The following is a 71,402-nucleotide window of genomic DNA, read 5'->3' on the forward strand; positions in this document are numbered from 1 at the left end:
TGTGGTCCAGAAAATTATTAGCACTCCTGCTGACTTTGATGGTTCTTCTCCTGACACACTTGTTTGGGGTCCTAGTCCCAATGGGGAGTTCACGGTTAAATCTGCTTATAATATTTGCTCTAGCTTGTCTCAAAGGGATGATGATAGCTGGTATTTTATTTGGAAGCTTAAGATTCCTCCCAATCTAAAAGTGTTTCTGTGGCTATTATCCCAAAATAAAATTCTGACCAATGTACAGAGAACAAGAAGAAAAATGACAAATAATTCAGCTTGTCCGTTTTGTCTTTGCCATATGGAATCGCTTCAGCATGTGTTCATCCGTTGTCCTCGAGCTCAAACAATATGGAACTCCTTCTCCTTACCTGATTGTGTTAAGGTATCCTTTGCTACTGACTTTAATTGTTGGTTGCGTTTAAACCTAAAAACTGCTGTTGTTAATTCTTTCAACTTGAGATGGTGTAATATTTTTGCGACTGGTTGCTGGTTCATATGGAAATGGAGATGCTGCTCTGTCTTTGACTCTTCCTTCCACTATCCTGATCCACCCAATGAATGGATTTTGAGGTTTCTTGTGGAATGGGACTTTGCTAATAAAAAGGGTGGGGTCCATAGGCTCATGATGCAAACTTTGCTGGCGTGGAAGCCTCCCCCTGTTTCTACCATGAAACTGAATATTGATGGGTCTAGAATTGGTTCTAGTGGCGCTATTGCTGCTGGGGGCCTTATTCGCTATTCTGTTGGTGAGTGGGTAGCAGGTTTTTCTGCTAATTTGGGTCATGGGGAGATTTTGGTGGCTGAACTGTGGGCGTTGTATCATGGTCTAAAGCTAGCTCTGAGTTTGCAAGTGACAAAGCTTATTGTTGAAACTGATTCTACTCTTGTTTTGCACCTTTTGAATGCTAAGGTGGAGCCATATCACCCCCTCCTTACTTTGCTAAACATGTGCAGAGTCTATTGGAAGAGTTCCTGGGACTGCAGCATCTTTCATATTTTCAGGGAGGTTAACTTTGCTGCTGATTCTCTGGCTAAGATGGGGCATGAGATGGAATTGGGTATTCATTGCTTTGTTTTGCCTCCTGGTGGTATTACTGGTGTCCTCCAAGAAGACAGGGATGGCCTTTTAAGGTCTAGGTTGATTTATGTTTAGTTGTTGTTTGGGCTTAGCCCTCTTTGTTACCAAAAAAATATATATATGATGGCTAATTTTGTTGGAGTTTTTATTCTTCAGATCCAATAATGGCACGCATTTTGCTAAGTTAAAACCCATGGAGCATGTTGTATTGGGTTCGTCACTAGAGTCCATAGATTTAAGAACCTCCAATCCATCATTTGACTTGATTATGATACAACTACAAGATATCTCTTTCAAATAGTAATAAATTGATATGATTATTATAGCCCACTCGAACTTTTGATTTGGAAATGGAACTGATTGGATCAGTACCTCTTTTTACCCATGCAGAAACTCTGGAAATAAAGGTCCCATTACCTAAAGTGTCCTTAGCAGGATTCATATCTATTTTCATGATTTTTTTTAAAGCTATTAGACCTTTGTTTGTTGAAGTATTTGGCCCCAATAAGTTTGAAGTTAAGGGAGGAATTGAACTCTTGTCCTTCAACGAATGATCCCTTCCACTTGAAAGCTAGAGTCAATGATTCCAATATTGCACTCAAAAGAACTTAGGTGTACAGGTAGTTGCAGAAGTAATGGTGTTTCTTTAAGGCATCTGGTTGATATGGTGACAAAATTGCACTCAAGCCACAAATAGAATTTTCGTAACTGTATAAATGAGATGGTGGTGGTTCAAAATGAGTAGGGGTGAGCATTTAAACCAGTCAATCGGTGAAGTGAGCCGAATTGGATTTTAAAAAAATTAATAATAAACTGTGATGACCAAAAAAGTCAACCTAGGCTTAAAAACCGAGTTGAATCATTTTGGATCGGTTCCTGTTCTGATTCTTGCCTTGTTAAGTTTACTTATTAATTTATATCCAAATTTATTAGTAAGCCTAATTTTTTTTTTTTTTAAAAACATTAGTAACCTCAAGTAATATCTAAATATATCTTAACCAACCAAGGTGGTTGGTGTGAGTGGTTCGGCACTCTCATTCCTTAAGAGAGGTCAAGGGTTCGATCCTTGCTCTCGTACGGAGTCACCACTTTGGCCAACACTTTACCCCTTACGGGCCGACCCGATGTGAGTGGGGATTAGTCTGGGTTGTGGTTAAGGCTTAAAGGTGCCACCCATAGTTGGGGGCCATCCAGGACCACCTCATGGTTTAGACAAAAAAAAAAAAATATCTTAACCCAAGTAATACCTAAATGTCTTAGTCCCAATTTATACCCAACTAAATAACAACTCTAGACCTATTTCTTTCTCTTTTCAGTGAACCATATACGTTCTTCTTGTTGCGCCTCCATCTTTCTCTCTTTTTCACCTATTTATTTATTTATTTCTCTCTCTCTCTCTGTCTCTTCCTCTTTTATCTCTTCACCTATTTCTCTCTTCTTTTCATTTCTCTCTTGTTCACCTCTTCCTCTTTTTCTCTTCTTCCACACCCAAAATCGGCCAAACCAAGCCATAATCGTATAGATCTAGTTTGTTTATGTTCCTCTAGACACTTTGTATGAAAACCAAATCAAATCAAACTTTGTTTGTTTTGGTTTCGATTCCAATTCAAGAGATCAACCGGACCGAACCGAACAATGCCCACCCTAATAATGCGTTAATGAGATGAATGTTATGAACTCAAGTGAAGAATGATGGCTGAGTACCAATTATGAGAACTTGTAAAAACTTTTGGCATGAGAGAATTATCCATATAAACAATATATGTGCTCATCATTGTTATTAAGAAATGGGAATGAGCAAGAAGATTAAAAAAAAAAACAAAGTGAATATAATAGGAAAATCATATATGAACTTCATTATCCAAACCAACATTGCTTAGATGAATGAGTTTGTCATCTGCCACTGGGTGGTAATTATGTTATTTAGTTGATGACTTTGATGTTATATGATACTTTAACTAAATTCTTAAACGTAGTTGCAATTGAAAAGCCCACCTCTAGTCTAGTTATAGAAAAATATTTAATCAACCCTTTTACTTTAAGAATTTAATTAGGGTAAAGGTCCCTCAAATTGTACTCGAGTTTCATTTTGATTTTTCAACCATATTTTTTGTCAATTCCATCAAATTTATGTTAATTTTAAAGGTAAATTAATAATGTCATCTTACATAAACAAAAACACACAACTACATAAAAAAAGGTAAAAAAATAGTCTCGGAATTTGAGTTTTTTAGATTACAATCTTTGATAAATAATGATTTTTTTCACAAATGGTAGTTGAGATTCACAAAATTATCACATTTGGTTATTTATGATTTTTTATTATATGATAATCCTTAACGTTACTTCCTATACATTAAGTTGATCCTTGCAGTCAAGTTTCACTAAAAATTCTATTAAAATGCTAATGTGGCTTTTTTCCTACAGAACATGTTTTTTTTATTTTTTTTCACATGAGAGCATGATCATATCGTATTTACTGATATGGCGTCAATTAGAAAAACATAATTAAAACTAGAATTCGTTGACATCCCGTTTTGGGATTTGGCTCCTTCCACTCCCCGCCTAAAGTTCTCCCTTTTCGTGCTTTTGCCATTTTTGGCTCGCACTCTCCTCCGACTGAAGACCCGCCAACTTTGTTTCAACCCTCTCTCATTCTCAAACTTTCGCTGGCACTTGCCAGATGTCATCTCAAAATTTTGAAAATTCCCCAATTAAAGGGCAAAGCTGCCATGAAATTTTTAACGAAACTCAATTTTCACCCAAAAAAAATTATGAAAAATTCAAATTTCACCGAATATTTTCACGTGAAGAAAAACGAACATGAAAAATAACATAAATAAATAAATTTCAAAACTCCCTCCAAAACAGAATTAGAACCCATCATCGCCCAAACATTACAAATACCTCACTCCCTCCTCTCTTGCCCCAAACCCATCTCCTCCATCTCTCACACAATAACACCAACTTTCTCAATTCTCAGGAATTTTCTGTGTCTCGAAGTTCTTATCAATGGAGGCCATTTCTTGCCGCGACCACAGCAACAAAGAGAACCTCCCTCCTTGTCCTTCCTCTGCCATGGCAAATCTGACGAACCCAGTTCCTGAAAATGGGTCTTCCTCAAAGAAATGTAATAAGAAGACGAGATTAAGGAGGAAGCCTCTTGCTGATATAACCAATCTCTACATTTACGGCAATCAATCAAATTCCGGCCTTTCGGGTCATCTACCAAGCGCAACTCTTCCCTTCTCTTCCTCTTCTTCCTCTGTCTCTGGCTCTGCATCAAATTCTAGGAAAAGAAAATCAACCCAGGAGGATAATACAAATTCTAGTAAAGTCAACAGCTCCAACTCCAAGTCTCTGAGGATGGGTTTCAGATAGTTTTTCTTATGTGTTTTCTTCCTTTATTGTTTCTGTAATTTCTAATTGTTATGTTTTGAGGTTGGTTCCTCGTCAATCTCATCGTAGATACAAATTCATACCAATGAAAAAAAGAAAGAAATATACAGATTATGTCTCTTCTAACTCTCTTAGTTTGTGGTTCATTGTAATATCATCTTTTATTTATCTGGATATTAGTGCAGAATTTTTCTCAGTTAGAAACAAAAAAATTGTAACTTTTTGAGTCAACTTCACAAAATCCCTAAATTTTGGGCTGCATTTTAAATTGATAAATGTTAGTGAGTTTGTTAGTTTGTCTGTTAAATGATTACGTGACAAAACCCTGTCCAATTTTTCATGCTTATTTTCACCTTAGGTATGCTAAAAACAATTAAAAAGAAAATAACAAAAAAAATTTAAACTATCCTACGCTTGAAACCCACCCGTGGCCAGAGGCGGCCCATGGGGTGTGCGAGCTATGTGACCGCACAGGGCCCCCAAAATTTAAGGGCCCCAAATTTTTCCGAGTCAACGCATTCAATTAATTAAAACATGAAAATAAAAATGAAATATTAAATATCACTCCACAACGCCACATGCATGGCCCCAAAACCAAAACCAAAACCAAAATTGAATTGAATATTAATTATCAACAACTTCCACGACTTAGAGAGTAGAGACCCTAATTTAATTCGTTTTCCTCTTCTCATTATAATATTCTTTTCTCTTTCGGTAAGTCTCTCTCTCTCCTCCATCAAAATAAATCATTTTCTCTTCAGTACTAGTGTACCACCCTCTTTCATCAAATTTTGGATTGTAAAAACCCAAGCTTTAGCCCTTTCCCCAAAATCACAATTCTTTTCTCCCTCCCTCATTCACATGAGAATTCACCGAGCATTGAAATTGGAAAATCAATTTATCAGCTATGTTATTTGGAAGAGTGACTAAATAAATTTTTCTGGAAAGCTCTTTTCAAAGGTGTTCTTCCCGTGTCGGAAAATTTTGTTTCTATATGGATTTTTTTCTCCTACTTGTATATGTAGGGCCTCGACATCCATATTTGCATAGGGCCTCCAAAATCAATGGACCGGCTCTGCTCGTGGCGATCCAAAATTTGAGTTTGCGTAAAAAGAAATAAGAAATTTAAAAAGTAGGAGAAGAAAGAAAAAGAGTCTTATCTTTCACATGAGGAAAGATGTGTAGAAAAAGAAAATTGAACACATTTTCAATTAAATCGTCAAACTATCACATGAGGAAAGATGTGTAGAAAAAGAAAATTGAACACATTTTCAATTAAATCGTCAAACTACCCAATTAACGTGTTTTGTTATTGAACATTGACTCAATTGGCAAAGACATCGTATAAATCCATTATGACTACACCAAATAAAATGAACAAGTACTTAAATTTTCTTAGGTGTTGAATATAGGGTGTAGAGTTTTTTCAAGTTTAGAAAAGGGTTGATCAAAGTCACAATTTTCCAAAGCTTCCAAACCCTAGACCATGAATGTGAATGCTTCTTAAAGCCGGGCATGCCGACTTGTCCCTTGCCTTTATTGGTGACATGAGCATGATCACATTTGATGATGGCGCCAAATCAATTATTAAAATAAAATAAAAAAACATAAGAGAAGCCAAATGGTGACATTTGGTTTTGGGATTTGGCTCCTTCCATCCCCGCCGAAAGTTTCTACTTTCGTAAACTTTGTCATTTTCCACAGTTGCTACCTCAAAATTTCAGTGAAAACAAAAGTCAATTGCCAACTCCCTCCTTCCTTGAAAACAAAATTCAAAACCCCAAACTTTAACCTTAAGAATACAAAGAAGAAGAAGAAAAAAACAACCCAAGATTCAAATATCCCTCCAACAAAAACATTATAAATACCTCACTCCTTCCCTGCTGCTGCCCCAACTCCCTCTCCAACTCAACCAATAACACCAAGTTTCTTGTTTGTGCCTCCTCAAAGTTTTTATTATTCATGGAGGAGGTCGTTGGTTGCCATGGCCACACCACCAACAAAGAGAACGTGATCCCTCCTTTCTCTGCAAGGGCAAAGCTCACCAACCCGGTTCCCCGAAACGGGTCATCTTCCAAGAAATGCGATAAGAAGATGAGATTAAGGAGGAAGCCTCTTGCTGATATAACCAATCTCTACATCTACAGCGACAACAATTCTGTTCAATCAAGCTTGGCTCATCTTCCCAGCCCAACTCTTTCTTTCTCTGTCTCTGCATCAAATTCTAAGAAAAGAAAATCAATTCTGGATGTAAATAGTACCGTTCAAGCCACCAAATCCAACTCCAAGTCACTACGGATGGGTTTCAGATAATTTTGATTTCTTATGTTTTGGGATTGATTTCTTGTGAATCTCTCACATATAATGTGTTTTGCTTTTGTATAAGAAATGCAAATTCTTGTAACTAAAAAGGGCAGATGTGTTTTTATCTATTGGTATCTATTTCTTTAGCCAAACAATAAGAAGAAATCTCTCCTCAACTATACCCAAAATTCATGCACTTATTTTTCCTTTCCAAATTTATATGCAGCCATGGTAAATATTAAGAAAAAAGAAGAAGATAAAAATCCCAATTTCATTATATTCCAGTCATCAAACAATACAATTAGATTATTATCAATTCGTCAACTACTTTCGAAACACAAATCTACCACTGCTTGAACTGAATGTACAGAAACACCCCTTGCCTTCTCCGAATATCACAGATCTACCACTGCGAGCACCAACCGCGTGTCAAACTCCCGCCAAGACGAAAATGCTTTCGGTGTTGCGAAACAAAAACAGAAACCCAAATTTCAGACACACAACGAAAAACAAAAAATACAAATAGATTCAAATTTTTATTTTCCAAAAATTAAAAACAATTAAAAAAAAAATGCACACACAAACAAAGCGTGAGTCGTGACTATTCATTACCTGTGACGTCAGCACGCTTCGTACGAAACGCAGGCCAAAGCAGTAGAATTGGCGCCACCGCCGCATCTCGGCGACCTCTTCCTCTTCTTCTCCTGCACCGACTCCTTCGCCGGATGAGTGGTATCAGAAGCTCCAGAGGACAAGGAAGCACCGTCCAGAGCGGAAACGACGCCGTAGGCTACCGAATTCAGGGGTAAGGGCGACGATTGCTGATGCTTGCTGTGCTTGGTGACGTCGTAGCAGGGGCTTGTAAGAGGAGGAGAGCAGTGGGCGTGTTTCGATGAGCTTAGGGTTTCGATGGAGGTGACGCAGCACTCTTTCCAGTTGAGCACGTCGAGGGCGGCGATGACTTCCTCCGGCGCAGTGACCGCAAACGGCAAGATGCCGTCTTTGAGCGTAGAGCGAGCCGGCTGGACCAGGGACATTGAGCTCACGGCGTCGCTCAGACGTTGCTAGAGAGTTGAAGAAATGGGAAAAGCAGAGGAAACTGTGATGGATTAGCGTTTTCGAGAAAGTGGGAGAAAAATCGAGGAAGATATAAGCAAATTTCAACGAAATAAGAAACAACAAACTGAGCTAGAGAAGAAATGGAAATCATCATGATATGTAATCGATGAACATTTCATCAATTTTTTTTTTCTCTGGAACCAAACAGAAGCTAAGAATGAATGAATTTTCTCACCTTGTTGACTCCGCGGATTTTCCTGTACCCGTGCATGCTGAGGATCTGCAAAACCGAAATTCCGAGATGAAGAAGAAATTAATATTCCATTTAAAAATCAAAGTAAAAGATGTAGCTAAATTAGATGAAGAAGAAGAAGAAGAACCTGATTGAGATCTGGTGCGGTGAGATGGAGGTCGGAGTGAGACTGAATGAGAAGAAGGTAATCTTCCAGAGACATCTTGTGGTTGGGGCCTCTCGTTTTCACTTTGCTCACACTCACCATCGCCATTTTCGCTCTGCTTTCTCTTTTGCGTTTATCTCTTCTCTTTTAATTTTATCACCTACTAAGTTTAAACATGCGCCCCACTTCATCGAATTTTTTTTTTTTTTTTTTTTCTGTTCTTTTCCTTTTTTCTTCTTTTTCTTTTTCTTTTTCTTTTTTTAAGATGAGCTGTGAAATATGATTATTAGTGTAGCAATTTTCTGAAATAATTCTCAGTAAACTATGTGAGCACAAATCCACTTGAAAAAGACCTAACTTTTATCAGTCGCTTTTTTGAATTTCTTTTCAAGTTGAATACGACCAATTTTGGTTCGTTATAAATTTTTTTAGGCCCAATTTTGAAGTTTTTTTAATTAAAAAAATGGAAGAGTAACTTCGTTAATTATTTATTTATTTTGTTAAGAATAACTTTATTAGATAACCTTCAACAGTACAACTAATATATCAACATTATATTTAAAGCATCAAGCGCAAAATGTCAACAAATCTAACCTGCTAAAATTGGCAAAACACAAAATTAAAAAGGGCAAAATCCATACCGACAACCATTAGCCCATACCACTAGAATTAAACACAATCTCAATCAAAACACACAAAATCCTAAATAGTGAAAATCCTAAAACAACACATGAGCATAAATGACCAATATCGCCACCACCCGCATAAGCACCATCGTCAAACCTACCACCACATCTAGCCTTTAAGCAAATGCAAAACATGTGACAAATTGGGGAAAACATGGTTTCCAACGATCTAATTTGTCACACCCCAAATTTTATTTTTATTTTTATTTTTATTTTTATTGGAAGTGTGAGGTAAATGAAAACTAAAACTACAAATCTAAATAGCAAGAAACATGAGAACTGAACGTAAACTTCTATTTAAACCAAAGTAATTTACATTGTAATTTTACAATCAAAATAACAGGAAAGTACAGACTTTTAACAAAGCATCCAAAACTATCCACAACTCGTTCTTCTTGTTTCCACGTCACAAACTAAACTTTAGATTCAAAACCTACAATAGATTCAATAAGGGGTGAGCATTACATGCTCAGTAAGGGGTCCTATGTCTTATGTGATTAGTGAGATTTTTAATGTACAATTTATGCAATGCATGAATGAACTTCAATCCTACCTAACCCGTTAATTTATATAATAGGGCAAGCAAATCTGTATGTCCCATACCATGCATTTTACCACTGTGATTCCAAATGCCTCATTATATAAACTAACACCCATCTCAGTTATCCCATAATTCCCCTTTTGCTAGTCATCTTGTCTACACCATTGATCTCCAAGCCCAAATCACCCAATCGACAATTACACCGCCGATTTCCTAGTTTACTCTGCACACGGGCTCGCCTGAACTTGGTCCCTACAATGGTCAGACTCAACTACACAAAAGATCCTTCCCATTACCCTCTTTTCCATAATTTCTTTTATCAACCCAAAAATTCCAAACACCACTGACAACATATGAACATGTCAATATTAATCAAATTATAATGATAATTGACAACATGTAAACATCCAATATCAAGGATAATAATCAAATAATATTACCAAGCATAATATAGTGTTCACAATATTTAATTAAATTAATATGTGTAAAGCTTCCCCAAGAAAAACCCCTACCTCAAATCCAAAGCTATTGTATAACTCTCAGTTGTAAGTCCAAAACACCTCGAGTTCCTTCAACGAATTTCTTGTTCTATACTTTCTAATATTTTCCTCTTCTTTCCTCTCTCTATCGCTTTTTGTCATGCACTACCATCCATGCTATTTAAAACAAGTTGAGGTAATGGTTCCTATTTATAATAGCAAAAGGCAACTTATGGTTTTTGATTGGTGGAATGTAGGTTTGGTGATATGCTTGACTTCCTAGATTATCCACTTTTCTCCTAATGCCAACAGCTCATGCTTTAACAAAAGCTTAGTCATCTAGGTATACACTTGGGAAGAAACTAAAGTGGTAAGTTTCCTTTATGTAAATATCTTTGTACGTGGCATCCCTTAAATCAAGTATTATTCCTAATAATTTATCATGAAGGTAACAACTATATGTTCAGGTATATATATGGAAATCAAATGTTTTGCTTATAAGTTAAAATTACGTTTAAAATTGATTATACATTTATATGGGTTATATATATAATACAGAACTTCACATAATTGCACATAATAGCAAACAAATATGCAAATCGAACAATCATGACAAAAAAACAATTGGGTAGATTGCAATAAACCGCATTTGAAGGTAGAAATAAATTTAGAGAAAATGAGAAATTTTAAAGAGAAGATTTTGGTAGAAGTATTTGATTGAGGTATTGGCCCAAAAGAGTTTATGGAGAATTTCGATCTAAACATGGTTTAGAAGAAATCACCACAAGGGGCTTATTATTCAAAATAGCTCGGAGACTTATTTACTAACCCAAAAGAAGAAGGGAAGAAAAGAGGATAGGGAGGAGGGGTTGTGACGCTTATTATTCAAAATAGCTCAGAGGCTTATGTTGCACTTCTAACTTCTGATTAAGTGATTGATCTGTCAAGCAAGGAACCTCCTCTTGGCTTAAGTTCTTTCACTTCCTCGGGCTCGAGGATGGTTAGGCTTCATATGGATGTTTTTGTGATTTTTAGGTTTTTAAGTGAAAATGATGCAATCAAATTAAATGTGCGTTTAAACGTAAAGACAAGAATTAAAGTGCGATAAAATAAATCAAAGCGATAAATAAAGCAAGAACGAAATAAAAGCGATAAGAACGATAAACTAAATTAAACTTGAAATTAAACTTAATGAAAATGCGATAACAGTGAAAAGTAAAGCAATGGAAATTGTTTATGCCCAAATTTGGTGCGCCTGGTCTAGAGATAAGAACCAACATCATTTTGGGCTGCTAATCTGGACCTACAAATGACGCCCTCAGCCCATCAAACGCGCCCAGCCCATTAAACAAAATAAACAGTCCAAAGCAATATCACTTGGCCCAAAGGAACAAATGGGCCGTCTCAAGAAGAAACTTGGGCCTCGAAAGAAACCAAAACAGGTTTGAGCCAAAGGAACAAATGGGCTTGGCAACTTTTAAAAAGAGAAAAACCCACAAAAGGAACAGACCCATGTGACCCCTGACTTGGAAAAGTCAATAACTTCGGCTGAAATTAAAGATTGAGCAGGGGCAGGTATAAAGAAGGATGTCTCTGAAAAAACTCTGTTGCCAGGAGATCAAACTCCGTTTTAATTATTTAAAAGATAGTTTCCTATTTCAGAGAAGACACCATTCTCAAGAGATAAGCAGACTCAGCCTCTGTGAAAAGAAGATAAGCGGGAAACAGGGAACTGTTCAAAAACTGAGAACTTACCATCTCAAAACTTCAGACTCTTGCAAAAGCAGTTGAAAAAGAAGAAGAGCATGGCACCCCATCAAAATACAGAAAAATGGTCACTTCAGGAACTGATCATTGAGTATTTGCTTGCCAAAAATGGATAGAACCCCCTTCTTTCTCTTTAAAAAAAATTAAAGATCTTTTGAGATTATTTGCCGCCCAATATTAAAAGAATCAAAACTCCCACTCAAGAACATTTCTTATATATATGAGAGAGGGTGAACAGAGCAAGAGGCAATCAACACAACCAAAAACTCAGTCAAAAGACAAACACTCAAAATGATCACTTGATCACAAGAATTCCAAACAAAGTCCAACAGACCCAGAGTCTGAAGCATTTCAATATTCAAAAGCTTTTTCAACAAGCTTGCAGAATCATCCTACCTTTCCCAGCAAAGATAGTTAGAATACTGCTTCTGATTTGAATCCCAGTTTACAAATCAACAATAACGAGATTTCTCTCGTTACAAATTTGGTTCAGCAAAAGCCAAGACAAGTAGAGTTTGAGTTTTTCTCAAATACGAAAACCTCAACAAATTTATGGAGAGCCCTGACTAAGCAACACAGGTACCACAGTACACCTCCAGCTCACGTCCAGTCACTTCTGTCCCTTTCAGACCGGAGAAATCCCAGTTCTGCCCGTCCAAAAGCCTTCCATGGCTTAAAATGAATTAAAGCTCTGCCAAATTCAAACTTGGTATCGATTTGCAACTGAAGCCTAGCAGTTGAAGCTGTTAAGAGTCCAATCCAGCATAGACACATCCAGTCCAGCCCAGAACAGAGGCAACTACCCAGACAGAAATGGAAGCACAGCCCTCCTCTTATCTTTGCATAGTCAGTTTTTCCTTTTTGAGCCTTGTAAAGGGGAGTTCTGCCTGAAATTAGTTCAATCTGTTACCATCTACTCTGGCCAGAACTACTGGTTTTATATTGAGAAAAATCATAAAGTCCTTACTTGTCTAAGGCATAGAAAAGAACTTACTTGGGAGATATTCCTCACCCAAATTCACAATCGTTTTGTTTAGAGTCAATAGCTTGGGGCGCAAGTTATCCTTACTCTCAAAGTCTGTTATGATTGAAAAATTGCTAACGGTGGCACGCTCAACACATAAAGAAAGTTAATTTATTGACCAAACCAAGGTCTTTGAATTAATGGGGAACTTTACCCTACCATCACAGGAAACAAATCAAAACGGGTGAACAGAAATAAACTTGAATTTAAAAGACAACATAATGTAAATTAAACAAGAACTTACACTAGGAAAATGAAGAACTTGTTACACTAGGTGCTTGTAAAATCCTAAGTGTAGGAGAAGTTAGGCCATAGGATTGTCAACTAGGCATCAACAATACGCAAAGATGACTAGTCTCAAGTCATTTGTGTAGAAACACTATGACAAGTGTATGTGTGTTCACTAAAGAGTAAATTCACTCAACATGATCAACCGAGGAATCTTGTATCAAAGTTTTACCTACATTTCAAACAAAATCTCCATGGTTGCAATAATGTAAATTAGTCCTCGACCTAATGCATCACAGTTGTCTCATGGAAGCGTTGTGAGCCTTTAATCATACTAAAGCATTGTGTTCCTCGAGGCATGACCATAAGGTATGGTGGGGGTTCGTGATCAATTCATGGAGGCAAGTGAGTGTACAACAAGGAATGTCTACTTTAAGTAAAGAGAGAGAATACTTTGACGATATGATTCGGGAGTCTTCGGCTGAAACACTAGGTATGATTGAGAATAGTAATTCCAATCAAGGTCTAAAATATCTAGGGTTTCATAAATATGGGGGGTCTAAAAACACGGAAAATCATTTAAAGATTGGGTCTCGAATTTTTTCCATGAGCAGCTCGATTCCACCCCAAAAGACATGGGATATGAAGGGTAGGGAAATGGTTGATTTTGTGTATAACAAAGTCATCAGTAGTGTGGTGGATAAGGCGTTGGAGTGGCACGAGTTCGAATCCCCATGTACGCGTATAAGCCTTTTCATTATTTTTTCTATTCCATGTCCATATTGCGATATATTGACCAAATGTTGATGATAATTAAAGGATATTATCAGCACCGAAATTTCCCCGAAATTATTGATATTTATACAATAAGTACACATATATGTTAAAAAATATCCTTCTCCCCAAAAATGATAATATCTTCGATATTTTGTCGATATTATCGATATTTTAGTCCTTGATTTCAATCGTACTTGTATGAGTCATATAAGCTTGGATTTCACATTAGGGGCTTAACATGTTTTCCGTGCGCTAATGATGTGATTAAGAGCATTGGGTTAGAGAAAGACCATATTACATTATAATTCCAATTGAATAGGTTCTCCACCTCATTCTATATTGGCTTAGGTAACCGTGAAATGTTGGTAGACGTCACTCATAGTTTGTGGAAGCCTTGAGGACATGCCATAACTAGATCCTCATAATAAGGAGAATTAAAAAGGGTTTTAATTCACAATCGATTAAGGAATAGTCCAAATTGCCCACTACCCGTAAAGCCAAGCGATGGAAATTAATTAAATGATTATAAGCAGGTATTAATTAGTTATTAGAAATTAATTGATTAATTAAGGCTCGGATATTGTATTGAAAATTAGATTTGGTGTTCAATGTCAATTGGGCTTGTAAAATGAGTTGTAAATGAAAACTTAAGTGAAGAATCCCAAAAGGCCCAACAAGCAAGGAATTGAGTAAGGCAGAAGGAGATGATAACACAAAGAATCCCTAGCCTATAAATACATACCTTGAGTCATCTTAGGGTTTTAAAGTTTTGGGAATTGAGTGAGGCAAGTGAAGCACTCTCACTCTCACCTGACCATGGCCGGCCACACTAGGAGGTGTTGCTAGCACCTACACCTCTTTGTGTTCTCATCTCCTTCTCCATGTTTTCTTTTTTGTTGTATATGAAATTAGAGGCCAAGCACTTGTGTGGTTTTTTTGGGAGAATCTTTTGGTGAAGGCCCTCCATGGGTGATCAACCTAGAGCTAGCTTTGCTTAAGGTAGTGCTTCAAAGGTATAAAGGAACTTCTTATCTCTCTCTAGTAGTGTGTAGAAGACTCTAGGTGCTTCAATCCTTTAGGATTAAAGGTATGGGAAAAAGATTTGTTTTTGAACTCATGATTTTAATTTTTAAGCTTCTTCATAATAGTGATTATGTTCTTCATGTATGTTCAAATGATCTTTTATAAACACAAGGTTTCCTTTAGAGGAAATCAGAACATTCGAAAATGTCAACAAACCATGACATGAATTGTTGACCATTTGACATGACACATTTTCAATGAGTCTCTTTCATGCCATGTCAACAATTTTAAAGGATTTTACGACACACTTGACAATGGAGGGTAAAGTCAAAAGCCAAATATCAGTTAAAGGGTAATGTGGGTCACTTTGATTACCAAATGATAATGAGAGATTTAACAATACTTTCAAGGGGAACTAGAACAATTAAGTGTATATGTAATACAACTTAGTTAGACTATAAAGACAGTTTGTAAAAACAAAAATTAAAAAAACATAAAAAAAATTGTGTGATTGTGATTGCCTAGTGATGAACATTTAGTTAATATAGAGAAAACATGTGGGACGATATAGCAAAGTGAAACAATACTTGTGACGACTAAAACGAAGCACATACTTCGATTTCCACCATGTATCTAGTTTGTTTCCATTGTACTTGGTATTAGCTACATAAATGGATATAAGACTTCATCTTCCTTCCATTAACAAAATTAATTAACATAACCAGAAGCTAATCATTAAGCATGGCAGAGAAAGAAGGGGGCATAGTTAAGAAAGGCCACGAAGAAGGCTTGAAACTGGCAGTCTCTATTCTCCAAAAATTCGAACTCCCTCAAGGAGTTCTTCCCTTGGTCGGTGTGATCGAAGTCGGGTTCGTCGAAAGCACGGGGTACATGTGGATCGTGCAAGAGAAGAAGGTGGAGCACGAGTTCAAACTGATCAGCAAGCTTGTGAGCTATGACACTGAAATCACCGGCTACGTTGAGAAGAAGAGGATCAAGAAGCTCAAGGGTGTGAAGGCCAAGGAGCTGGTGCTGTGGCCTCCAGTCAGTGAGATCACAGTGGATGAGCCACCAACTGGGAAGATTCACTTCAAGAGCCTTGCTGGGATCACAAAGACCTTCCCTGTGGAGGCATTTGCTTAACTTGGGCGCCAGTGAGACATTTGCATGGTTATGCATGGGTTTTAATTACTTCTTGTTCAAGTCAATGGGCTTTTGATGTTTCTTCTTCTTTTTTCCTTTTTTTTTTTCTCTCTTTTTCTAAACAACTAAGAAGCAAGTGGGAATAAGATATTAAATGGAAGTAACTTATCTATGTTTATGTAATAATGTAGGGGATTTGGTGACATAAAGAATAACTTTATCTAAGGTTTTAGTATTGTTTAGTTAAGCTTTGCTTTTCTTTCTAAATTATTTTATCTATTAGTTATTTCTATTCAAAATTGTTGTTAATAAAATTTGAATTCAAGACCTATAATAAAATGAAAAACTTGATGACATTAGACCGAATAGCATTCATCGGTTGCTGTTAGTTCTAAAATCAGTCATTGATTGTGCCCAAACATGATGTATAGGAATTTCTACATCGCTAGTTTCCTTTGGTTTGGTTAAAAGAATTCAACTTTTCAATTAGTCATCGTTTTCTCACTCAGTTAGTATATAAAAAAGTTCATAAAAAAGTCTTCAATTAGGTCTAGACAACTAGAGTTAATAGAAAATCTATGTGAGAACGATACTCGTACTTGCAACTATACTATGCTATAATAAGATTACATAAATTAATCTATGTTTATGTAATCCGCGTTAATTTGCTTTTTAATTTTTATAATTGTGTTTTATTTTTTTGCTCAATTTTAAATTAATAGATTAATTTAGGCCAAACTAAACCTCGAGGTCTCGTTTGGTACACAGGACTGTCTTGGCATGGACTATGCTTAGGGACTGTCTTGGCTTGGCTTGGCTTGGTCTAAGTTGGATAACACTTATCCTGCGTTTGGTGTACGCTTGGACTAGGACTAGATTTTTTATTTTTTATTTCAAAACTATCTATGTATATGTATATATGTATAAATACATATATTATGTATGTGTACATATGTATTTTATAATATATGTGACATGTATGTGTATATACATGTATATATGTATATTCTAAATAATATAAACATATGTATATATATATATGTACACATACATGTATGTATATATATAATATACATATATATATATATGTATATACATGTATATATGTATATTACAATATATATAATACATATATAATGTATATGTGTATATATGTGTGTATATGTATACTATAATACATACATGGGTATAATATATATACACACACATATATATATATATATATATATATATATATATATTATAATATATAATATATAATATATATTACATATATACACGTATGCTATTATTATAATATTAATATGTATATGTGTATATGGGTATATTATAATAATAATATACATGTATATATGTATATGTATATTATATATATGTGTATGTATATATATACATATATACATATATGATATATTTATGTGTATATACATGTATATATGTACATTATAGTATATGTGTAAGTAAGTTTAATAATAATAATATATGTTATTAATTTTACAATATAATATATGCATTTTATACATTGGTGAGCATTAGGACTAGCTAATCCTCCATTTCCACATGGGATTAGTAGTCCCCTCCTAAGGAGGTGTTTTTGGTGGGCCCGGTATTAGCAATCCCATTTAAGACTAGGATTAGATAAAAAAAAACATGGTACTAAATTTAGTCCAAGCTAGTCCAAGCCAATCTGTGTACCAAACGAGCCCCGAAAGTTTCCGTAAGCGGGCCCGAGCTTTTTCCAGTTGGTCTTGATTTATAGCTCTCGCTTTCATTGCTGGAAAAGACATAATTACCCCTTCCAAACCCATTTCTCTCTCTACCTTTTAATGATGGAATGGTAAATTTGACTTGTGGTTATGCTATCCAAGTTAGATGTCGTATATTTGATTTGGATTTCGAAGGCATGATTGCAAGAAACCTAGAAAATCAGGTGAATCCCAAAATTTTCAACTTTATTACCAATAAATTTGATACTTTAAATCATGCTATGGCCCAAACACGTTTGGTAAGGAAGTAAAAAAGTATAATAATATTTGAAATTTTTTTTAAAATAAAAATAAAAATTAATTTAGATGCAAACAGGCCCATTTTCATTCGAAAGGGTGAAAGCTCAATATGCAGAGGGCCTATTTATAAAAATACCCAATCCTAGACATGTATTTATAAAAATATCCAAGCACTATTTAAATATAGAAACATATCCAAAATGGATTTTGGGTATGTGTGTAATGATGGGTTTTGGGTATGTTTATAAATGGGTTTTGAGTGTGTGTAATGATGAGTTTTGGGTATGTTTATAAAGTGTTTTGGGTGTTGGGTATTTTTATAATTTCAGCCCCCATTTTGGGTATTTTAGTGAAACTCCATTTTTATTTATTTATTTTGTAGCTGGGCTTCAAGGTTTTGGAGGCCCCTAATTTTAGGAGATTCTGTGCGTTCAACCAGTCCGCACATGCTATGGGCCGGCCTTGACCATAAACATGCTTATAAACTGGGCTAAGCCTCTCTGTACTCAATTCAATTTTTGGATTTTAACGTTCCCAAATTAAAATTTTAGCATTTGAGTGTTATTGATTCACTCATATTATAACATGTATTTATTTAGTAATATTATACCATAGGTTCATGAAATATCAAAACACTTAGAGCAAGTCCACCGATTGGACTTGCCATGGCAAAAGGCCCCCTAGGCCAAAGAAACCTACTCCAACGATCAAATTCAGCCCAGGCAGATGGTGGGCTCCACCAAAACTGGGCAAACTCGAAGGCATGAACAACCTAAGCTATTGTATGAGGGCGCCGACATTAGCAAAGAAAATAATTTTAAAAAAATCGACAAAAATTCTGAAAAATTACCAAAAAAATACATAATATTATTTTATACATAGCAATTTTATTATTATTAATCTCATTTATATAAATAAATTTAATCTCATATGAATAGTAATTGCCATTGAGTTGTCATGACAATAGGTGGAAAAGCAACAAAAAAAAAAGCTAAGGCAGATACCATTCACATAAACAGTAACCGCTCTTGCTCTTGCCCTTTGCTAGGGTCAAAGTGGTCTTAGATTTGTAACATCATGTAATACTTAAATGGATGACTTGTTCAGGATTTAGGGCATTGACAAGAAGACCATTTTGCGAAAGCCCTGCAGTGGTCATGACAGGCACGACCGTCCATTTCCTTTGGCGAAAATAATAATATTATATAATAATAACAATAATATTAATAATATTAAAAATAATAAAAATCCATGTCATAAAAAGTTACTAAAAAAGTTGAGTCAAATTAGGGGGTTTGGGCAGTATTTTCTTTCTCGAGGCAACTTAACAGTCAAATAAATAGCGCCCAATTTGAAAAATGTTTTTCTAAAAATCCAAAATCGGTCTCCAAGTGGACTATTTTCCAACCCCAAAATACCCTTTGGCTTTTGTACAGTGCCACATCAGCATTTAACGATTGATCATACGATCAATTTAACAGAAGGATGAAATTTGATGATGTTGAAAACATAAGAGTGTAAATTAATAAAATTGATATTTTGTGGTCCATATTGAGAACCACCCCAAACCTATAGGGTGGCTTTTGTCGTTAGCCCTAATTAGAAAATGTGATGACTCCAAACTTCTAAGCACTTTACTATTGATTATTTTTTTTCAGACAAGTTACACGTAATACTATGTTCAATCCAAGGATCGCTAACACAAGGGGAGGATCAAGGTCACTCTCTTTTTTGGAGGTCTTATAACAATAATGTAGCCAAAATTAGCTGTACGTACCTTTTTTCTATTTTTATTTTCTGGGTCTTCACAACAAAACCGCCCCCATAGAGTAGAACTAGGAACTACTCCAAAGGGAGATAACTACCACTAGACCAAAGGCTATTTAATTCCGTGGGGATTTCAAATTTGTGAAATAGGGAAAAGTAAAACGGCAAGTCTTTGAATTTAGTTACAGAATACCTAAAAATGAATTTGGGCAGATATTTAAATACGAGATGAATCTATAAATGCTGCTGGTCTCAAAACTGATACTGATACATTGACCCATCCATCCAAAATTGGAAAATCAAAAACCACTGTGAGAAGAAAAAGAAGGTAAATGTTTATATTTGAAAAAATGTGTATGTAACATGATCTTACACAATGCCACCTACCAGCCAACATCCCCCCCTGCTCCTCTCTTTCTCTCTCCAAAATACTCAACCAAAGAGACATAATAATTAACTATACACTTTTCTCAGCTCCTTTACTCAAAATCAGGAACATGGACACAATATGAGGCTGGCATTATGAAGCAAAAAACTTTAAAAGGACAACCAATGGAATCCAAAGGCATGGAATAATCTAGAGAGAAAATTAATAAAAATATATATATATGTATATAATTCCAAATGTGGACTAACAAGCTATTTCTCTCTGCAGGATTTCTCTGCCTTTAAATTCTGAAACAATTTAGTTGCTGATTATGTCACAGGTAAAAATGGTAATCCTAGTATGAAATGATTAATGGTAAATACTAGGAGAATTACCATAAAATATGAGGACAGACCAGAAATAGGCATGGCTGCTAGAAGCTGCAGGTTCTCACTGAGTCCTCTAAAAACTGATGGCTTGGACGGACCATCTCCTTAACCTTTTCTCCGTTCTTGTAAATTTTAAATGTTGGAATGGTTCTTATGCTCTCAGCTTTCGCTATTGATAAGCTCTCCTCCACATCCACCTTCAACCAAACAACAAAGTGTGTAAATGTCAATCCTCGAAAATAGATACTGATGATGCTATTATGAGCACTATGAATCCTGGTTATTCAAACGCGATTTGAAAACAACACAAAAAAATTGGACTCATATCATAAGGGGAAATAAAAGGCAGAGAAACCTACTATCTTATGAGATGTACAATGAATTAATGTAAGAATGGAATAAATCTGATCTGAAATGGTAGGAGCACAGTGGAATGATCTCTTTAACATGAGGTGAATATAGACCAATGAAAAAATTACCTACCTTAAAAAAATTAACATATGGATATCGAACACAAAGCATATTTATGAATGGGGATATTTCTTCACATTTCTCATTGGATTCAACTTTGAAATGAACAACGGAAACACCTGAAACGTCAAATCTTCAGTTAGACACGATACTTGGAATTGATTGAATTATTAGGCAATTAAAATGGATCAAGCTCACCAGGTGATGATATTGCAGCTTTAAACTTATCCAAACTAGAAACTTCTTCCACTTCACTACCAAACTTCACATTATGAAGTTCCTCTCCATGAGACTTCTTCAACGCAACTTGTGCCCGGTGAAGAGATTCAGCAACCTCACTGTCTCCAGGAAGGTCCCTCCTCAAGACCTCATAATCTCTTACTGCCTCTGCCCATCGATCAAGCTATAAAATTCACGAGAAAAGACACCAAAAATCACATATAAATCAACAAAAAAAGAATTCAAAGAATGGAATGCCCATCCACATTCCCATATGAAGAACAATTTACCTTTGCATTAGAAACAGCCCTTCGAAGAAGGGCTTTGGTGTAATTAGGTTGAATCTTGAGGGCTTGATTGCAGTCTTCAACAGACTGTTCCCATTGTCCGAGCTTAGACCGGCAAACTGCTCTATTGCAATAGAGAACAGAGTTGGAGCTATCATATTTGAGGCCCTCTCCATAAGCAGAGCAGGCTTCAGCAAATCTTCCCGAGCTAAAAAGATCGTTGCCCTGGGAACGAGCATTTGCAACCTTCTTCACTTTATTTGATACCCTCATAACTTCAACATTACTGCAGTCAATCAGTCCAGCCTTCTCTGCTGCTACTACTGCATTCTCAAACCTGCAAAAAATCTACTACCTTTTTAACTCACTCTAAAAGCCCTAGCTGCCAAAAATTTTAAGTTTCCACTTCAGTGCTTACCTTCCCAATGCCATCTCAACCTGGGCTCTCACATACAGTACATAAGCTTCAATAAGGATACCAAAGAATTTGTATGGCAAGCAAGAAGAAGGGTAATTTTCAAATTTTGGTATATTTGTTAAGCTGGATTCGGCATCTTCGAGTTGATGGAGCTTCAATAGAGCTTCTGCTTTACAAGCCACTAGCTGTAATTTTATTCTAATTAGTTAAAGCGATTTGAAAATTTTGGTTCTATGTCAATTTGAAAAAGTGAGACTTCAAGCTAGGTTCTACCTGAGGAGAGGACTCCGCTCCAGTTGCTATGGCAGCCTCAGATTCCCTAAGCACACTTTTCCAATCGCCAAGCTTACGGGCATCCTCACATTGTTTCAGATGTTTCTCCAGTGACTTCAGCTTCTGTAACTCAGACTGATCCGGCTGTTGGCCAGGAATACAGAGGTGACGGTAGGATTTTTCAACTTGCCCAAAACTGCAAAGTGTCCAAGTTATTAACTGAGATGACACTGAATAAATTTGAATAGTTCAGAGTAACATGCAACATAGAGAACGGATCAAAACATAAACATAAACTGGGGAAAACTTAAAATAATTCTAGAAGCAAATGGTGGGCTACAACTAAGAACTATGCAATTAAATTACCCATGAATTTGCATCCATGGAGGGTATAACCTTTGTACTTTTCAGACTAAAACTGAAAAGAAAAAACTGAAAAAACAGTTCAATTACAAGCAGCAAGCTCTGCAATGGAAACAAAATCCAAAGGAATCGACAATCTAGAATACCAAGGATGAGGCAACAGAATATTACATATCTGAACTCATAAGGACAGGGAAACAGAAAGAACCCAACAGAGAAAAATGATATCTCAGAAAGTAACCCCCTAATTGGCTGTTCTAAAAACCACTCAGACTGCCAGCAACAGAGAACAATGATATGAAAAATTATCCTTTGACAATACAAATAATATTAAACTGAAGCAAAAGCTGGAAGTGCCTAAACCAATGTCGCATAGAGACAACCCACATCAGATGCACCAACACCAATCAGAAACACAACTTACGCACAAAGCACATGGAAACTAAACAGACCAATCACATTCACCCAAAGAGAACCAGCAACGTAAACTCATTAAATTTCCTAGAAAACACAATCATACAAACAACAAAGAAACAAAACCAATAACAAATAAAAAGCACATTTTTGACTGATGAAGTCTCAAGTTTTCAACAGTTCTCACCGAAGATACAGAGAACCCAACCGTTGATGCGCCCTGCCATAACCAGGGTCCAACCTGACAGCCTCCTCACACTCCCTCGCGGCCTCCAGCAGCCTCCCGAGCGCCGTCAATGCCGCCGCCCGGTTACTCCGGTAGGCGGCGTTTTCCGGAGACAAGGATATAGCACGATCATACAATGCCAATGCCTCACCAAAATGGCCTCTTCTGTAAAGCTCATTGCCAGCCTTCTTCACCTCCTCTGGATCAGAGTTCCCCATTGCCCTTTTCCCCATCACAGACTCTCCACCAAACTGTACATTAGCATTACTCCCACCACTTGTATTAACATTTGAATCTAATTTCACACCTCCACCTCTCACTATGCTGCCATGACCATAGTTCCCGCACCCAGACCCCAAAACATCAGTCTTGTTGCTTGCTCTGCAGGCCAATCCAGATTTTACGATTTTCCCAGATGGGCATATATTGCCGCTTGGAAACACAGTGGTCGTTGAGGCAATTGAAGTAGAAGATGATGAAGAAGTTGCTGTATTAGTACTCGCATTAGTGCTGATACAGGTATTGACGCTTCCACCGGAGTAGATCAATGGCGGTCCAGCAGAAACCGATCTCCGGTGAGCTGGCTTCCAATTACGCGGCGTCGTACCGGATCGGACCGTCTCGGAGGCTCTCGGGCTTGTTTCGGATGAGACCGAGAGCTCGCCGGAGTGGTTGTTGGATTTGGAATCCGATCTTTTGCCCAACTGGGCATTGCTGGTTTTGCTCGAAACTGAGCCAGAAGAAGTACCTGAACTACCGCTTGAAGTGGTTGCTGCTACAACACCGCCATTGCCACCATTGACAGAGCTCCGCGTCATCAATGGCGAAACCGGTGAACCCAGATCGAGTTCTTTGAAATCGGGCTTGTTCTTATTGTTGGTGTCGCTGTTGTAACTCATTGAGTCACGGAAGCGACTCGTGAGAGAATCAAAGCCCATTTCTTGCATTGATTTGCCAGTAGTGTGGGGCATTTTCTTCACCGCCTCAGCTTCCCAGAAACACACAGAAAAATACAGAGTTTGTTAATTTCAAGCTTTCTCTGTTGCTTCAATGCTCTTTGTTAGAAGAAAGAGCAGAGCAGAGCAGAGCAGAGAGAAGGAAGAGAGTGAAACCCAAATGTAGAGAAGTTGAGTTCAGGTGGTGGTAGTGAGGTGAGGAAGAGGAGGAAATGGAAGACATAAAAGAAAGAAAGAAAGAAAGAAGGAAGAAAGGAAAGAGAGAAAGAAGGGATGGGGATCCCGTGATGTTAAAAGGAGCAAGCAAAGAATGACTGAATGAGAGAAATTTTCCCTTTTTTCAAGAAAAAATAAAAAATAAAAAATAGATTTTTTAATTCTTTTTCCCCTATTTCTGGTGACTTTGTATGGGCTGGTAGCTATTTATTTGCTTCTATTGGATTAGAAATTTTTTGATACAAGCGACATTGGGAGAGCCGGGAATCGAACTTACGACTCAATGCATGATAAACACTCTTAATTACTTACAAATTCCTTGTCTATCGGATTAAAAATTAGATTAGGTCTATTTGATAAAAACAAATTAAAAATGTATTAGACTAAGATTATAATTGGATTAGACTATTTTTTTATCTTTACTATCGTTGTCCGAATTGTCTCTACCGCTACCTGCCTGCCTGTTTCTCACTATTTTGGTTTTTTTATTATTTCTTTTTACTTTTACTCTATTTATTTAAACATTTATGGTCACCTTTGAGACTTTATTATTCTGATTATCTGCTTGACTCAATCTTTTTATCCATCCGCGTGACATTGATAAAATATATATCTTCTTTGTTTGGTCAGATCGGAGTTAAAAATATATATATATAGTTCAACCCCCCCCTTGAAAAGCAAAGTAAGAAGAAAAAGATGTGGGTGTTTACAAAAACACATTTGTAACATGATTTTTGTGAAACTATTAATTTGTAAAAAATTATCAGGGGGCCATAATTGTATTTCGTTAGATTATTGTTGACCTTGACTTTATTATTTTTTTTTTTTCTAATGAGGAAGGAAATAAAGTTCAATGCCAATTCCATAGGGTAACCAACCCTAAATTCTTGATGAAGAGTTGTCATACCTTCTTGACTTTCTAGTGTCATGTACACCTATTTATTTGATTTGGTTGTTATCTTCTTTGTTGAATTTGTATATATAGTTTTACATTGGACAGAAGTCAACTGTTGACCAAATTTTAGTTTTAGCTTGATTTATCCTTAAATTGCTATAATTATGAAACTAAAGGGCACAATTGATCAAATTTAAACTACATGGACCAAAAGTGAAAAAAAGGCAAACTACAAGGATCAAAAATGACTTTTGACCTTTAAAATTTCTACGTGTGAAATAGAATATAACCTCAAACATAACTGCCGAAAGACTTCTTAAACTATATTAAATTCATTCAAAAACACGAAAATTGAAGAACTTATTAATTAAATAGATAAACAATTAGGATAAAAAAAAATGAAAGAGGTGGAGAAGTGAGTAGAGAGAATTGACACAATTAATATTTTCTTTTAAATGAAGACTATTAAAATTTACTTTTATTTTCAACATCATTATAGAATTTTTTTAAAAAAAAATTCCTTTAAGTCGCCTTCACCGCATTTTCTTTTTAATTGAGAAAAGGAAAAAAAAACGTTATCGACATATTTTTAAAATCTATAATTATCCTTTTAATTTGAATATAAGATTCATTGAACTATCCAAATTTGCTAATTTCCATCCTCATTTGGAAAAATAATAAAATGACGTCATGTTCATGGCAAAGGAGGAAAAACTGAAAAAGGCCAAACAAATATTATTAAAAATGAGCAAAAGCTTGTGTGTTTTCCATAAACTTGTCATTCATCAAAGTTGTCATCCCAAAAAACAAAACGTGTATTTTTTCAATTTGAAAATTTGAAAGCTTATTATAAAATTATTTCTAGCTGGGACCTACCGCTTTCATTATTAATGGTGCTAATTATGGGCTGACGTGGATTTACCCAAATTAACTTATTTACAAGCCATTCTATGGATGCCGTACTTCTGGGATTTCTCCTGTTATGGAAGCTCTACAATTAGGATGATGTCAACCTTTCAGTTTATGAATTTCCCAAAATACCCCAATGCCTTAGCATTGCATTACAGCCCATTATGTAGTGGCAATTATTCTCCTATGAAATTATTGCATGCATCGTGCAGTGCACACAATGTGTCTGAGTCTGACTCCTAAAAAACGCAACAAATAGTCTCAAACAATGGTTCATGTATTTTCGTCCAAAAAAAAAAAATTTGGTTTATGTATTCCACATAAATAAATATATGTAGTTTTGTCCCTTGAACTATTTGCATATTATCAATTTAAGCCTTTAACAAATTTTTCGGTAAATTAAGGACTCCAATTGTTTAAAGATCGCCAATTGAGAGCCTATTATCAATTTTTTCAAATGTCATCAAAATTTCGGTCTAAATTAAGGGTAAATTCATAATTTAATGATTTTTTTGGAAAAAAATAAAAATAAAAACCTCACCTACCCATACCTACTCTTGATGCACTTCCACCCTTCCCGTCCCCCTCTGTCTCTCTCGCCCCTCCCATCTAAACCAACCCACCTCCACCATGCCTCACCGCCACCCGCCTCCACCCTACCCTAGCGTCGCTATTGCCCATCCCCTCCTCTTTCTCTCTTCCTCTGTCTCACTTCCCTTTCTCTCTCTTCCTAATCTCTATCTTCGAACAAACCCACCTACCATCTGCTAATTCCACAACCATCTTTCTCGCCAAGGACGGAGCAAAAGTCGCTAGAAGAGAATGCCAAACTCAGCATCATAGCAAGACACAGACCCAACATCACAAATGCAAATCTCAATGTTGTCCATGTAGGAGGCTGAACCAAATTCAATCAACAAAATATGCGCATATGTCAGCATCTTTGGCCAATATGAGGGTGAATTATTTTAGATGGGCGTCTTAGCCACCTCCCTCACTGGTCCAGGTCTTTTCTAGGGATGGTTTACCTTGCCCTCCATTTGTACTATGATTTTATTCATGTCTAACTACCTAGGTACCTTTGTTGTTCCCTGGTTAGTACCGGCCCTGAGGGTGGGCAAGGACGGCGATGGCCATGGGCCTCGCATTTGTAGGGCCCCAAATTATATATATATATATATATATATATGTTTACCCGTTTTGATGTAGTTCCTGTGGTGCCACTGTTAACGACTAAAAACCCTAATAGAAAATGAAATGTAATAACTTGCGCCCTAAGCTATTGGCTTTGATCAAGTGATTGTGAATTTGGGTGAGGAATATTTCCCAAGTAAGTTCTTTTCTTACCTCAGATAGGTGAGGACTTTATAATTTCCAATAGTAAAACTAGTAAGTCTAACCAAAATAAGTGTTTGAAAATAAAACAAACTAGTTCAAAGAGAACTACCTATTACACAATCAAACAAAAGAGACTGCTTGGACTTCGATTTCTGCTTGAATTTTTGTCTTTGACTCAGGCTGGATTGGATATATTTGTACTGGAATTACACGTCAGCACCTTCAACTAATAGAGATCAGCTGAGGAGCTATTCTGGTGATTTTGGGACATTAAGGTGTTTATGAAAATTTGTTGAGGTTTTCATATTATGAAAAACTTGAACTCCACTTGATTCACCTACTCTGAACTAAATTTGTAACGAGAGAAATCTCGTTTCCTTTGTGAATTGGTACTTTGAACTGAATTAAAGTCAAAAATCTAAGTTATGCATGTTTTGTTGGAAGCTGGGTGGCTTTTGCAAACCAGACAACTTGATTGCTTCTGAATTTAAAGACTTTTGAGGTCGTCTGATCTTGTTTGATTTTTGTTAGTATGATTGAGAATTTTGTCTTGATTGGATTTTTTGTTGTTCCCGATCCAATTCACATCCTCCTATATTTATAGGAAATTTGCATGAGTGATGATTCCTTGATATCCGGAGGATATTTGCTGAGAGGTTTTCGCTCCAGAAAACAAGGGAGTAGTAAGAAACCACATCAAGAGTCAGTTTGTGATGATTAGTTTTGACTTTTTGACAACCAACTCTCCTATTTCTTGTCCATCCCTTTCAAATTATTGAAAACGTATTGACAAGCTCCTCATGAGTATGGAGAGGAAACCTAGCCTGTTTCTCTGGCATTTAATGGTTATGGGGAGTGGTTTTTGATTTACCTTTCTACCAACTCCCCTGAATGTCCCTTATCTGTTTCCTGTTGACATCTTGTCATTGGAATCATGTGGGTATTATGGAGAAAGACTCATTCCCTTTATCTGCTGATCTGGTTTTGAATTGATAATCAATGGTGATGATCAGACCTTGAGCCCTTGGGGATATAATCTGGAAACTGGATGTGAATTAAACCAATTAAACCTGGCTTTTTTTTATATTAAATCACCACTTAATGACAATTAACCTTTATCCTGTGAAGATTAATTTTGTAATTGGTTTCATTGTATTTCCCTTCTTTCGAAATGGCCTGGGCCTATGAAATGTCCTAGGTTGACCTCCAATTTTGGTAAAATAAAGCCCAAACCTATGTTGTCAATATAGCCCAATAGCCAAATAGGCCCAAACAATATTATATATGCATAGTCTAAAATATCGATAATATCGACGAAATATCATGGATATTATCATTTTTTTGGGTCACAGATATTTCGGAATATATCCATACATATATCGTATAAATATCGATAATATCGGAAAATATCGATGTTAATAATTTTGCTCACCCTTCAATAATATTTTGTCAAAATATCGCTATAATATCGAAAATATCGATGTAATGGAAAAAAAGAAAAAAAACACAAAGCACACATGCAAAGGTGATTCGAACCCCTGCCATTTCACTCCTCCAATGCCTTTACTACCATGTTGCTTATGTTTTTGTGATAATACGCAAAGGGGAACTCTATGTGGTACTAAGTCACTCATGTATCTTACTATGCAATGTATAAAGTGTAAAATATTGTGGTAAAAATCATTATATATAAATGATTATGGTGTGTTTAATCTTCTTTCATTAACTACTACATATTTTCTACACTCACAATGTTTGTCAACTCGCTATATAATCAACTTAAATCAGTTAGACCCATCATGCAATGCATTTCCTTCCATTTTTTGTGATAAACTAATAGATAATTGACTAAATAAACATCCCCCAAAGTTTCAATAAAAATTTCCAAGTTTTCTTACAATTTCCGTGGTTTTTATTCAATTTTTATCGATATCGATAATATCCCGATATTTCCATAGAAATTTCCGTGTTTTTCGACTACCGATATTTCCGATACCATTGATATTTTAGACCTTGTATATATGTAACAAGTTGAAGAATATGATTTTAGAGGAGAATAATTTAGATAGTTTGGAATTTGGAGGCCCCAAATATGATTACAAGTGTTTCTGAAGAGTCCAAATGAAAATTATGTAATATACAAACATCAATTCGATGTATTTAAGTATTTAATTGCCAAAAAGTATTTAATTCCTAAAAGTAGCAATCAATGAAAGAAAGCCAATAGGTACTAGAAATTCTTTTATTTATTCAAAAAAATTTGTTAGTAGATTATTTAGCAAGAAAATATGAAAGAGTGCAAATTATTTGTATCCTCATTCTTGTTTATTTTCAGATTGGGCAACAATTGTATAACCAATATTGGAGCTGTGTTTATTTATCCAAATTGTATTTAATAGAATAATTTTTTTTTCCATGTTAGTTTATTATATTCAGGAGAATGAAATAGAAATGGGCCTCATTTTCATTTCTAGTCTAGGGCCACCCAAAAGTCAGGGTTGGCCTTGTCCCTGGTTCAGTTACCACTATGTCTAGTGTGGGAGCAAATATTTTAGTCTCCAATCAAGAGACGCCATGTGGATAAGAAGAATATTCCCTAAGTTAGTTAATTGAGCCCATTTATTTGACCAATTAATTAATCCTAAAAATAGGGATAATATCTTAAATATGAGATATTATCTTTATTTAAAAATATAATATCAACAATTTAAATATTATCCCAATTTGGGGATATCGTCATCAAAATTTGATCCCAATCAAATCCCTAATGAACTCAATATCTGAAATTTGGGGAAAGAATAAACTCCTTCCAAATAAGAGTTTATTCTTTGGGTCTCCAAGGCCCCGATAAATGCATGTCTCTCTCTCTCTCTCTCTCTCTCTCTCTCTCTCTCTCTCCTAGCCAACGACAACACCCTTGCCACTGGCCTCGCCACTCTCCATATTCTCTCCACGCTGCTCCGGCCACCACACACGACTTCGGCCACTCGGTTCTCACCCTAGAGAAATCTTCATACCCTTTTTTAGCTATTGGTTCACCTAGATTCAATCAAACTAACTTAAGCATTAGAGGTCATTTGGCCAACACCCCCCATGTGTGATCTATTTACTCCAGTCTTTTTTTATAGGAATCGAAGAAGAGAGAGAAGGAAGATCAAAGGTTGAAGAATCTACAAGCAGATATTCTCCCGCGAGACTATTTGCACAAATATTTGGTGCTTTCATTGAGAGATTCAAGATATACTCAATGCGATGCTCTCGAATCCAAATCAAGGGAAATTCATTTCCCCCCTCATCAATTCATTCCGTCATCAATTCGAAGCCCTCAAATCACCATGGTGAGAGGCCCCACCGCGAGGAATAAGACGAGAACTTGTCATTAGCGATCGTGCAACACCGGTGAGGTTTCTCTAGCCACCTGTGGTCAAAACCAAGGAGGCCAAAGGCAACCATAAATCAAAGTCCACTGTTCGATGCTCAGGGAATGTTCGTCGGATTGGTCGTCTTCTTAGTCAAAAAAGGAGTTCAGAGCCATCGCTTCTCCACTCTTTCAAGCACATATGTAGGCTAAAGTTTTAACAATCAACCCAAAACACACACACAAGTTACAACAAAAATAAAAGTCAAACGCAAGCAAACTAAAAAAGTCAACCCTTTCTTCAAGCTCTCTTGGGTAAAACAAAATACCCTAAATACGAGTACCCAATTCAAATGCCAGCAAAAATTGCATCCAAAGCTTGTAAATTTTAAATAAAAAATATAATTAGGTGCCTTATTTTCTTTACCACTAATCAAGTACATATGCTAGGCATTTGGTGTCTATACTATATGCGTGCTTTCTTATCATTAATGCTAAGTTCATGGAGGAAATATGGGAGGTTGGGGTCAGAGACAAGGAAGATGGTCAGGGTGTTTGTGAGGAAAGAAGAATTTGTTGGGTGTGTTTGAAGAAAGTAATGGAGGGAGAGAGAAGCCAAGAGATTAGGAAGAATTCAAGTAAGTGGAGGGAGTTGGCAAAGAAAGAATTTAGTGAAGGGGAGGAGCTTTAACAAGAATATTATTGGATTTGTAGAGCATTGAGGCTTGCTAAACAAGAAACAAGAGGCAAGGGAATTCTTGACTTGCAAATATTAAACTTGATTATGACAGTTATTAGGAGTGGGCATTCAAACAGAAAAACTGAAAAATTGAGCTAAATTGGGCCGAAAAGAACCGGATTGACAAAAAACTGGATCGGACCAATTTGGTTCGATTTTTTCAGATCAAGTGAAAAAATTGGACAAGACCAAACCATACCGGGTGTGTATTTTTAAAATTTTTAATAAACTATTTAACCCCATAACTAGTCTTTCCCCAAGCCCAATACCAAATCACCTCTCTTTTCTATGGCCAATCACCTATCTTTGCATAAAATTGGGCCATTTGTGAATTTTTAATCCCCAAAAATAAAATTTTAGTTGGGTTTTGTACCCAAAAATAAAAACCAAAAGTTTAAAAAAAAATTCCGATCCAAAACCTGAAACCGAACCTATTTATGGGCAAACCAAACTACACCAGACGGAATAATTTTTTCGTCAAAATCAGACCGAGTGAATATTAGCGGTTTTGGTTTCGATTTGGGGTGAGAATTGCCGTGCCCACCCCTAACGGTTATGTCTGAGAAAGTCAAGCACAAAGTGGTGGATTGTGTTCGTTGTCATGTGTTTAGTTCCTATTTTTATTATGTAAAAGACTTGTTCTTCAACTTCTTACCTTGTTTTTATGTGTGAAAATCATCAATTTCAGCCCGAGTACGACCAGCTTAAGTAAAGTCCAGCATGGCATGAGTAGTATCTTTGGACGAGCCAAGACGAGATAATTTGGCCCAATGTTGGCCTGAAACCCAATGGATTGGCTCATTTAAAGCTCATTTATTAAATTATATTTATTTTAGAAAAAAAGAATACATAATATTATTACATTTATATCTTAAATTCAAGTCTATTTCTTTTCTACAATAATATATATTAAAATTTAATGTTTTCTTTATATATAAAATAATGATTTTTTTTTTTCAAGTTTCAATTTTTAAAGTACAAACAATAATTTAGTCATTTGCTATCTAAATATACTTTAAATAAAGTTATTGACCTCTTTTTTCAACAAATAATAAATCTTGTTAGTATATACATAATTGTAAAAAAGATTTAAATGAAGTTGTAAAAAAAAATTACAAAAAAAGAAAAGAAGCAATACACAAGTCAAATTTCGCGTGGGTCTATCTCGGCCCGTTTAGTGGGCCAATACGAGCACGGCCCTAATCCATATAGACGGATGGACGGATCCGGCTCTGCCCGTTTATTAAATGGGCCGACTTTAAACGAACCGAGCCGACACGGTCTGTTTGACACCTCTAACCTTGTGACATTTCCGTATTAATAGTCAAATATAATTGACAAATTACCGAAGCACCAAATCATTGTTAAAAAAAAATTAAAAATCTATAAAGGTAACCTGATTTTTTATGTCTTTTTTTCTCTTTTTGAGAATTAGCGATAGATACATTGCATTGAGGAAGGGGGCACTTATCCTGGGATTCGAATAGGTGACCAAGGGGGAGGGGGAGGGACCTCACTACTGAGGTCAACCCCTCGGTCCCTGATTTTTTATGTTACAACATCTGATGAGTCTTATTTTGTCAACCAAGGTGCAACAAGAAGATTCCATCGTCGTCAACCAAAACACTAGAAACATGAGGGTTAAGCCCCATACTGACCGTCTGGTTGTGAAGAGAAAAAGCCTCTTTCATCTCACCTACTTTGCAATAGCCATCAATAAGTGCTGTATAAGTAACTTCATCTGGTTCTAACCCTTTGCTAACCATTTCATGGAAGAGCTTATCTGCTTCTGCTATCTTCCCTGTCTGACAAAATCAAGGAGGCTTTCCTCCATTCAGAAGAACCAAAGCAAAGAGGCTGCTTCATCACATCACCTATAAAGCAACAATTACTCACACCAAAAGTGACATATTATAACCAACCCTCTTCCAAGCTCTCCAATATGCTTGGAAATATGAATATGAATTGGTATGATTTTCTATTTTCAGTTTCAATTAACTTTTAAGTCCCGCAAACTTCCATTCAAATGTAGATATACTTGATATGCAATGCAAAAATGTGAATATTCATTACTTCGGGGGAGCACCTGCACCTCTCAATTTGGCCGTAATAATCTTAGCAACCTCGGCAAGCTTCTCAGTCTCAGGCATAACATATTTCACAGCAGCATCTGCACAAAACTTGTGAGCCCATTTGGCCAGCCCTGGTGTCTTTGTTTCGTCCAGCAGTTTGACCCCATTCATCTTCTCTGTCATTCTGAGCCACCCCAAGAAGCACCCAAATGCAATGTCAAGGTACCCGATTTTGTCTCCACTGAAGAAATCCTTTCCTTTGCTAGTCTTCTCAAAGGCATCCTCCAATAGCGCCAGCCCTTCAGCCACTTGCTCGATTGCAACCTTCGTCGCCTCCTCTCCTTGAGCAGCAGCAATGCCTCTCATGGACGGGAACCACTACAAGCAAATGCGACACATTGATAAGCAAATGAGTCATCAATGTATACAGAGTTAATCCTATTTTATTTAAGTGTAGCAAAAGCTCAAAAACCAACATCTCATTTGCCAATTCACAATCAATTATACATGCAAAATTCATTTTTAACATCAGTACAAAGCTTCATCACTTGGTGACAAGCATGATAACCGTGAACATCAAACTCGATGTCAAGGTACTCGTCTAGCATAACCAATTCACTCATATTGTGTAACACATGTATTTATTTACGATTTTACTGTCCATCCATATTTGAATATGAAAGGAGTCGGTTTACCTATTTGCTGGGATTTGATTTCAGAAAGGAAATGAAGGGAAGGGAAGAAAAAAAATACGTAAGTAAGAAGACATTTGAACTCTGAACTTTTCGTGCTGCTTGGCTATTCTGTATCCAATCATTCCCTACGTAGAGAAAGTTTCTTGTGCGTGTGTGAGCCCATTTGATCCCTGACATGACATAGCTGACAAAGTCAATAAGTTGTGTATTTTTTGGTTCATTTTTCCAGCATTCATACCAGAGTAAATGCTATTATGCTACGTTTAAAAAGAAAAAAAATAAGTATTGGGAATATAAGAAAACGTTTGCACCAGCCGGGAATCGAACCCGGGTCTGTACCGTGGCAGGGTACTATTCTACCACTAGACCACTGGTGCTAATGCTTTGTTGTGTTGAAACTTATAGAATCCACTCATTTATCAGCTTCGGTTAGTTGGAGGAGTAACTCTGAAAATACGGATAAGAGTTGGTTTTAATTTCGCCGCGCACGCATTTTAATTTGTAGGTTTGCAAGCATCCTTGCTCATATTGTTTAACTTACCAATGTGGTGTGTGTTAGATTGATTTAGAGTATTCACAATTGTGCTCCTTATTTCTTAGCTAAAAATACAAAAAAACTATTTTATGAGCTCTTTAAATTTTTTTAACTCCGACCATACTCCCTAATTTGGAGAGTTATAAATGCTTTACTTCTTCTTGTCATAAATACTTTACTTCTTTTTAAATTTAATTCCTGATTTGCAATAAAATATTCATATTCAAATACTAATTCCCAAATAATTAACTACAAAAACAATTTAAATTTTAACTCCCCATCCGTTTTGCAAGAATTTCCATTTGGCGTCCCTTATTATAATTTTCTAGCATTGGAGGCATCCTAGTTGTATCTTGTAACATTATCCTTTCTTCTTCTTGAAAGGAATTAATTGTAAGTTTATTTGTTATTCAATTTTGATATTCTATGGTTGTTGTGGTTTGCAAAATACCTACAGGGAAAAGAACTATAAAAAAAAAAGAAAAAAAAAAGGGTGTTCGTGTGCTGAAAATGCCTACAGTGAAAAGAATTAAAATATATATATTTGTTTGTGCTTTGCAAAGCACCTACAGCTACGACAAAAGGAATAGAACGGATGGTGTAGGTAGCTTGCAATTGAAAGTGATTAAAAATATAAATTGCAGAAAAAAAGAAGATAAAATTAGGGTAATGATTTCCCCACTCCCATTTTGACCACTTACACTCCTTTTTCAGTTATAAAATGGAGTGTAAGTGGACAAAATTTGAGTGGGGAAATTGATCGGTGCATATTTATATATCATTTTGTACCCTACTAACTTATGATTTGATTATGTTTTTGAGTTAAACTTGTGCTTTTAATAAATTTAGTGTTTGTTTCAGTGTAATAAGCTTGAGACTCATTAAATGCATTTTGGAGACAAGTTAGCTCAAAATGGTGTCTGCAGATCAGTCAACTTCACGAATTGGACTGTACTTGCTCAAGAAGAACCAGATGATGAGCCATATATCATTGGAAAGATGCGGAAGTCTAATTTCTGGAGAATTTTACAGTTCATGATTCCGAGTCTTCTAGAGAAAGTTATGCAAGTTTTGGCAGCTTAAGGTCAAATTCGGCAGCATCTGCGTTACTGGGCCAAAAATGACATTTGAAGGTATTTCCGATTTTTTCTTGAGTTAGGCTGCATATGCTTGGAAAGATAATTCAAAGGGTTTGAAGATCTAGATTTTTCCAGATTTTGTAGGAGGGAAGATCAAGCCCAAAACAAGCCCACAAGCAGACTGCAATGCATTGTCAATTCCAGTATATTTTCGGCAGTCAACTTGCAAGGCCCAAAACGTACACTTGTACTACTCATATTGGAATACATTCTTGATAAAGGTTGTTCCAATGGGTGTCTATTATGACATATCCAAATTTGAGCCCCATTGGATACATATTGAAACCTCAGGCCTTCCTACACCAAGTCTGGTTCAGAAGAATCATTTTTTCCAGCAACCAAAAAAAAACCCACATGGGTTGGCAGCAAAAGGCAGCCACAATTGAACACCTTTGAACACTCATGTGAAGAAAGCTTGAGGTGCAGCAAAAGAAGTATGGGATGAGATTGATTCCAACCACACTAGCATAGACAAGATGAAGTGTGAGTTATGGATTGTATTAAAAGAGGAATGGTGGTGTTGGATTTCATCATGATGTTCCTCCCTCTTAGCCCTATAAATAGAGAAGTCTTCAAGTTTCATAAAACATCCCCAAAGGGGGGAGCTCTCAAACACTTCTCTAGAGCTCCCCTCCCTTCTCTCCCTCAAATTCTCTTAGTTTCTCTTTCTAGTTTTCAATTGTTGTAATGAAATTTTTGTGCTGAAATTCTCCTTAAGTTTTTCTTAGTTCCATTTTACTTTTCATTGTTATGTAAATTCTTTTCTTTAGTTTTAAGTTTGATTAGTTTCCAAGTTTCAATTATGGTTTTTGTTCTTTTTCATTACGCTTATAAGTTAATATGCTAGTTTGAATGATTGATCACCATTTAGGCTTGCATGTTAGCTATCTTAGTTTGAATTAAGAGTAGACACCATGCTTTAATTCGAATTGAACTATGGATAGGAAGAGTATGTATGGACATTCGACAACAGGGATTAGATACATACTTGGTTGTTTAAAATGTTCTTCTATGCTTAATGGGTTCCTAATGCTTAATTTTAGGTTAGACAACAAATGATCAAATTAGGGAATTAGGAACACAAGGTTAGGACCAAACACCATGGCTTAATCATACTTTAGCTAGAATCAATCCGTTAATCTAATTGAACTTGGGAATTTATCTGCTTGAGTTATTTTCTTTTCTTTCTTTCTTGTTTTATTTATTTATTTTCTTGTTTTTCTGTTTTGTGTAGGAAAACTGAATTGGATTATTCAATCACCAATCCCTGTGGAATCGACCTCGCACTTACATATGCTATACTACCGAACGGCTCGTGCACTTCGAGTATCACAAGTTGAGGATGCAGCTGAATTCATTTTGGTGCAGCTGAATCGACGCAACAGAAATCACCACTCTAAAATTAAAGACATCATTAAGTAAATATTTAAAATAATAATAAAATATGATAGAATTTAATTATAGGAAGTCACTAGGAGTCCTTTCTCTCTCCTCAGATTTAGGAGCTCCTAGAGGTCTCCCTATTTTAGGAGCTGGATAGGGAGCATGATTGGAGGTGATTTTTTTCAATTCCTCCCCCAATTTTAGCTAAGGAGGTGATTTAGGGAGCCTAATATGGATGCTCTTAGGCCTTTGGTTAAGTGGTCTTGGATTTAAACCCCCATGGTATTAGTACTATGTACTATGTGTGAGTTTTTCTCCCTCCTCCCTAAATTTGGGGAAAAAAAAAAAAAAAAAACAATCCAAACTTGAAAGCCTACTGTCTTCGAATTTTGTCCAACCCATAAAATGATGTATGAAATTTTACATTTTCCCTTCCTTTAGATCAATATATCCAGAGAACTTAAAATTTAACAAAAACACATTCATTCGCATGAGGACAATACTAATGAAATGAGTGATGCGAGATGTAAGATCCCACATCGACCAACGGAGAGGGAGGTGATGTGCCTTATATGTACATGCCCGCATCCATCTAGCACGAGGCCTTTTGGGAGCTCATGGCTTCGGAGTCGTAGGAACTCCGAAGTTAAGCGAGTTGTGGGCCAAAACAATCCCAGGATGGGTGACCCATTGAGAAGTTAGTCGTGAGCTCCCAGAAACAAAACCGTGAGGGCCAGAGAGGGGGGGGCCCAAAGCGGATAATATCGTGCTACGGCAGAGCCGATCCGGGATGTGACAATTTGGTATCAGAGCCACTCTACCGTGTGGTGCGAGTGTGCCGACGAGGGCGTCGGGCCCCTAAGGGGGGTGGATTGTAAGATCCCACATCGACCAACGGAGATGGGGGTGATGTGCCTTATATGTACATGCCCGCATCCATCTAGCACGAGGCTTTTTGGGAGCTCACTAGCTTCGGAGTCGTAGGAACTCCGAAGTTAAGCGAGTTGGGGGCCAGAGCAATCCCAAGATAGGTGACCCACTGGGAAGTTAGTCGTGAGCTCCCAGAAACAAAATCGTGAGGGCCAGAGAGAGAGAGGGAGCCCAAAGCGGATAATATCGTGCTACGGCAGAGCCGATCCGGGATGTGACACGAGAGATCACATAGACAGAGCATTGTAGATGGATTATATTCAGAATCATTAGTCTTAGAATTTATTTAGTCTAGAATGTTTTAATTTAATATGTATTAGTTAAGATTTAAAAACCAATTGAGCTTGTTGATCATATATGTATGGTATTAAAATATGAATGTTAAAATAGTATGTTTAATATAATTTTGATAATATTTATTAAAATATCTTAATTATAAAAAATGAAGAAAAAAATTGTTTTCAAGAATTCAACTAAACAAGTTTTCAAATTTTAAAGATTCAAAAATAATTTTCAAATTGCATACCAAACAACTTTTTGAAATCTTAAAAAATGAATTAGAGAACTGCTTGTTTTTAAGAAAAATCACAATTTGAGTTCCCTACTTAGATAGGATACCATACGGGCCCTAATTTTCTTATTAATTTCTGTCATCCAGCATTACGCTTTCTTTTTCAGTGACCCCTGAACTCTATAGTATAGACTATAAATTTAAGTCAATCAAGTCAACTTTTGAATTGTCGCATAATTGATTCATTTGGGAATCAATTCCCAACAGCTAATAAAATTTGCTTATCGTTTGTTTAACTCTGATCCACTTAGCTGATATATGCTTAAGTTATGTTTACAATAATGTCGAAATTGATTCAATCAAACAAGCACTATTCGTCCCACTCATCAGTGGCTCTCGGTCTTAAGCGGGCCCTCCCCAAAATCAGCAGCTTCAGTTGTTTCTTTCTGGGATGCAAGCGCCCCTGTATCATCTCTGCTCATAACACCCAACTCCAACTCTACCACTGATTGCTGCACCCAGTCAAACTAGTTAAGATCAGAATAATGCTAACAAAACATTTGTAAGCCGCAAATAAACGTCCTTCCATGCCAAATCTTGAAAGAAAAAGGGTAAAAAAAAATAAAAATATAGACGAACAAACAGGATACCAAACTTTACAGGGGAGATTAGTACCTGGTGTATATTCTTTTATCATTTTAGCAGTGATGCAATTCAAACGATAAACGTTTGAACAAAACAACCATCTTGAGATTCCTTGGATATGTTTATGGAACGTGTAGTCCTTACAGGCCCAGCATCATCTATCTTTCAATTTATATCAAATGCTGATACCCAGGTACTATGCATATCTCGGTCCCTGGATAACAAAGCGAAATATATCTCATAACATAGGCAGCACAGATTCATCAAGTAACAAGAAAAAACCTAGAAATGATACCATTAAGAACTCAGCATCATCATTTCCGAAAAACTGTGCAACATTCTTGGATCATTCTAAACACATAGGTCTGAGAAAATTTACCATGATGGTAGTACCCGATATGCAAGTTCTGAGAAACCAAACTGACAATTTCTGTCCAAAAGATCTCAACAGAGCACCACACAAGATTCAGCTACGTGTCTTCATTCTTGGGTTTGCCCACAAGACAATTCTCTATAACTTCATCACAAAGCTCAAGAGTAATTTCCATGTTACCTTCTTCAAAGTTCATATCAACAAAAATGTTGTATGTTTCTCTATCTGGAACTACACCATGTCTCCGCATCTCTTCAAAGAGTTCCCTTGCCTCCGCAAATTTCCTTTTCTTAAAAAGACCCTTAATAAGTGCATTGTAACAACTTGCTGTGGGAATAAATCCCTTTCCTGCCATTTCCTTATGCAAAAACCATGCCTCTTTCATATTCCTTGCCTTACAATGCCCTTTTATTAAAATGTTATAGGTGTTGTTATCAGGCATTACCCCACCAGCACACATGCTCCTATACATATCAGTTGTAGTACGCATATTATTTCTAATGCAGTACTGCTTCATGAGAGAATTATAAGTGCCGGCATTAGGCACTATACCCTTCTCTAACATCCACTTAAGTAGCCTCTCACCATCTTCTAGCATTCCTGACATACAAAATCCATTCATTAGCACATTGAATGTCACAACTGTAGGTTGAAGGCCTCTATCGAGCATCTCACGCAAGACATTGTGTGCCTTAGCCATCTCCCTTATCTTACAATATGCATCCATCAGGGTAGTATAAGTAACAGTATCAGGATGGGGCCCAGCAACCTGCATTTGTTCCATTAATTTTTCTGCCTGCGCTATATTTCCTGATTTACAAAGGCCATTAACAATTGAGTTGTAAGTAAAGACATTAAGTTGAAGGCCCTTCCTGCACATCTCTTGAAGAAGCTCATTTGCTATGTCTACCTCCCCTCGTTTACAAAGGCCATCAGCAAGTGCCGTATAAGTGACAACATTTGGGCTAAGCCCCATACTAACCATCTGGTTGTGAAGAGAAAAAGCCTCTTTCATCTCACCTACTTTGCAATAGCCATCAATAAGTGCTGTATAAGTAACTTCATCCGGTTCTAACCCTCTGCTAACCATTTCATGGAAGAGCTTATCTGCTTCTGCCATCTTCCCTGTTTGACAAAATCCATGAATAATAGCAGTATACGTTATGTAATCAGGGATAACTTTCCTAAGCCGCATTTCGTCAAAAAGCCTACATGCAGCTTGAATCTTTCCCATCTTACAGAAACCATCAATTAGAGTTGTGTAGACGACATTATCAGGAAGTACTCCCAGAGCCATCATCTCCCTCAATATCACTTCTGCTTCAGATAGTTTACCAGTCTTACACAAAAGAAGTATTATGCTGTTATAGGTATAGGCATTTGGCTTCAATCCTTTTATTTTCATTTCTTCTATGAGCTTCAACACCTTCTGTAGTTCTCCATCATAACAATATCGGCTGATTAAAGTACTATAACTTACAACATCAGGTATACAACCCCTCAACTCCATTTGCAGGAGTAAATGGTGAGCTTCTTTTATTTTCCCTAATCGGCAAAGAGAATGAATGATAATATTGTATGATGCGGTGTTCCAATGAACACCCACTTCATAATATTCATTGAAAAACTTTATTGCCATCTCAATCCCATCAAAGGTGCTTGATAGGAGAGTAAGAAATAAATTACAGGAATCAACAGAGATAACCAACCCATAGCTCAACAATTTATCAAAAAGTTTTCTTGCTTCATTGAGCATCCCACTTTCAACAATAACCTGGAAGAAAACATCAAACACATGGGGATCTGAACCCCAATCCTTATAAGTGTATATCAACCGATCAGCAAAGTGAGTGAATGAAAGACTAACATCTAACTTGGGTTTTGCCCAAAACTTATGAATAAGCTCATGTGCCGTTTTAAGATCCTTGGATGCTGCAGCAATTTGTCCAACAATGCAACGAGCTTCTAATGTTGGGTCCCTGCGTAGGCATGCCCAGTCGTAGAAATCCAAAACTAGTTTATAGTCATTCTTAATATTCATGAGAACCCATATAAGATGATCAGACCTGAACTGAGATTCATAAGGTTTCAGAATACGGCGTAAGGGCTCAGAGCAGCGAAGCTTTATTGTGTTGGAGATGCGTTGGACAAGTTCGGAATCGTTGATGGTCGGTCTCTTGGGGGAATAGTCAGGAAAAGGCCTCCTATTTGTTGAGCCTGACGAGAGTCCATGGCTTATACATCTCCTAAAGAAGAATAGCGAAGAATTTACAGCAAGACTTAAGAAGAGACGATGAGAGGAGCTCTGAAAACAATAGAATGAGAAGATGGTGCGCCTCTTCATATCTGTAGGAACCCATCAAGACAAATTTTGGGGACCCTATTCTGGTGATGCAACGGCTCTCCTCCATTACCTGTAAAGCAACAATTACTCACACTCAATGTACACACACTCGTCAAAACCATAGTTTCCTAATTCGCTCACCCCCTACGAATTTCGATCTGGATCGAGCGTACCCAATGGCGGTACGGTATCGATCTGGAACGAAAGATTTAACGACTCAGTTCCAGAGGCGAGAACAGTACCTGATAGACGACGCCGCTGCTACAGAACAGTACCTGACCGCCCACAGCAGACGAGCAATCGAGGGCACATGAGGGAGAGTGCAATAGCTGATGAGCCCACGTTTGTTTTTTGGTCTCTTGGAAGATATTGGGTTTTGAGAGCATTTTTTTGTACGAATGGATTCCAAGAGGTGGGATGCATGATAAATCGATAGGCGTAAGAGCAGTTCCAGCGGACAGCCCAGCCCAGGAAAAAAGCCCCTTGTCTCCCATAATCAGCTTGTTACCGCCCCAGGCAAGACCTGGGGTCTATCAAGCCCGGGCAAGATAGCCCGAGCTGCCTTTTGAGGAAAAAGCACCAAAAAATATTCTGAAAAATTACCAAAAAATTCAGAATATTTTTTTATACATACCTAGCAAATTTTTATTTATTAATCTCATACATATAAATAAAATTAATCCTATGTAAATAGTAATTGCTCTTGTATTGTCATGGCAATGAGTGGAAAAGCAAAAAAAATTGCTCTTGGAGGCTTGCCCCTGTAGGTCTCCGTAAAATAAATGTAGATGGAGCACCCAAAAATGGGGATTCAATTCGTGGGGTAGGCTATGTTGCACCGACACTCCAAACTGCTGGAGTGTCGGAGTGTCGGACACGCCGACACGCCGACACGGCTCCGACACGAGTTTGACACGGTCAACGGCTGGGACACGGTCAAGACACGCCGCCGACACGGTCAAGACACGGCTCCGACACGGTCAAGACACGGCAGGGACCAGATTGAAATTTTGAAAATAAAAATTGGGGTCTAAACGTGATTTTTGAAACTTTAATGGACTAATTTGAAATATTTTTAAAATATTGGGTTAAAAGTGGAAAAAGACTTTTTTAAACCTAAATGAATCCCACATTTTTCCCTTTGTTTTCAAATTCTTTTTTTATGTTCTCTATCTCTATTTTCTTTTCTTATCTCCCTCTTCACAGTAGTAGAAGAGTTGAATTTGGTGGTGAGGTGAAGATTATTTCTTATGTTTTTTTTTTTTTAAGAGAAACACAACAAGAAGGACGATTCTTTCTTGCAAATCGTGACCAAGAAGGATGATTCCTTCTTGCAAACTCAAGTTAGGCTTCACAGATTTTTAATTTTGTTTCGCTGTTGTGTTTTTTGTGTGTGGGTATTTTGTATGATTGTATATGTTTGGAGCTTTTTTTATTTTTAATAAAAGTCTTGTTATTAGTTGTTGAGTATATTTGAATTTGTTTTATTAATTGGGTATTAGACTATTAGACATAATGAATGTGAACCATGTTTTATTTTGTTTCTCTGTTTTGATGTGTTTTGTATCTTTGTATGATTTTATCTATATTTGGTTTTTTATTTTTAATAAAAGTCTTGTTTCTCTGTCTTGAAATATTGAGAATTAATTCTTATTTTAATTGCCGTGTCCTAGCCGTGTCCGTGTCCTACTTTTTTGAGATTTTCCGTATCACCGTGTCGCCGTGTCGCGTTCCCGTGTCCCGTATCCGTGTCCATGCAACATAGGGGGTAGGTGTAGTTGTTAGAAATGAGTGTGGTGACTCTATGGGTGTGTGTGTTAAGCCAATCCAAGCCAGTTATGGGGCCAAGCAAACGGAGCTTATGGTTGCAATTGAAGCACTGTGTTTTGCTCTTTACATTGGATATACTTGTGCCATTCTAGAGATGGATGCAAAAAAATGCATAACTGGTATTCTTTCGGTGGAGGAATGCAATGGAACAAATAATCTTTTATTTGAAGAAGCAAAATGCCTATTAAGCAAATTTAGAATAGCTTTAGAGCATCCACAATTGGGGGGGGTGTAAATTCGGGGGTGTAAAGCCACTTTTACATTCCCTTTACATCTCCGGGGGGTGTAAATATGTTTTTTGCTCCAGTGGGGGGTGTAAATTCGGGGGTGTAGCCGTGGGTCCCAGCCTTTTATGTTGACTTTTCTTCATTTTTCTTCTTTTTTCTCGGGTGGGTCCCGCCTGCAAGGGATGTAAAAATGGATGTAAATATACATTTTATTTTACATCCCCATGGTGGTGATGTATATTTACATCTCACGATTGGAGACCATTCCGGTGACTCGGGGTGTATATTTAACATACACCCCCATATACACCCCCCCACTGTGGATGCTCTTATGTCAATGGTCCCCAAGAAGATGTAATAAGGTGGCACACACTTTAGCTCAATTTGCAATCAGTTGTAATGATTTTGTTTCTTGGATTGAGGAAGCACCTACATGGTTGCTCTCATTTCTTTCTGCAGATGTACTCTCTTCTTGAGTTTTTGAATGGAATCTTGATTCTCCAACCTAAAAAAAAAAAAAAAAAAAAAAGAGACTTGGGCCTGGCCTAGAATTATAAATGCGCTTATACGACATATCGTTTTTATGCCTTTACTTCAAATCTAGTTGACTTAAATTCTAATTAGGTCTTTTTTTTTATAAAAATGTTCATACAATTTTTAATATAATCAAGTGTCATAAACCTAACAATATGATAAAGATGAGAAAAAGAAAAAGAAATTTGGTTTACAAAAACACTCCTTGAATGAATGCTTGGTGGAATATGCACATGAAAAATTTACAAGTTTAGATTAATGTGAAGTTTTCTTATTAGTTACAACATTTGGGTAATAATTTGAATTTTTGAATACCCTACCAACTCAATTATGCCCCAGTTTATTGCATTAATGGGAATTAATTAGGATTAAAAATTTGTTATCAGCAAAACAACAACAAATAATGTTGATGATGAATTGGTTGATATAAATAATGGGAAAAGTTGAATAATGAATGAGAGATCATCATCATTGCTGCATTTTCAATCTGGGTTCATTCCAACATTATGCTTTTGGCCTTTCTCTTTTCTCTTTCTTATCTTTTATAAGGGGCTGAAATGCTGGGAATATATACTCATTACTCAATCAAAAAAGTTGAGCTTGCAAATGGACATTCAAAATTATATGTAAAGCTGCGGCTATGCTTGTTTTGGGGTCGAAGGGGTAGGGTAGGGTAGGTATTGGGATCTCAAAACAAAGAAAGCATCATTTTACTATAGAATATTTGGATTTAGGTCCTTCCACACTCATGATACTAAGTGTTAGTACTCTGATTAAGGACCATTGTTGTTGTTACCATGCATCACACATCCTAACTTCTCTATATCTCTTTCAACCTTGTTGATCACAACAGAGTGGACAAAGAAGTGCATATCACATACGAAGGCCTAAACATGTCCGATTATGTCATGTATATGGAAAAGACTCCTTGATCACAAGCCATCTGATTTGTGAGATTATGAGACCAATGAATGCATGGGAGATCGGTTCATGTACTGTTAGATCCAATGAAAGCAAGCCATATATGTATACACACATATATAAAGAGAGTGTGTGTAGCCTAACAGGGGAAACATGGCATCTAATAATAAGGAAAAGCAGATGCATCAAAAGATAGCCAATAGTCATTCGACACCGAAAGTGGTGATGAGAGCCCAATTCCTGTTAAACAAAATTCCTCACGTTGCTATTTGTACCATCTCAACCGATCATCTCTCTAATAGAGGCGAAGCCTCTTTATTTTATCTCACTTTTCCTAAAATCCTCAAAGTGAAAACTCATCAGCTATATAGCGTTCCACTTCAAGGCCTCACTTCTCATCCTCTCTTCAATAATCTTATTAATTTCTCTTTCTACACCTTCAACAATGAAGCTTCCCCACCGTCCTTCAACAACAATTTTCTCCTTCATTTTCATCTTCCTCTTACCCTCCTCAATCTCATCCCAAATCTGCCAAAGATCCTGCGGCAAATTCCCCCTCAAATTCCCATTTGGCAGTGACCTTGGTTGCGGCGACCCGCGCTTCCACCAGTACGTGTCATGCAGCCAAGGCAACCTCATGTTCACAACGCACAGAGGCTCCTACCCTGTCACCAACATAGACTACACCAACAAAGTCATGTACATCTCAGACCCCTCCATGTCAACATGTTCCTGCACCCAACCAAGCAAAGGCTTTGGCCTGGATTGGGACGCGCCCTTCTCTTTCCAAGATGACAACATCTTCGCCTTACTTGACTGCTCAACTTCTTCCTCCCCAATATTCCAATCAAACACCCTATACACTGATAAAAACAACAGCTCCAAAGTGTCCCTATGTGACAACCAAGGCACCTCAATTTGCAGCTTCTTATATTCTTGCAGGGCCATAAGCACGATCAACCTCCCAATCTCCACATGTTGTGTTTACACGCCTGTTGATCTCGGGCCGGCTTTCGACATGGACTTGCAGATACTGCAATGCAGTTCTTATTCTGGGTTTTACAGCTTCAACGAGCGCCAGTCTGACCCTAACAGTTGGAACTATGGGATTGCGCTCAAATATAAATTCAGCGTGAATAATGAGTATCCAAGTTCATGTCCTAATTGTGAAAGGAGCAATGGGATTTGTGGCTACTATTCTGGAGGGGCTTACAATTCTTTTTTATGTAATTGTCCAAATGGGATAAACACCACCAATGATTGTTACTTTGGAGCCAATTATAATTATGGTTCGAGGCTCTCATCCTGGCAGATTGGTACGTATCAAACATGTATATTTATGTATCTTTTTTCTTTTTGGGATTTTATATAAGTCTATGTTTCTGAAACCCAGTTGTTTTTGTGTGCTTCCAGGTACATGGCTATTCTATTGCTTGGCTTGCCTGTTGATTTCAGTCTGGTAGATTTCGAAATTTCATAAGTTGGATTTGAAGTCCATATGAATTGCAAGAGTTGAGGTTTGACCTTTGTTTTAATAATATAAGTATGTTTGAGAATTTTCCGCAATGTTTGTAGGGCAAGTAGTTTCCTCTGATGAGAATCAAGCAGAAGAGGATAACATGATGGTGTAGGTTTGTGGGTCGTCAGCTGATTTGTATTTAGCACAACTTTGGAGCCACCACAGGGATTGACGTATTATAAAAACAAAAAGAAGAAGAAGAAGATTAGGGAATTGGGTTCCTTCTTTCTTGCACTATGAGTACAATCTATAACCACTGAGAAAGAATCGGCTTTTGTTGTAGTAAAGGTTGTTTCTTTATCATCGCTTTATTGGCAAGCTCATAATCTCTCCACTATTCTATCTCCATATTGTTAGTTTAGATTCTAAAGAAGTGGAATAGTGACTGAAGTAACTTGCGATACACTAAACAAAATTCCAAAGTCTTTGTTTCAATTAGGGATTTTTTAAGACATGTCACTTGAACTTATATCTCAATTTCAATGTCACCTCAAAAAAAAATTTAAGAGAAATGTCACCTTAATTTTTCATGGTAACACAATCCAATTTTCCATCCATTTTTAAGGGTATTTTATACATGGTAAGAGAGATGTGTTTTGGGGGGGCGGGTGGGGGAGAAAGGGAGAGAGAGGTCTCTTTTTTCTCTATGTTTTTTCTCTTGAAAATGGAAAGACTAAAATACCCTTAAAAATGGATGGAAAATTAGATTTAGGGTTTAGTTAAATTCAAATGACAAATCATGGATTTTGAAAATTTTAAGGTGACATTTCTCTTAAATTTTTCTTTAAGGTGACAAATTGAAACTGAAGTACAAGTTCATGTGACATTTTGACAATTATCCCTTTCAATTAGCTTCTTTTTAAGTATCACAAAATTTGGTTCGATTCAAATGTAGATGGCATAGTAGCACACTTGCATGGAAATACCAATGTATCAATATAAATTCGGTTAGTTTACCGGCTCTGATTGCAAAACCCATAAAATCCATTGAACTCAATAGTTAATGATGGTGCACTCACTCAAACCCACACCCACACCCACACCCGGTCGTCACTGAGGCCATTCCCAATGAGGGCCTTAAATGGGGCTATACCTCCTTATGGCTAAAAAATATATGCTTAGGGCCCAAAAAGAGTAACAGGGCTAGCTGCCAATTTTCCTTACCAGGATAAACAAAAAATAGGCTCAAACTTGGCAGAATCCTTCGAACATAACAAAACAATAGTCAATGAATTCTGCATATAATTCTCAAATTGTTGAAAATTTAACAACAATAATGTGAAATAATTAAGTTTAAGATCCCATATAGTTGATGGTCCATTGTGTATATATTTTATATATAATATCAAAATGAATTAGAGGTCCATATCTGACACCTCATGGTAATTACCAAAAAAAAAAAAAAGAATTAGAGGTCAAATATGTGAGCTATATATTTTAAAAATTAGAGGTCCATATCTGAACATTTTCTAGGGCACGTAGATTGCAGATCATTTTTGGGGGCACGGAGAGGGCATGGCATGGCCATCAGTAGAAATTCAATACTCTATAAATTGTGACAAGTCTACCATTTCGGTACACCTGCTCATATCATTTACTTTATCAAATTCAAACCCCAACTGCTTCTAGTACACTAGCTATATCATGGAGCTATGGAAATCTATTGGTTTTGGCTTGATCCTCATGTTCGGGGCTTGGTCTTGTGAAGCCACCTCTCGCAGTCTCCAAGATGCATCTATGTACGGGAGATACGAGCAGTGGATGACTCATTATGGTCGCGTATATAGCGACGCTAACGAGAAGGAGAATCGTTTCAAGATATTCAAAGAAAATGTGGTGTTTATAGAATCATCCAATAACGATGTGAACAAACCCTACAAGTTAGGTGTTAATCAATTTGCAGACCTTACGAATGAAGAGTTCAAAGCCTCAAGAAATGGATTCAAGGGGCATGAATGTTCCACAAAGACGACTTCTTTCAAATATGAAAATGTTAAGGCGCCAGTGCCAGCTACAATGGACTGGAGAAAGAAAGGAGCTGTAACCCCCATCAAGGACCAAGGCCAATGTGGTAATTAAGCGTCTAGGTTCATTAGTATTAATCATTTATAGTAACACTATATACTCTTCTTTTGGAGTTTAGTAATATTTTTATGTTATTCTAACTACTATTAATTGCAATGAAAAAAATAGGATGTTGTTGGGCTTTTTCGGCAGTGGCAGCGACCGAAGGCATTACTCAGCTTACAACTGGTAAACTGATCTCTTTGTCTGAGCAAGAGCTAGTTGACTGTGACACCAGCGGTGAAGACCAAGGTTGTGAGGGTGGCTTGATGGATGATGCCTTTCAGTTCATCCAACAAAACCATGGGCTTAGTGCGGAAGCTAATTACCCCTACAATGGTGTTGATGGTTCATGCAATACCAAGAAGGCAGCAAGCATTGCAGCCAAGATAACTGGCTATGAAGATGTGCCTGCAAACAGCGAAAAAGCCCTTCTAACCGCTGTTGCTCATCAACCAGTTTCTGTTGCCATCGATGCTGGAGGTTCCGATTTCCAGTTCTATTCAAGTGGTGTCTTTACAGGATCCTGTGGAACGAGCCTTGACCATGGGGTTACCGCTGTTGGTTATGGCGTTAGCGATGATGGGACTAAGTATTGGTTGGTTAAAAACTCATGGGGTACAGAATGGGGCGAAGAGGGGTACATAAGGATGCAAAGAGATGTTGAAGCAAAAGAAGGTCTATGTGGCATTGCTATGGAAGCCTCTTACCCCACTGCTTAGCTTAAAATTAAACCAATGCCTACTATATGATTTGTAAGTACTATGATATGTACTTGTATGTGTAAAATACTTTATTAAGATATGTACTGTGGCTGTAAGAAAACTTAGCCATTTGTGATAAAGCTTATTCAGTTTCTTTTTGTTGGATTATCAATACCCTGATCAATTTGGAATGGTAAAATCACTGGGTTTTTAAAAGAAACAGATATTCTTCCCAACTGTTAAATATTAATGCACACTTGTGTGAAAAACTAGAAAATTTTAGAATAATTGAGAGAATTATCAAGTAAAAGATGGTTAACTCTTACTAGAACCATCTAATAATTATCTATTGTAATTATAACTAGAGAAATCTAGAAAATGACTTTGGATAAGTCTGCTACTGTGCAACCAACTTGTCCAAAGCAAAGTTGCCGACTTAGCATCCCTATAAATAAGCCTATAGCCTCTCAAAGTAATCAAGCTGAAAAACTACAGCTGTCCAACTCAAGCAATCATCAAACTCAAGTATTAAAGCTTTGTACCTTTCCTACTTCAATCAATAGAATAAAACTACTTTGTGACCTCTTTCGAAAGTTTTCCATTCCAAGTTAAGCTATTGTCCTAAACACTACCAACCATTCTCTAAACCTCTTCTCCCTTAAACTAATAGTGGTATTAGAGCTCGTTCCGATCAACCTTGGGCATTGGTTCAATCTAGTCCTCCATCTTGTCTACCACTAGCCAAAACTTTGACCCTCTTCCTATTTTCATTGGAGAAAACTATGACTTCTGGGGTATTAAAATGTAGACCTATTTTATGTCTCAAGATTTATGGGACATAGTTGATAGTGGCTTCAATAATCCAGAAAATCCAACCGTGGAACAATTGAGGCAACTAAAGAAAGATCAACAAAAAGATGCAGAGGCCTTATATGCCCTGCAACAACCCTTGCATGATACGATTTTTCCAAGTATCATGGGTGTCACAACTGCAAAGGAAGCATGGAATACCTTAAAGGAGGAATTTCAAGGCAATGCCAAGGTACGTGCAGCTAAACTACAAACTTTGAGAAGAGAGTTTGAAAACATTAAAATGAAGGATTCTGAGACCACACAAGACTATTATGCTAAAATAATAATAATAATTAATCAATTGAGAGCCTATGGAGAAAATATTAATGATTCAAGAATTGTAGAAAAAATACTTAAAGTCTTCATGATAAGTAGTTTGTGAGTGACAAAACTAATGAGCTCTCTTGAAGTATATGAGAAAAGACTGAGTAGGCGAAATGAAAATTCAGTTGAAAGCGCCTTTGGGCAACATATCGTGATATTATCGATAATATCGCGATATGAAACTGAAAAATAAATGAAAATTGTTGAGAAATCACGCTCTTGCATTCAAGGGGATTTGAAACCCTCTCTTTCCCATCCACCTACTGAGCCTTATCCAACCCGCTGCGGATGAGTTTGTTAATAAAGCTACGACGTGTAATATTTATATGGTCTTCAAAATTTCTGCAAGCTAATATTATCTAGGATAAATTTCCATATATAAAAAAAATTCCATAAGGATAAATTTAGACATATGTTTAATGTTATTTATTATTTTATTATGGAGTTGTATTTTTTTTTGGTTATATATTATGGAGTTGTATTATTATTCACTATTGAGTTTTAATATTGTTCATTATATGTGATACTAAGTTTTAACTTTAATATGAATTCTTTCTATGTGGTACTAAGTTACTCATATATTTTATTTTTGTTTTTTTTGTCAAGCTCATATATCTTATCATATGTAATATATTGAAGTAAATTATTATAACTAAAATTTTTTGGTGTGTTTAATTTTCTTTCACTAATTACTACACATTTTCTAAAATAATAGACAATTGACTAAATAAACATCATCTAAAGTTTCAATAAAAATTTCCAAGTTTTTCTCACAATTTCCATGATTTTTATTCAATTTTTATCAATATCGATATTTCCATCAATATATCCGTATTTTTGGACCACCGATATTTCCGAAACTCTCGATATTTTAGACCTTGGTAAAAATATGAACCACCTAGAAAAATATTGTTGGTTATGTGGCAAGCCCAAATGTCGAAATTGTATAAAATTTGGGCGCATAGAAAAAGACTGTCGGACCAAGAACTATCAAGCCAATTACTCAAAAAAAAGTGAGAAGAATGAGCATGTGTTGTATGCTCATCAAGCCACACTAGAAGGAACCAACAAGAAATCGTATATTGACAGCGGTTGTGGTAACCACATGACTGGAGATGTAAGCATCTTCTCCAACATAGACAAGTCTGTAAAATCCCAAGTAAAATTGGGAAATGGAACATTGGCGGAGACAAAAGGAAATGGTACAATCTCTATCGAAACTAATAAATGAACTAAATATATTAAAGATGTTCTACTAGTACCTAGCTTGGAGCATAATCTATTAAGTATTGGACAAATGATTGAAAATGGATACTCTCTGCACTTTTCCAGAGACTCCTGCACGATAGTCAATAAAAGAAATAAAATCACATAATAACAAAAGTAAGGATGGAAAATAGAAAATTTCCCATCATATGAATATAAAAGAGATTCATGGTTATGGCATAGAAGATTTGACCACTTTAATTTTTATGCACTAAAAACTCTTTATCAAAAGAATACGATGAGAGACCTTCCAAACATAAAAGAGATCCATGATGTACGTGAAGGTTGCCAACTTGGCAAACAACATCGACAAGCATTTCGATCTGGAAAGGCTTGGAGTGTTGGAGCTTGTTCACACAGACGTTTGTGGACATATGAGGACTCCAACTCTTGATAACAACATGTACTTTATTATGTTCATAGATGACTATACTAGAATGACGTGGGTTTATTTTCTATGAGAAAGATCAGAAGTATTTAATATCTTCAAAAAATTCAAAACCCATGTCGAAAAACAAAGTGGCCACTATATTAAAGCTCAAAGACGTGATAGAGGAAAAGAATATACCTCTAAAGATTTCAACAAATTTTGTGAAGATGAAGGAGTAGAGCATCAACTAACAGTTGGCTATGCCCCTGAACAAAATGGAGTCTCTGGGAGAAAAAATAGAACTGTGATGGAGATGGCAAGATCCATGATATTTGAAAAAGGCTTGCCAAACACATTCTGGGCAAAAGTTGTATATACAGCAGTATACTTGCTAAATAGATGCCCAACAAAAGGTTTACAAAATAAGACTCCTATTGAGGCTTGGAGCAATATGAAGCCATCAGCAAAGCATCTCAAAGTATTTGGATGCATTTTCTATGTGCACATTCCCAAGAAGAAAAGACACAAGCTAGAAGAAAAATCTGAAGTTGGTATTCTTGGGATACAGTTCCCAATCTAAAGGCTACCGAGTTTACAATCCCAGAACTAAGAAGTTCATGATAAGCCAAGATGTTGGGTTCGATGAATCGGCATCATGGAATTGGGAGGAAGAAAAAGTTGAAAAAGGAAGAGTGTTACTATAACACAACCGTGCAGAGAGGAAACTGAAGAAACTCTAGGTACGACTCCACCACCTACATATCCTCCATCTATACAATATGAAGGCTCTCCAGAACCAAGAACTAGATCACTCCAAGATATGATGAAAACATTTGAGATGAGTGACCTTGGGTTGATGCACTACTTTTTGGGCATTGAAATAAACCAAGAAGAGGATGGAATCATCATATGCTAGAAAAAGTACACTGAGAATCTTTTGAAAAAATTTAAAATGTACGGGTACAAGACTGTGGCTACTCCACTTATCACCAATGAGAAATTAAGAAAGGAAGATGGATCAAATAAAGTAGATGAATTAGTCTACTGAAGTTGCATTGGGAGCTTACTATACTTAACAACAATAAGACCCGACATCATGTACACGAGAAGCTTACTATCAAGATTTATGCAAAATCCAAGCCAAATACACGATGGAGCAGCAAAGAGAATATTAAGATACTTGCAAGGCATAGTTGACTATGGCATGTGGTATAAGTCCACTACAGATCCAAGACTATTTGGCTACACAAACAGTGATTAGGCGGGATAAGTGGATGACATGAAAGCACATTAGGCCATGCATTTACAATTGGGTATGGTATATTTTCATGGTCATCAAGAAAACAAGATACCATGGCACAATCATCAGTAGAAGCCGAGTACGTAGTAGTAGAAAGTTCAGCATGCCAAGATAATTGGCTCAGAAGAATATTTGAAGATACGGGAGAGTGCCAAACAGAAGCTACTAACATACTTTGCGACAACTAATCTGCTAAAGCAATGGCAAAAAATCCAGTGTTCCACAGCAGGACAAAGCATATCGCCATCAAGCATCACTTCTTATGAGAAGTCTCAACAAACAAATAAGTTGAGCTCAAATACTGCAAGGTAGAGGAGCAAATCGCAGACATCTTCATCAAGGCACTTCCAAAAACAAAATTTGAACTACTACGAAACATGCTTGGAGTAACACAAATATGCATTAAGGAGGAGTGTTAAATATTAATGCACAATTGTATGATAAAACTAGAAAATTCTAGAATAATTGAGAGAATTATCAAGTAAAAGATGGTTGAATCTTACTAGAACCATCTAATAATTATCTATTGTAATTACAACTAGAGAAATCTAGAATTAGAAGACAACTTGTGGCTGAAAATGACTTTGGATAAGTCTGTTACTGTGCAACCGACTTGTCCAAAGCAAAGTTGCCGACTTAGCAACCCTATAAATAAGCCTACAGCCTCTCAAAGTAATCAAGCTGAAAAACTACAGCTGTCCAACTCAAGCAATCATCAAACTAAAGTATTAAAGCCTTGTACCTTTCCTACTTCAATCAATAGAATAAAACTACTTTGTTACTCTTTCAAAAGTTTTCCATTCCAAGTTAAGCTATTGTCCTAAACACTACCAACCATTCTCTAAACCTCCCTTAAACTAACACCAACAGTTCTTATTAGAGAAGAGAAGACAATTGTGTTTTTAGCATTTGAGGCCTTCACAACGAAAAAAATAAAATATAAAATTTGGGCATTCTTCTTGAAGACAAAAGGAATTTTCCAAAAAGAGAGAAGAATTCCAAAAAACAATGAAGAAACCATTAGGGCCTTTTGGAGTTGTACTATATATATTGTCCTTCAAACCATTAGTTACCATTCTTCTGGCAGTCCGGCTCATATTAGAACTTAAGTTTTCTGGTCAACCAAATAAGTTAGCAGATAGTAATTTTTATTTTTATTTTTGTAAAAAGGGGGCCGAAGCCCAAACAACACAAAACGAACTACACAACAACCATCCTTGGACAAGCCAAGGTTCTGGCATCAGTAGTAAGAAGCTCAACAACCACACCAGGTGCTGAATCCAAAACATGCAAACCCAAGGGAAGATCATGGTTCATAGAAGCCAAAGAATCAACAACAAAATTCTGCTCTTGAAAAATATGCTTGACAGAACAGCACCACTCCTTTTGAATCAGCAAATGGCAGCAATTGATAATGCTAAAAAGAGGATGAGTCGGACTAGTAGGATTTTGTAATAGAACCACATCAGACTTAGAATCATATTCAACCTCCACACCCCGAAAACCAGCTTCCCAAGCTAAATGAATCCCTAAAAAAATAACCTATAACTCAGCCTCAATCACTGGCCCAACACCCAAATTAATAGAAAAACCTTTAATCCAATTACCAGCATGATCTCTTAACAGACCCCCACCACCGATGTAACCAAGAGCATGCTTTCGACTATCGTCAGAACTAACCTTATAAATCCCTGACAAAGGGGCTTGCCAATGAAGATAAACTACACTCTGATGGAGAGGAACCGAGATAGACTTAGTGGCTATAAGCCAATCCTTAACATACTGTAGAATCACCTGCTGCGGCTCAGAAGGAAGCAAAAAACCTTGCTAAAAAACAAGCTTACATCGCCATTTTCAAATGAACCAAAGGGTAACAGCAAACACTGAATTCCAATCCAAACTAGTCACAAAAGTTCTCTTGGAATGCAGATTATGAAAGAGCCAATCATCAAAATTAGGATAAGAAACACTGGATTGAAAGCATCCAGATCATCGTCCTTAGTAGGAGTGTTAACCTCCATATCCTTAGCATTTCCAGTTTCAGCAGCCTGAGCCTTGGCTTTCAGGATAACAGAACAAGTATCCCTACCATGCCCATAGCAACCACATTCAAAGCAAACCAACTTAATCCCTTCATAAACGACACCATAAGATCGACCTTCAACTTCAATGAAAGGAATAAGAGGCTTCGACAAATCAAGTTCAACACAAATTCATGCAAATTTACCTTTAGCTTGGCTCATAGTGAGAGCATCGACCTTGACAGTATGACCAATCAAATTGCCAATTTTTCCCATAACATCAGATCGGAAATACTCAACATTGAGACCATTGATTCTGACCCAAGCAATCATGTGTGTAACACGCTGCTCCTTTGGATTAAACCCAGGCTTCCATTGTTGAGTCACAAGGTACTGACCAACAATTTGCCAAGGCCACCAGTAAGCACATACTGCATATCCTCCTTAAGCAAAAACTTAACAATGAAATAATTGTTCTCCAAATCAATCAAACTCATCGGACCCTTCAGGGCTTCAGGACGACCCATAAGCTTGATGATTACAGAAGTTCTCCAAGGACGATACAGTCACTCCTTAATTGACTCAGAGAATTTCATGCAAGGAATATCCCCATTCATAACCACATAATCGCCATCACCAATAACCAGATTATCTTCAGCTATGCAAGGGACACCAGAAACCTTATCTTTAAAACTCATCAGCAAAGGAGGCATAGGAAGAGAAGAATCCTCACCATTGCTACCTCCAACATCACACATCTCATGGGTATGAGCTCTTTTCTCACCAATACACACTCCATATTTACCAGATCCACTAGATCCAGCAGAAAAAATGAATTTCGACATCGAAGCCACCACCGTGAACGATGGTACCAACCACTAGAAGCAACAAAAGAGAAAGGTGCGAGAGAAAAAATCATCTAGTTCTCTAGAGCCCTAGAGACTCTTTTCCGAGGGAATCAAAATGGGTGGTGCATTTTTGAGTAAGACTGACTCACACGCCCATTTTGGACCACCCATTTTGTTGTAGTAAAGGTTGTTTCTTTATCATCGCTTTATTGGCAAGCTCATAATCTCCATTCTTCTATCTCCATATTGTTAGTTTAGATTCTAAAGAAGCAGAACATGTACAGTGACTGAAGTAACTTGCGATACACTAAACAAAATTCCAAAGTCTTTGTTTCAATTAACTTCTTTTAATTACCACAAAATTTCGTTGGTTTCAAATTTAGATGGCATAGTAGCACACTTGCATGGAAATACCTATGTATCAATATAAATTCGGATAAACTCAATAGTTAATGATCACTCACTCAAATCCACAACCCACACCCGGTCGTAACTTAAGGTCATTCCCAATGAGGGCATGAAATGGGTGTTGTGAATTGAGCACAAAACTCAACTCACCCTCCCCTTGATCTTGTTGTTGATGGACTTTGTGACAAACACAATTATGGATGAATCACACACACTACACTTGTGAAACCAACCGAGCACAAAATGACACAAGAATTTATAGAGGTTCAGCAATTGACTACATCCTCTTGGTGATCCCCTTGAGAAATTCACTAATGAAAGAATAAGTTACAACTTTGGTTTACAAAGAAACCCCCTTAGAACTCTATTCTCTCCACAAGCTCTCTTTTCTCTCTCACCCCTTGCTCTACACTTTGATACACTAGAGAACTCTTAAGCCATGATTTTCTTCTTGCATGGTAAACCCCTTTATATAGCCAAATATGCAAGAGTGTGAATGCAACCTCACACTATTCAAATGTTGGCTACCAAACTTAACCATGGATGGCTACCAAACATTCCACCATTTTGTGCCACCAAACAAGTCACCTATTTTTGACAAAGATGGCAAGCCAATATTTACTCACATGGGCAACTCCAAAATTCTTCTAGAAATGAGTCAACCATGTCATGGAATTTAGGTAGAAATCCATAGCACACAAAAGAGGACTTTGTATCCTAAGGTGAGCCAATTTTTCCAACAATCTCCACCTTGGCGAACCTAAAACTCCATGTGGAAATCATTGCCTTTCAGGACATCTGTTATGTCTTGAGAATCGTCCTGATAACTCCCAAGAACTCCACCTCAATCTTTAGCATGGAACAAAATTGAGCAAGCTCAAACAATGTTTGAACTTTGCTGCTGTGACTGGCTTTGTTAGACAATCTGAAGCATTTTCAGTTGTATGAACCTTCTTTATCATGACGTCTCCATCGTTCACCCAATCTCTTATCCGGTGGTATCATACATCAATGTGTTTGGACCTCCCATGGAACGCTTGATTCTTCACTAAGTATATAGCACTTTGACTGTCACTTTGTATCACCACCAAGTCTTGAGCTATCCCGAATTCCTTTGCCAATCTCTTCAGCCATACTGCTTCTTTAGAAGCTTCCGTGAGCGCCATATACTCCGCCTCTGTAGTAGACAAAGCACTAACCGATTGTAGCACCGCTCTCCAACTAATCGGTCCTCCACCACAAATGAAGACATATCCTGTGGTGGATCTCCTCTTGTCTAGATCTCCTGCATAATCAGAGTCCACATACCCCGACACACATGCCTTTCCTTGTTGTCTTTCAAACAATATACCAATCCTCTTGGTGCCCTTCAAATACCTTAGAATCCACTTTGCTGCTGTCCAATGTTGTTTCCCTGGATTCGCCATGTATCTTGACACTACACTTACGGCTTGGGCTAAGTCGGGGCGTGTGCACACCATTGCATACATGAGACACCCTATCAAGCTTGCATATGGAACTTTGCTCATTTCTTCCTTCTCTTTATCCGTAGAAGGACATTCCTGCGCACTTAACTTAAAATGCTCCGCCAAAGGAGTAGACACAGGCTTGCAATCCATCATATTGAATTTTTCAAGTACTTTGGAAATGTACTTACTTTGTGACAACCATAGCTTGCCTGAATTTCTGTTTCTCCTTATCTCCATTCCTAGGATCTTTTGTGCAGGGCCAAGATCCTTCATGTCAAGCTCTCTTCCAAGCAATGTCTTCAATTCCTGGATTTTTGACATATCTTTATATGCAATTAGCATGTCATCAACATAAAGAAGCAAAAAAATGATATTACCATCCTTGAATGCATGAGTGTATACACAGCAATCTGATTCACATCTTCTATACCCAATCTTCATCATGAAAGAATCGAAGCACTTGTTCCACTGTCTTGGAGATTGCTTCAGCCCGTATAAAGACTTTTTCAACCTGCAAACCAGATTTTCCTTGCTTGCTTCAATGAACCCTTGAGGTTGGCTCATGTAGATGTCCTCCTCCAAGTCCCCATGGAGGAAAGCAGTTTTCACATCCATTTGTTCCACCTCCATGTCCTTTTGAGCTACTATGGAGAGTAGTAGCCTTATAGAAGTATGTTTCACCACCGGAGAGAAGATTTCATCATAATCAACTCCCTCCTTTTGCAAGTATCCTTTGGCCACCAACCGAGCTTTGAATATGGTGGCTCCCTTCTCATGCATTTCTTCTTTCTTCCTAAACACCCATTTGCAGCCAATAACCTTGCGACCTTCGGGTTTAGGAACTAACTCCCAAACTGAGTTTTGGTGTAGAGATTCCATCTCTTGCATCATAGCTTCCATCCAACTTTCTCGTTCCTTGCTCTCAACAGCCTCTTGGAACGTGGTTGGTTCTTCTTCACTAGCATTTAAGGCATAGTGAACTGCGTCATTGTCCCATCCAAACCTTTGAGGTGGTTTGATGGTTCTCTTGGGCCTGGACCGAGCTATAGATGATGGCTCCACCAGTTCTTGAGCCTCTTCTTCTTGAGTTTGTTGTTGTTGTTGCCCAGCATCTTCCTCCTCAATGTCAGACTCCACCTCCTCCTGAACGTCTTCAGTTGGCTGTTCTTGTGAAGTTTTCCTGGACACCTTCTTGAGCGGAACTTTAATGGTTGTTTCTTTCTCAACAACATCCTCCTTTGCATATGAATTCTTGACTTTGTTCATAGGCATGGTCTTCTCATCAAACACAACATCTCTGCTGAGTATCTTCTTTTGGTTCACTGGATCCCATAGCTTGTAGCCCTTCACACCACTTTCAAAGCCGATGAAAATGCATTCAAGAGACTTTGGCTTCAACTTGGATCTTTCATCACTAGGAATAAGTGCATATGCACTGCATCCAAATACCTTAAGATTAGTATAATCAATTGACTTATTAGACCATACCTCCTCTGCACATTTGAACTCAAGATTTCTTGACGGCGATCGGTTAACCAAATAGGTAGCGTGGTTAACTGACTCCGCCCAAAATGATTCGGGCAATCCTGCATGAATCCTCATACATCTCTCACGCTCCATAAGAGTTCTATTCATCCTCTCTGCAGCTCCATTTTGTTGGGGCGTCTTCTTCACGGTAAAGTGCCTCTTAATGCCTTCGTTTCTGCAAAACTCAAGGAACTTGTTGTCTTTATATTCACCACCATTGTCACTCCTTAGGATCTTGATCTTTCTTCCGGTTAGGTTCTCAACTTCTGCCTTCCACTCTTTGAATTTGGTGAAGACCTCAGATTTCTCCTTCATGAAGTAGACCCAAACCTTCCTGGAAAAATCATCCAAGAAAGTCACGAAATAGCGAGCTCCACCCATTGATTTAACCGGTGATGGCCCCCATACATCCGTGTAAATATAATCTAGCACACCTGTGCTTTCTTCCTCTTTATCTCGCTGCTTGAAAGCTACTTTTGATTGTTTTCCCATGGTATAGAATTTGCAGAACTCCAGCTTGCAGCTTTGAACACCTTTTAACAACTTTCTGTTGTGTAGTTCCTGCATGCCCCTCTCACTCATGTGCCCTAGCCTCAAATGCCAAAGCTGAGTTTCATCCTTCGAGTCCTTGCTTGTGGATACAGCTGCTCCACCTGTAATTGTTGTACCACACAATCTATATAGACAATTAGGTTGAACTTCTCCCTTCATAACCACAAGTGAACCTTTTGAGATTATGAGTTTCCCTCCATTAGCTTTAATTGAATAACCATTCTTATCAAGAGTTCCAAGGGAAATGAGATTCTTACGCAACTTTGGAATGTGTCTTACCATTCCAAGCGTCCTAACAGCCCCATCATGCATCTTCACCTTGATTGTACCGGTGCCTTTGACTTTACAAATTGAGCCATCCCCCATCATAACTTCACCACATTCTTCTTTTTCATATGTGTCAAACCACTCCTTGTTTAAGCACATATGGTATGAGCACCCGGAATCCAAAATCCAATCGGAAGAGGAACACCTTGAAGAATTAGCAAATGCATTAGTTTTAACATTGCCATTAACACATAAAAGCTCACCATCACTTTCTGTGACTTCCTCAGCTGTGTTTGCTGCATTCTTCCCTTTGTTCTTCTTCTCCTTCCATATGGGGCAATTCTTTTTCCAGTGCTCCTTTGACCCACACTCGAAACAACCTTCTTTTGCCTTGGATTTTGACCTTCCTCTGCTGCCTTTCTTGCCTTCACGCCTCTTTGAACGGCCCCTCTCTTCGGTCTTAGCAACTAGACCTTCGCCTTGAGGGTTTTCTCCTGAACGTTGGGCCATCCTATGGTGCGTCATGATGTCTTGCACCACCGGCTCAAAATCCAGAGTGACCTTTCCGAACATAAGAGTAGTTCGAAAGTGTTTATAGGATGGAGGTAAGGATGTCAACAACATAAGAGCTTTATCCTCCGTACTATAATTAACTTCCATTCTCTGCAAGTCAGCAACACATCTATTGAAACTACTTAAATGTTCCATTAGATTACCTCCCTCCTCCATCTTAAGATTTAGGAGTTCTTCCTTTAGGAAGAGTTTGTTGGACAGCGACTTCCCTGCAAACATCTCTTCGAGCTTCTCCCATGTTTGCTTCGCTGTATCCTTCAACACGTTGATGAGCACCTCATCGGAGAGGTAGTTTTCGATGGCTCCTCTGGCTAACTCGTCAAGTACACCCCACTCATCATCTGTCATACCTGTTGGCTTCTTTTCCTTGCCCATCAACACAACATGGAGATGTTGTTGTGTAAGGGCTGACTTCATCCTCCTTTGCCAAAGCGTGAAGTTCTCCTTCCCTGTGAAGGGCTTTAACTCCACCTTCATGTTGACAGATTGTGGCAGCCTCTGCAGCATAGAGCTACTTTCACCTTCAGCTTCCTTGTCACCTGCCATCTTCAACATTCTAGCAACTTGCTGCTCCAACACAGCTCTGATACCACTTGTTGTGAATTGAGCACAAAACTCAACTCACCCTCCCCTTGATCTTGTTGTTGATGGACTTTGTGACAAACACAATTATGGATGAATCACACACACTACACTTGAGAAACCAACCGAGCACAAAATGACACAAGAATTTATAGAGGTTCAGCAATTGACTACATCCTCTTGGTGATCCCCTTGAGAAATTCACTAATGAAATAATAAGTTACAACTTTGGTTTACAAAGAAACCCCCTTAGAACTCTATTCTCTCCACAAGCTCTCTTTTCTCTCTCACCCCTTGCTCTACACTTTGATACACTAGAGAACTCTTAAGCCATGATTTTCTTCTTGCATGGTAAACCCCTTTATATAGCCAAATATGCAAGAGTGTGAATGCAACCTCACACTATTCAAATGTTGGCTACCAAACTTAACCATGGATGGCTACCAAACATTCCACCATTTTGTGCCACCAAACAAGTCACCTATTTTTGACAAAGATGGCAAGCCAATATTTACTCACATGGGCAACTCCAAAATTCTTCTAGAAATGAGTCAACCATGTCATGGAATTTAGGTAGAAATCCATAGCACACAAAAGAGGACTTTGTATCCTAAGGTGAGCCAATTTTTCCAACAATGGGGCTATACCTCATGGCTAAAAAATATATGCTTAGTGTTGTTATACATAACTGGTTGGTACTAGAAATGTCCTACCAGAAATGGCCTACCAGAAATAGCCCACCAGGAATGGCGTACCAGATATGGCCTAAGCCAATATGGCGCACCCGAAATGTCTTACCCGTTTCAATACTGCCTAAGCCAATATGGCCTACTCGAAATGTCCTACCCGAAACGTCATACCCGAACAATATGTCATACCCGAGCAATATGTGCTAGCCAAGCCACTACCCCAGGTCTCCTGACAGCCCGTGCCTTCCCCACGTGCCCAGCTCATACCCCACTGAGGATGTCTCCTGACAGCCCATGCCTTTGCCACTTGCCCATTAAACAATGGCAAGTGGTCCCTCATCTCCTGCCTATATAAGGGAACAAACCCCTCTCCATCAGGGGGCTCTCGAATTTCTCCTCTAGAGGTGCATATCCGGAGACACCCAAGCTCTCCCTCTTCCTCTTGTATTCAGGCTCTCAAGCCTCTCTATGTATAATGTAATACCCATCCATAATAAATACCAAGCTCTACAGTGGATGTAGCCCTATTCATGGGTGAACCACTATAAATCTGTGTAATGTGTGTGATTGTCCATATAACCTCTACGCTAAATCACCCATTAACAGTTGGCGCCGTCTGTGGGAAACGACACAAAAGGTTTATGTCGTTCTCATTACTCTCTTCTCCACGGTGAAGCCGTTTCTCCACAGTGAAGCTCATCTCCACCGTGAACAACCGCCTTCACGGTCTCTCTCCTCCATCTTGTCCCTGCTTAGACAGTGCAGCAGGCAAAAGAAATGGTGTTTGTCAACTCTCACGTGCTCAACGGAAGAGATAAGTTATCTCTTTTGCTACCTCTGCTCGGCACCACACCTCCAGTGTGCTCAGATCAGCTCGGTACCACAACTCCAATGTGCCCACAAATCGGCTCGGTATTACGCATGTGTGGATAGAAAGGCACCACTTACTACCTTGCATGCTCAAGTCTCCACGGCGTAGCCGACCCGAGCGCCTTGCATGCTCAAGTCTACATGGCGTAGCCGACCCGAGAGCCTTGCATGCTCAAGTCTCCACGACGTAGCCGACCCGAGAGCCTTGCATGCTCAAGTCTCCACGGCGTAGCCGACGCACCTTGCATGCTCAAGTCTCCACGGCGTAGCCGACCCGAGAGCCTTGCATGCTCTAGTCTACATGGCGTAGCCGACCCGAGAGCCTTGCATGCTCAAGTCTCCACGGCGTAGCCGACCCGAGCGCCTTGCATGCTCAAGTCTCCACGGCGTAGCCAACCCGAGAGCCTTGCATGCTCAAGTCTACATGGCGTAGCCGACCCGAGAGCCTTGCATGCTCAAGTCTCCACGGCGTAGCCGACCCGAGCGCCTTGCATGCTCAAGTCTCCACGGCGTAGCCGACCCGAGAGCCTTGCATGCTCAAGTCTACACGGCGTAGCCGACCCGAGAGCCTTGCATGCTCAAGTCTACATGGCTTAGCCGACCCGAGAGCCTTGCATGCTCAAGTCTCCACGGCGTAGCCGACCCGAGAGCCTTGCATGCTTAAGTCTCCACGGCGTAGCCGACGCACCTTGCATGCTCAAGTCTCCACGGCGTAGCCAACCCGAGAGCCTTGCATGCTCAAGTCTACATGGCGTAGCCGACCCGAGAGCCTTGCATGCTCAAGTCTCCACGGCGTAGCCGACCCGAGAGCCTTGCATGCTCTAGTCTACATGGCGTAGCCGACCCGAGAGCCATGCATGCTCAAGTCTACATGGAGTAGCCGACCCGAGAGCCTTGCATGCTCAAGTCTCCACGTCGTAGCCGACTCGAGCACCTTGCATGCTCAATCTCCACGACGTAGCCGACTCGAACACACGTCGCATGACCTACCCGAGTAGCTTCCACGGCAAATCTCTACGTTGCATGGCCTACTCGAGCAATTTGCATGACAAATCTCCAATTTGCATGGTCTACCCGAGCACCATGCATGCTCAAATCTCCACGACGTAGCCGACCCGAGCACCTTGCATGCTCAAATCTCCACGTCGTAGCCGACTCGAGCGCCTCGCATGCTCAATCTCCACGACGTAGCCGACTCGAACACACGTCGCATGACCTACCCGAGTAGCTTCCACGGCAAATCTCTACGTTGCATGGCCTACTCGAGGAATTTGCATGACAAATCTCCAATTTGCATGGTCTACCCGAGCACCATGCATGCTCAAATCTCCACGTCGTAGCCAACTCGAGCACCTCATAGTCAATCTCCATGTCGTAGCCGACCCGAGCACCTCGTATGCTCAATCTCCACGTCGCATATGGACCCGATCACCTTGCGAGGTTAATTCTCCAAGGAACAAAAGCTTCCCCTCTCCAAAACACCGGTTGATCGCCTCCGCCAACAAAGAACTTACATAAAGGTCCCAGTCGAACTAGTTCTCTACTAGGAACTTGGGGGCTGGGGAGACATCTTGTATGTCAGCTCGCCTCACCACCACCGCCAACTTGTCCCACCATGGTTTAAAGAGAGACGACGAGGTCCCGCCGTGGCTAAAGTGAGACGAAAAAGGGTATATCGTCCGTAAATTAGTATGTAGCGTGTCACGTAACATATATCATTTTCACATGATCGCCACATACATCATATCATCATCACATACGTCCTCATCACGTCATCATCGCATACATCCTCATCACGTCATCATTACATACATCTTCATTATGTCATAAATGCAAAATTGTATGTGTAAACTCCATTACGGCTCGCCTCGCCACCAAGACCTACCAAGGCTTGATTCTCCATGATTTAGCTCGCCATAAGGCCTATACGAACTCGCCATCGAAAGGTGTACAGCTTGCCTAACCTCCAACCATTTGCAGCTAAGGCTCATTACTCACAACAGACTCATCGACTCAGCCAAACAAAGATTGACTTGAAAAGTTCCCAGTCAAGGACTCGTTCTCAACTAAGAACTTGGGGGCTTGTTGTTATACATATCTGGTTGGTACTAGAAATGTCCTACCAGAAATGGCCTACCAGAAATAGCCCACCAGGAGTGGCTTACCAGATATTTCCTAGCCAATATGGCTTACATGATTACTTGAAAGTTCCCAGTCAAGAACTCGTTCTCAACTAAGAACTTGGGGGCTTGTTGTTATACATAACTGGTTGGTACTAGAAATGTCCTACCAGAAATGGCCTACCAGAAATAGCCCACCAGGAATGGCGTACCAGATATGGCCTAAGCCAATATGGCGCACCCGAAATGTCTTACCCGTTTCAATACTGCCTAAGCTAATATGGCCTACTCGAAATGTCCTACCCGAAACGTCATACCCGAACAATATGTCATACCCGAGCAATATGTGCTAGCCAAGCCACTACCCCAGGTCTCCTGACAGCCCGTGCCTTCCCCACGTGCCCAGCTCATACCCCACTGAGGATGTCTCCTGACAGCCCATGCCTTTGCCACTTGCCCATTAAACAATGGCAAGTGGTCCCTCATCTCCTGCCTATATAAGGGAACAAACCCCTCTCCATCAGGGGGCTCTCGAATTTCTCCTCTGGAGGTGCATATCCGGAGACACCCAAGCTCTCCCTCTTCCTCTTGTATTCAGGCTCTCAAGCCTCTCTATGTATAATGTAATACCCATCCATAATAAATACCAAGCTCTACAGTGGATGTAGCCCTATTCATGGGTGAACCACTATAAATCTGTGTAATGTGTGTGATTGTCCATATAACCTCTACGCTAAATCACCCATTAACACTTAGGGCCCAAAAAGAGTAACAGGGCTAGCTGCCAATTTTCCTTACCAGGATGAACAAAAAATAGGCTCAAACTTAGCAGAATTCGTTACCTTCGAACATAACAAAACAGTAGTCAATGAATTGTGCATATAATTTTCAAATTGTTGAAAATTTAACAATAATAATATGAAATAATTAAGTTTAAGATCCCATATAGTTGATGGTCCATTGTGTATATATTTTGTATATAATATCAAAATGAATTAGAGGTCAAATATGTGAGCTATATATTTTAAAAATTAGAGGTCCATATCTGAGCATTTTCTAGGGCACGTAGATTGCAGATCATTTTTGGGGGCACGGAGAGGGCATGGCATGGCCATTCAGTAGAATCAATACTCTATAAATTGTGACCAGTCTACCATTTCGGTACACCTGCTCATATCATTTACTTTATCAAATTCAAACCCCAGCTGCTTCTAGCTAGTACACTAGCTATATCATGGAGCTATGGAAATGTATTGGTTTCGGCTTGATCCTCATGTTCGGGGCTTGGTCTTGTGAAGCCACCTCTCGCAGTCTCCAAGATGCATCTATGTACAGGAGATACGAGCAATGGATGACTCGTTATGGTCGCGTATATAGCGACGCTAATGAGAAGGAGAATCGTTTCAAGATATTCAAAGAAAATGTGGTGTTTATAGAATCATCCAATAACGATGTGAACAAACCCTACAAGTTAGGTGTTAATCAATTTGCAGACCTTACGAATGAAGAGTTCAAAGCCTCAAGAAATGGATTCAAGGGGCATGAATGTTCAACAAAGACGACTTCTTTCAAATATGAAAATGTTAAGGCGCCAGTGCCAGCTACAATGGACTGGAGAAAGAAAGGAGCTGTAACCCCCATCAAGGACCAAGGCCAATGTGGTAATTAAGCGTCTAGGTTCATTATTATTAATCAGTTATAGTAACACTATATACTCTTCTTTTGGAGTTTAGTAATATTTTTATGTTATTCTAACTACTATTAATTGCAATGAAAAAAATAGGATGTTGTTGGGCTTTTTCGGCAGTGGCAGCGACCGAAGGCATTACTCAGCTTACAACTGGTAAACTGATCTCTTTGTCTGAGCAAGAGCTAGTTGACTGTGACACCAGCGGTGAAGACCAAGGTTGTGAGGGTGGCTTGATGGATGATGCCTTTCAGTTCATCCAACAAAACCATGGGCTTAGTACGGAAGCTAATTACCCCTACAATGGTGTTGATGGTTCATGCAATACTAAGAAGGCAGCAAGTATTGCAGCCAAGATAACTGGCTATGAAGATGTGCCTGCAAACAGCGAAAAAGCCCTTCTAACCGCTGTTGCTCATCAACCAGTTTCTGTTGCCATCGATGCTGGAGGTTCCGATTTCCAGTTCTATTCAAGTGGTGTCTTTACAGGAGCCTGTGGAACGAGCCTTGACCATGGGGTTACCGCTGTTGGTTATGGCGTTAGCGATGATGGGACTAAGTATTGGTTGGTTAAAAACTCATGGGGTACAGAATGGGGTGAAGAGGGGTACATAAGGATGCAAAGAGATGTTGAAGCAAAAGAAGGTCTATGTGGCATTGCTATGGAAGCCTCTTACCCCACTGCTTAGCGTAAAATTAAACCAATGCCGACTATATGGTTTGTAAGTACTATGATATGTACACAAGTTATGTGTAAAATACTTTATAAGATATGTACTGTGGCTGTAAGAAAACTTAGCCATTTGTGAAAAGCTTTTTCAGTTTCTTTTTGTTGGATTATCAATACCTGATCAATTTGGAATGGTAAAATCACTGGGTTTTAAGAAGAAACAGATATTCTTCCCAACTGTTAAATATTAATGCACACTTGTGTGATAAAACTAGAAAATTTTAGAATAATTGAGAGAATTATCAAGTAAAAGATGGTTAACTCTTACTAGAACCATCTAATAATTATCTATTGTAATTATAACTAGAGAAATCTAGAAAATGACTTTGGATAAGTCTGCTACTGTGCAACCGACTTGTCCAAAGCAAAGTTGCCGACTTAGCATCCCTATAAATAAGCCTATAGCCTCTCAAAGTAATCAAGCTGAAAAACTACAGCAGTCCAACTCAAGCAATCATCAAACTCAAGTATTAAAGCTTTGTACCTTTCCTACTTCAATCAATAGAATAAAACTACTTTGTGACCTCTTTCGAAAGTTTTCCCTTCCAAGTTAAGCTATTGTCCTAAACACTACCAACCATTCTCTAAACCTCTTCTCCCTTAAACTAACAGTGGTATCAGAGCTCGTTCCGATCAACCTTGGGCATTGGTTCAATCTAGTCCTCCATCATGTCTACCACTAGCCAAAACTCTGACCCCCTTCCTATTTTCATTGGAGTAAACTATGACTTCTGGAGTATTAAAATGAAGACCTATTTTATGTCTCAAGATTTATGGGACATAGTTGATAGTGGCTTCAATAATCCAGAAAATCCAACCGTGGAACAGTTGAGGCAACTAAAGAAAGATCAACAAAACGATGCAAAGGCCTTATATGACCTGCAACAACCCTTGCATGATATGATTTTTCCAAGTATCATGGGTGCCACAACTGCAAAGGAAGCATGGAATACCTTAAAGGAGGAATTTCAAGGCAACGCCAAGGTACGTGCAGTTAAACTACAAACTTTGAGAAGAGAGTTTGAAAACATTAAAATGAAGGATTTTGAGACCACACAAGACTATTATGCCAAAATAAAAATAATAATTAATCAATTGAGAGCCTATGGAGAAAATATTAATTATTCAAGAATTGTAGAAAAAATACTTATAAGTCTTCATGATAAGTATGATTCTTTAGTTACTGCCATTGAACAGACAAAAGATTTAACTAGTTTGTGAGTGACAAAACTAATGAGCTCTCTTGAAGTATATGAGAAAAGACTGAGTAGGCGAAATCAAAATTCAGTTGAAAGCGCCTTTGGGCAACATATCGTGATATTATCGATAATTTCCTACTCGCTCATGCATTATTTGGGCAACATATCGTGATATTATTGATAATATCGCGATATGAAACTGAAAAATAAATGAAAATTGTTGAGAAATCACGCTCTTGCATTCAAGGGGATTTGAAACCCTCTCTTTCCCATCCACCTACTGAGCCTTATCCAACCCGCTGCGGATGAGTTTGTTAATAAAGCTATGACGTGTAATATTTATATGGTCTTCAAAATTTCTGCAAGCTAATATTATCTAGGATAAATTTTCATATAAAAAAAAATTCCATAAGGATAAATTTAGACATATGTTTAATGTTATTTATTATTTTATTATGGCGTTGTTTTTTTTTTTGTTATATATTATGGAGTTGTATTATTATTCACTATTGGGTTTTAATATTGTTCATTATATGTGATACTAAGTTTTAACTTTAATAGGAATTCTTTCTATGTGGTACTAAGTTACTCATATATTTTATTTTTGTTTTTTTGTCAAGCTCATATATCTTATCATATGTAATATATTGAAGTAAATTATTATAACTAAATTTTTTTGGTGTGTTTAATTTTCTTTCACTAATTACTACATATTTTCTAAAATAATAAACAATTGACTAAAAAAACATCATCTAAAGTTTCTATAAAAATTTCCAAGTTTTTCTCAAAATTTCCATGATTTTTACTCAATTTTTATCAATATCGATATTTCCTCGATATTTCCATCAATATATTCGTGTTTTTGGACCACCGATATTTCCGAAACTCTCGATATATTAGACCTTAGTTAAAATATGAACCAACTAGAAAAATATTGTTGGTTATTTGGCAAGCCCAAATGTCGAAATTGTAAAAAATTTGGGCACATAGAAAAAGACTGTCGGACCAAGAACTATCAAGCCAATTACTAAAAAAAAAGTGAGAAGACTGAGCATGTGTTTTATGCTCATCAAGCCACACTAGAAGGAACCAACAAGAAATGGTATATTGACAGCGGTTGTGGTAACCACATGACTGGAGATGAAAGCATCTTCTTCAACATAGACAAGTCTGTAAAATCCCAAGTAAAACTAGGAAATTGAACATTGGCGGAGACAAAAGGAAATGGTACAATCTCTATTGAAAGTAATAAAGGAACTAAATATATTAAAGATGTTCTACTAGTACCTAGCCTGGAGCATAATTCTATTAAGTGTTGGACAAATGATTGAAAATGGATACTCTCTGCACTTTTCCAGAGACTCCTGCACGATAGTCGATAAAAGAAATAAAATCACATAATAACAAAAGTAAGGATGGAAAATAAAAAATTTCCCATCATATGAATATAAAAGAGATTCATGGTTATGGCATAGAAGATTTGACCACTTTAATTTTTATGCACTAAAAACTCTTTATCAAAAGAATATGATGAGAGACCTTCCAAACATAAAAGAGATCCATGATGTATGTGAAGGTTGCCAACTTGGCAAACAACATTGACAAGCATTTCGATCTGGAAAGGCTTGGAGAGCTAAGGCCTTGTTGGAGCTTGTTCACACAGACGTTTGTGGACCTATGAGGACTCCATCTCTTGATAACAACATGTACTTTATTATGTTCATAGATGACTATACTAGAATGACGTGGGTTTATTTTCTATGAGAAAGATCAGAAGTATTTAATATCTTCAAAAAATTCAAAACCCATGT

At 37.8% G+C, this 71,402-nt stretch overlaps 7 protein-coding genes and 1 non-coding gene across 12 annotated transcripts; 4 read left to right on the forward strand and 4 right to left on the reverse strand.

Annotated features, from left to right (window-relative positions):
- Positions 1-7,028: 7,028 nt before the first annotated feature.
- LOC110770814 (uncharacterized) lies at positions 7,029-8,379 on the reverse strand. Its single transcript, XM_021975032.2, has 4 exons — positions 8,215-8,379; positions 8,070-8,114; positions 7,388-7,839; positions 7,029-7,229 (listed from the first exon to the last, which is right to left on the reverse strand). The coding sequence occupies exons 1-3, from the start codon at positions 8,338-8,340 to the stop codon at positions 7,396-7,398; spliced, it is 615 nt and encodes a 204-aa protein (XP_021830724.1). The 5' UTR covers positions 8,341-8,379; the 3' UTR covers positions 7,029-7,229; positions 7,388-7,395.
- A 7,105-nt stretch (positions 8,380-15,484) lies between these two features.
- On the forward strand, positions 15,485-16,108 carry LOC110770810 (uncharacterized). The gene has a single exon (XM_021975025.2). It carries the CDS (start codon positions 15,499-15,501, stop codon positions 15,898-15,900), a length of 402 nt encoding a protein of 133 aa, XP_021830717.1. The 5' UTR covers positions 15,485-15,498; the 3' UTR covers positions 15,901-16,108.
- A 3,880-nt stretch (positions 16,109-19,988) lies between these two features.
- On the reverse strand, positions 19,989-24,359 carry LOC110770813 (inactive TPR repeat-containing thioredoxin TTL3-like). The gene is made up of 7 exons (XM_021975030.2): positions 23,062-24,359; positions 22,098-22,293; positions 21,825-22,009; positions 21,410-21,743; positions 21,099-21,303; positions 20,913-21,019; positions 19,989-20,626 (listed from the first exon to the last, which is right to left on the reverse strand). Exons 1-7 carry the CDS (start codon positions 24,069-24,071, stop codon positions 20,474-20,476), a joined length of 2,190 nt encoding a protein of 729 aa, XP_021830722.1. The 5' UTR covers positions 24,072-24,359; the 3' UTR covers positions 19,989-20,473.
- Positions 24,360-34,584: 10,225 nt separating this feature from the next.
- On the reverse strand, positions 34,585-34,655 carry TRNAG-GCC (transfer RNA glycine (anticodon GCC)). The gene has a single exon. It is a non-coding gene; the product is annotated as a tRNA-Gly (tRNA).
- A 4,335-nt stretch (positions 34,656-38,990) lies between these two features.
- Positions 38,991-42,538, reverse strand: LOC110770812 (Pentatricopeptide repeat (PPR-like) superfamily protein). 5 transcript variants are annotated; one of them, XM_021975027.2, is made up of 4 exons: positions 42,381-42,538; positions 39,801-42,208; positions 39,452-39,635; positions 38,991-39,288 (listed from the first exon to the last, which is right to left on the reverse strand). In XM_021975027.2, exon 2 carries the CDS (start codon positions 42,136-42,138, stop codon positions 39,892-39,894), a length of 2,247 nt encoding a protein of 748 aa, XP_021830719.2. In that variant the 5' UTR covers positions 42,139-42,208; positions 42,381-42,538; the 3' UTR covers positions 38,991-39,288; positions 39,452-39,635; positions 39,801-39,891. The 5 variants fall into 5 exon arrangements, with proteins under 5 accessions (XP_021830719.2, XP_088106374.1, XP_088106373.1 ...); XM_088250248.1 differs by having other exon boundaries at positions 39,452-39,703; XM_088250247.1 differs by having other exon boundaries at positions 39,452-42,208.
- A 3,405-nt stretch (positions 42,539-45,943) lies between these two features.
- Positions 45,944-47,487, forward strand: LOC110770816 (Putative membrane lipoprotein). The gene is made up of 3 exons (XM_021975033.2): positions 45,944-46,966; positions 47,064-47,109; positions 47,226-47,487. The coding sequence occupies exons 1-3, from the start codon at positions 46,096-46,098 to the stop codon at positions 47,242-47,244; spliced, it is 936 nt and encodes a 311-aa protein (XP_021830725.1). The 5' UTR covers positions 45,944-46,095; the 3' UTR covers positions 47,245-47,487.
- Positions 47,488-48,773: 1,286 nt separating this feature from the next.
- Positions 48,774-50,136, forward strand: LOC110770808 (senescence-specific cysteine protease SAG39-like). Its single transcript, XM_021975023.2, has 2 exons — positions 48,774-49,240; positions 49,363-50,136. The coding sequence occupies exons 1-2, from the start codon at positions 48,814-48,816 to the stop codon at positions 49,953-49,955; spliced, it is 1,020 nt and encodes a 339-aa protein (XP_021830715.2). The 5' UTR covers positions 48,774-48,813; the 3' UTR covers positions 49,956-50,136.
- Positions 50,137-67,146: 17,010 nt separating this feature from the next.
- Positions 67,147-68,390, forward strand: LOC110747231 (senescence-specific cysteine protease SAG39-like). Its single transcript, XM_021947439.2, has 2 exons — positions 67,147-67,636; positions 67,759-68,390. The coding sequence occupies exons 1-2, from the start codon at positions 67,210-67,212 to the stop codon at positions 68,349-68,351; spliced, it is 1,020 nt and encodes a 339-aa protein (XP_021803131.2). The 5' UTR covers positions 67,147-67,209; the 3' UTR covers positions 68,352-68,390.
- The last annotated feature ends 3,012 nt before the right edge of the window (positions 68,391-71,402 follow it).

This window comes from Prunus avium, chromosome 3, assembly GCF_965620075.1.
Source record: "Prunus avium chromosome 3, drPruAviu1.hap1.1, whole genome shotgun sequence".
Lineage (NCBI taxonomy): Eukaryota > Viridiplantae > Streptophyta > Magnoliopsida > Rosales > Rosaceae > Prunus > Prunus avium.

Coding starts and splice junctions, on each gene's coding strand:
- LOC110770814 (XM_021975032.2), bottom strand. CDS start 8,340: ATGGCGATGGTGAGTGTGAGCAAAGTGAAAACGAGAGGCCCCAACCAC. Junction 8,115..8,214: donor CCGCACCAGATCTCAATCAG/GTTCTTCTTCTT, acceptor TCGGTTTTGCAG/ATCCTCAGCATGCACGGGTA. Junction 7,840..8,069: donor AAATCCGCGGAGTCAACAAG/GTGAGAAAATTC, acceptor TCAACTCTCTAG/CAACGTCTGAGCGACGCCGT.
- LOC110770810 (XM_021975025.2), top strand. CDS start 15,499: ATGGCAGAGAAAGAAGGGGGCATAGTTAAGAAAGGCCACGAAGAAGGC.
- LOC110770813 (XM_021975030.2), bottom strand. CDS start 24,071: ATGCCCCACACTACTGGCAAATCAATGCAAGAAATGGGCTTTGATTCT. Junction 22,010..22,097: donor GAGCGGAGTCCTCTCCTCAG/GTAGAACCTAGC, acceptor ATAAAATTACAG/CTAGTGGCTTGTAAAGCAGA. Junction 21,304..21,409: donor GGGCTGTTTCTAATGCAAAG/GTAAATTGTTCT, acceptor TGAATTTTATAG/CTTGATCGATGGGCAGAGGC.
- LOC110770812 (XM_021975027.2), bottom strand. CDS start 42,138: ATGAAGAGGCGCACCATCTTCTCATTCTATTGTTTTCAGAGCTCCTCT.
- LOC110770816 (XM_021975033.2), top strand. CDS start 46,096: ATGAAGCTTCCCCACCGTCCTTCAACAACAATTTTCTCCTTCATTTTC. Junction 46,967..47,063: donor GCTCTCATCCTGGCAGATTG/GTACGTATCAAA, acceptor GTGTGCTTCCAG/GTACATGGCTATTCTATTGC.
- LOC110770808 (XM_021975023.2), top strand. CDS start 48,814: ATGGAGCTATGGAAATCTATTGGTTTTGGCTTGATCCTCATGTTCGGG. Junction 49,241..49,362: donor CAAGGACCAAGGCCAATGTG/GTAATTAAGCGT, acceptor TGAAAAAAATAG/GATGTTGTTGGGCTTTTTCG.
- LOC110747231 (XM_021947439.2), top strand. CDS start 67,210: ATGGAGCTATGGAAATGTATTGGTTTCGGCTTGATCCTCATGTTCGGG. Junction 67,637..67,758: donor CAAGGACCAAGGCCAATGTG/GTAATTAAGCGT, acceptor TGAAAAAAATAG/GATGTTGTTGGGCTTTTTCG.